At 35.7% G+C, this 72089-nt stretch overlaps 3 protein-coding genes and 1 long non-coding RNA gene across 4 annotated transcripts in view; 3 read left to right on the top strand and 1 right to left on the bottom strand.

The window, feature by feature from the left end:
- Positions 1–32714: 32714 nt before the first annotated feature.
- Positions 32715–35143, top strand: LOC108344754 (uncharacterized). The gene is made up of 2 exons (XM_017583240.2): positions 32715–33106; positions 34499–35143. The coding sequence occupies exons 1-2, from the start codon at positions 32780–32782 to the stop codon at positions 34967–34969; spliced, it is 798 nt and encodes a 265-aa protein (XP_017438729.1). The 5' UTR covers positions 32715–32779; the 3' UTR covers positions 34970–35143.
- Positions 35144–37863: 2720 nt separating this feature from the next.
- LOC108345163 (steroid 5-alpha-reductase DET2) lies at positions 37864–39611 on the top strand. The gene is made up of 2 exons (XM_017583743.2): positions 37864–38373; positions 39046–39611. The coding sequence occupies exons 1-2, from the start codon at positions 38047–38049 to the stop codon at positions 39514–39516; spliced, it is 798 nt and encodes a 265-aa protein (XP_017439232.1). The 5' UTR covers positions 37864–38046; the 3' UTR covers positions 39517–39611.
- Positions 39612–51129: 11518 nt separating this feature from the next.
- LOC108344276 (uncharacterized) lies at positions 51130–52563 on the top strand. The gene is made up of 2 exons (XM_017582740.1): positions 51130–51870; positions 52051–52563. The coding sequence occupies exons 1-2, from the start codon at positions 51130–51132 to the stop codon at positions 52561–52563; spliced, it is 1254 nt and encodes a 417-aa protein (XP_017438229.1).
- Positions 52564–71818: 19255 nt separating this feature from the next.
- Positions 71819–72089, bottom strand: part of LOC108345189 (uncharacterized) — a 4505-nt gene continuing 4234 nt past the window's right edge. The window contains exon 5 of the long non-coding RNA XR_008244908.1: positions 71819–72089. This exon is cut by the window's right edge and continues 97 nt beyond it. This is a non-coding gene — a long non-coding RNA (uncharacterized LOC108345189).

Raw genomic sequence — 72089 nt, 5'->3', positions numbered from 1 at the left:
ACACATATGTTGATATGTTATTTAGTCTGCATACTTCTGTGATCATAATTGTGCTTATATCTCTGTATACATACGGAATGTTTTTGTGTGTTAAAACCAAGAGCACAAAGCAACTATGTATGAAATAATATATTACAGTGATGTTGTAATCAATTAAGTTCATTGGATAACTTATGCTTTTAAACTGTGCAAAACAACAACTTTTAAATCGATTACATTAAGTGTAAAAAACTCGTGTCTTTCCAAGATATTGTTGAAATGTGCTGTGATGAGTTTTTGAAGAGAAAAAGTTTTCAAAATCTATTTAAGTGAATAGCTTAATCAATTACACTAGTTATGTAATCAATTAAATCTGTTATAATTTGAAAACTATTTTCAAGCTTATTCATATTTGAAATAACAGTCATATTTTTAAATATGTTTGACTAGCATTTATTGCAAATTGATTGCATTAATTGTGCATTTAATTGGAACTGTGGTAGTTTTAATTTTCATACATATGCTACTAATATAACTGATTACATTACTAAGGTAATCAATTGTTTTGCGTCTATGATGAGGAAAACTATAAATTGATGCATTACGCATAACTCTATAACAAATTGATCATTCTAAACTTTCATGTCTGATATCTTTGATTTGAGAAAAGTGTTATATGTGTTGAGACACTCCAAGAAACAAGATTCATAGAGTTTGATACATCTTGAAGGATGCTTGAAGAACAAATCTGGATTTACATTGTTGATCAACTACTGCACGAGTGAGGTGTATTCTTGCCTGATCAGACTTCGTTTTCTGCAATCTCGGATTGTGTTATTTCCTTGTGCGTGGAGTCAGGAAGAAGAGTGAAAAGCTCTTAGTACTTTGAGAGATGTTCTCAAAGGGTTCTGTAGTGAAGACGTGCGGTTCTTTGTGGAGGTGTTATCTTTCTATATTTGATTATTGAGTGGGAGAGGTGTTTACATTTGAGAGAGTCTTTGTAAGTTTACATTTAGGAGGGGTGTTTACATTTGTGCAGGTGTTATCTTTATATATTTGATTGTTTAAACCATTATCCATTCATCTATTCACATAGTATTCATCTATTCACACAATATTCATCTATTCACAGTATTCTACTATACACATTATTCATCTATACACAGTATTCATCTATTCACAATTTAAACGATGTTATTATCAATTCATCCATTCAAAAAGCTTCACAAGTAAAACTAAAAGCTAAGCAAAATTCTACTATCATCAAATCATTATAGTGAAAGATCCTTCAATCTAGGGTTGATTGGAAGGGAAACCAGATGTAGGCATTAAGGCCGAACTAGTATAAATCCTCTGTTTGTATTTCTCTCCTCATCTCTTTTAATTTAATTGTATACGTGCATTACTTAGATTACAAGAAAGGTTAAAGATCATTCTAAGTTTGTGAAAAGATTTAAAAAGCATTTGTTTCTATTGTTCACCAATTCACCCCCTCTTGGTGTTGAGAAACAAGGCACTTCATTTCTAACAATTGACACCAAAGCTGGTTTTTCAAAAGTTATTTGAAAAATAATCGATTACCCTTTTTGTGAAATTGATTAATTGATCTTGATGGCCTCTGTTTCTGAAACCTTTGTTGAAGGTGCTAATACAAACATACCTCCTCTGTTTGCAGGAGAAAATTATCCATTTTGGAAAATTAGAATGATAATCTTGCTTGAATTTGTAGATAAGGGCATATGGGATGCTGTTTTAAATGGTCCTTTTGAACCCACAAAATTAATTAATGGAATACATGTTTTGAAAAACTTTTCTGAGTGGAATCAAGACGAAAATAGAAGAGCTCAATTTGATATAAAAGCTAGAAATGTTATCTCTTCTGCACTTACCATTGATGAGTTTTCCAGGGTGTTAACATGCAAGAGTGCCAAGGAAATGTGGGAAGTCCTAGAGGTGACTCATGAAGGGATTGATGAAGTGAAAAGAGATAGAAAGAACTCTCTAATCTAGGAATACGAAATGTTCAGGATGAAGGCTGGAGAGACTATCTATGATGTACAGAAAAGATTCACTCACATTGTCAACCATTTGATTGCACTTGGCAAAGTTTTTGAGATAGAAGAAATCAATATAAAGATCTTAAAGAGTCTCAACAGAAGTTGGCAATCAAAGGTAATGATGGCTATATCTGAATCAAGAGATCTAACCACTATGAATATGGCTACACTTTTTGGTAAGCTTAGGGAACATGAATTGGAGCTGGGAAGATTGAAAGAAGAAGAGGAGACTGAACAGAAACATTCAATTGCACTCAAAGAAACCAGTAAGAAAACCTTCAGGAGAAATGAGTCTGATGTAGATTTTGATACAAATATTCTAGAGAAAGAAGTGATGAACATGATGGTAAAGAAATTTAAAAAATTCATGAAAAATATAAATGATGTTTCTAATTTTGCACGGAATTCTAGGGGAGGAAAAAAGAATGCAAAAGCTGCAATTGTCACATGTTATGAGTGTGGAAAGGAAGGACACTCATGGGTGCATATTTATGCCCACATTTATGCTTTAAAATTAATTTTTTGATGAAATTCATGTGCTTGAATGATTGATTTAAAGAGGATTTGTGATTATTGGAATTTTTGGGTTTGGGAATAAAAAGAGACTTAAAAAGTTTTTTTTAGTTGCATAAATTATTCTTGGATGTTCTAATATTTATTTGTGTAGCTGAAATTGAAACTTTATTGGTCAATATTGCAAATTAAGGCCAAAATAAGATTTTATTTGAAATCCTAATTGGGTGAGAAAGAGGGTTGCCACGTGGCAAGCTCTCATTGGTCGCGCCCTTCCTCAGTCAACGCTGGTAAAACTTGGTCAAACAGGGGATTTGGTGCAATTTTTGAGAATTCTGAAGGGGCTAAAGTGCAAATAGAGGAAATTTTAGGGTATTTGTGCAATTTTGGAAAGTCAGAAAATCTAAAAGATAAATTCAGTTGTTGAATTTAATTTGGGAATATCAACAAAAAATATCTTCCAAATAATTTTATCATTATCTAAATCTTTTAGTTATTTGGAAGATATAGGATATAAGATAATTGAGTTAATATCTATCAAATATTCTTTAAAACTAATTTAATCTAATGAATATTTGAAAGATATAATATATGAACAGAAAATATCTTATCAACAAACTATTCAGAGTCCAAGCCCAATCAAGCCTATATAAAGAGACCCAAGGGAGGCAGAAAGGGGGACTTCACTTAATTCAGTCATTCTCTGATACTCCTCTCACTTTTCTTTCATCTTGTATTCAACTCCATTCCTGGAGAGCTAAGCATATAGGGCTATTCTGTTGTAGTTCCATGACGGATTCTGAGGTTACGTTTAGTTAATGCAATTGTTTACTTTGATTATTGATTTAAGTTCTTCTCTCTATGTCTTTCATCTCTCTATCTTGTTAAAAGTAAAGATCTTTGCATCATAATGTGTTTGAATCAACATGCATATTGATTATATGAGTTCTAGGGTTTCTAGGTTTAATTGAGAATTTACTTTGATTTAATTTAGGAACTTTCATATGATTAAATGGTTTTTACTATCAATTGAGAATATACTTGGTTGATTAGTAATAATTTCAACTATAATCAATTGAGAATTTACTTTGATTGATTAGCTTTTAATTTGGTTAGGAGATTTAAGAATAGACATGATTAAACACAATAAAATTTGATTGAGAATGTACTTTGGTTGAATTTATTGTGAATAATCTAGAAAGGTTTTGCATTTGATTGAGAATTTACTTTGGTTAAATGCATGATCGCCCTCAAATTAATTAAGAATGTACTTTAATTAATTTGAAACTTAAACAATAATCAATTGAACAATTATCCGTGAATAACCGATGATGAATCTATCTTGGAAAAGCAGTGGAATTAGCTTATTTCATCGTAACTGTTTTTAAGTTTCTTATTTGTTCTTTAAACATTCTTCAACCATTACTTTTAAGCATTGCATAACATTCATAAGAGTAAGATATTCGAAAGCAATTATGTGTTCGTAGGGAGACGACTCAGGGTTACTTTAGCCCTATCTACTTTCTTGGATACTACATGGCAATACTGAAGTTGCCTTGAAAAGTAGTATTAATTCGATAGCTTCAACGACAGCGTATCAAATTTGGCGCCGTAGCCGAGGAATACGGTTAGTATTTTAAATATTTTGATTCTTATTTTATTTTTATTTTTTTATTTATTTATTTTTATTTTTATTTTTTTTATTTTTATTTTATTTAACGCACATACATTTAATTTAATTTGTGTTATTTTGTAGCCTTTATTCATTCTTGTTTTAGAAAAAATCTGTGTTCTTGTTTTTATTAAGAATTTCTCTTGAGAAATACTTGAGGCTAGTTTGAATACACTCTGGCTAGGAAAGACTTGGTACTTAAGTTATCCATTGTGACGCACCTCTCTTTCCTGGGAGTGGACCCAACAAGTCTCTCTTATCTCTTATTTTAAATCTTTATCTAAAGCAAGAACAAAAGAAAAAGAGAAGTAATAGAGAATGCTCTTCAAGCAGATTGTGTAGTGCATGACCAGAGCTAACCCGGGAGAATTTTATCAAATTAACCCGGAAGTCGAAAGGAATTTGTGTAAGCTGCGAAGAAGTTTGAAATTTGGGTGTTCTACTGAGGGAACACTTCTTACATCTCCCGTCATACCACCTTCATTATCTCCAGTTATAAACATACCATCCAATCTTTTACCTGATCCTAACCCAAACAATATGGTACAAAGAACCCTCAGACAGTTAGCCATCTCCCACAATATAGCTATCCGAAGTAACATTGAATACCCTAATGAGGAGTGGGAGTTGAGACCTGGCCTATTAAATGCTTTACCAAAGTTCAATGGGTTATCAAGGGAGAATCCACACAAGCACTTGAGACAATTTCACATGTTGTGTGAAAATTTTAGATCTCCCAGGATCACAATAGAGAGCCTTAAAATGAGAGCTTTTCCATTTACTCTTCAAGGAGCAGCTCAAGATTGGTGGTATTGTCTCTCTGCACGTATTACAAATTGGGAAACTATTGAAAGACTCTTTCTTGAGAAGTATTTTCCTGCATCTAGATTATCAGTTATCCGCAGAGAAATTCAGGATATAAGACAGAGAGATAAAGAGAATCTTAGTGAGTATTGGGAAAGATTCAAGAAACTATGTTCTTCATGCCCTCAACTCCAAATGGAAGATTTTATTCTAAGCTTTTATGAAGGCTTAAGTCCTACTGATAGGTCATGGGCAGATGCTGCAAGCGGAGGATCTTTCTTAGACAGGTCACTAGAAGATGGTATAGATCTAATAGAACGGAAGGCAGTAGACAATCAATAGTATGGCACAAGAGAAAAATTAGTGACTTTGTTGAAGGGAGTGCATGAAATTTATAATGGTGCAGTTGATGGAAAGAGGATAGATGAAAGATTGAATAAGCTAGAACGCAAACTCGACGAGATTGCAAGTTTGTTTAAAACCTCAACTCCACAAATTGCTAAGAAGTGTGGAATTTTCATTTCAACTAACCATTATACTAATGAATGTCCTAGCTTGGTGGAAACCACTATGGAAAACTCATCTCAAGCTTGTGCTACAAACATGATTGGAGGAAATAGACCATACCAAAATTATCATGATTTGTCCTCCAATAGATATCAGCAGAACATGCAACCTTATGTTCCACCTCAACAAAGGCAGCAATCTCAGCCTGAAATGTCAATGCAAGATTTCACGAAAATAATAGTTGAGCAAAATTAAGAAATAAAGAAATCAATTGCAGAGTTGACTTAGAGGGTGGATAAGTTAGAGGCTAAGGAATCAAATAAACTGCCTGCACAAAGAGTGATCAACCCGAGAAATGTAAATTCTATTACTTTAAGAACGGGTAAGCAGGTAGAAGGCCTTGAAGGAGCCCTAGAGGATGAAGATAAAGAGAAAGAAGAAGCACAAATTGATGATAATGGAGGATCAAGTGAGCCATCACCTGAATCTACCACTGAAAAATCCAGGTTAGTATCTTCTAACTTTTCTAAAAATTCTTCTTCATCTCATTGTCCACCTCCTCCATATCCAAATCGGTTAAAACCGAGAAACAAAAAAATGGAGGAATTAGACCAAGAGATTTTAAATACTTTCAAGAAGGTAGAGATCAACATTCCTTTACTTGATGCTGTTAAACAAATCCCCAAGTACGCAAAGTTTTTGAAAGAACTTTGCACAAATAAAAGGCGTATTAGGGATAATGAGATTGTGAATTTGGGAAGAAATGTGTCAAGCTTGGTAAAGAAACACATTGAACTACCACAAAAATGCAAAGATCCAAGTATGTTTTCTGTTCCTTATACTATTGAAAATTTAAAGTTTTACAATGTCATGCTAGATTTAGGGGCTTCCATTAATGTAATGCCTTTATCAGTGTTTACTTCTCTATCTTTGGGACCTCTTAAGACTACTGGTGTGGTCATTCAACTGGCCAACCGTAGCACAGTTAACCATGCAGGTGTGCTTGAGGACGTCCTTTTCCGAGTAGACAAGTTAATTTTTCCTGCAGATTTCTATATCTTGGACATGAAGGATGCGGTATTAATAAATGATACCTCTGTGGCGTCCGAGTGTGATGTTGAGGTGGCTGAGATTACCTTAGGCAGTAAATTTTTGCCATCTGTGGTACAACCACCCATTTTGGAGTTGAAACCTTTACCATTCCATTTAAAATATGCTTATCTTGAGAGGGATGGAAACTCCCTGTTATAATATCTGCATTGCTTACTGATGAGCAGGAAAAACAGCTATTACAGGTTATCAAAAACCATAAGAAAGCAATACGCTGGACTTTAGCAGATATTCCTGGTATTAGCCCTTCTTTTTGCATGCATAGAATACTTTTGGAGGAGGATGCTAAACCAGTGAGACAACCTCAAGGAAGATTGAATCCTCAATTGATGGGAGTTATAAAGAAAAAGGACACCAAGTTGATTCAAACAAGTCTTATATATTCAAATTTTGACAGCACTTGGGTAGGCCCTACACATGTGGTTCCCAAGAAATATGGAATCACAATGGTCAAGAATGAGAAGGACAAGCTGACTCCTATTCAGTACAGAAGTGAGGCACATAATTTAGCAGTTGACCATCTTAGTAGGATTTAAAAGGGAAAAGATAACATTCCTATCCAGGCTGACTTTTCCAATGAAGTCCTACTAGCATTCCTTCCACCATGAAGGAGGTAAGTTCCCTCATACTTTTTCTGTGCATTTCATATATAAGGTATACATTGAGCAATATGCATAGTTTAAGTGTGGGGGTGTGGGGAAACAATTAATTTTGTTCCCTATTTTGTTTGTTTTTAAATAAATGTTTGCATTGGATTTGAAAGTTTGAATCAGTAACTAGAATGATCATGAATTCAAGACTAAAATGAGTCATGTTGATATGAGTGGATTGCTTCTATGATTTGCTGATTGAGTTGACTTGAGAATTTCTTAAGTAAATCTTTTGTGAAAGAAATTTGAACCATGTGAGTTTTGAGCTTAATGTTAAGGATGGACCACCATGTGCCATACCTATTTTTCTTGTGTGAATTGCCCATGTTTTGTTGATACTCTAATAGTTAGCTTGATTCTATGTTGTGCAATTGAGGTGAATATGCATGATTTGATATGATTGAGGCATTTCTTGTTTTATCTACTTGGCCAAATAAACTTTTCCTAACATTAATCCATTAAAACCCCCTTTGAGCCTTAAACCTATTTTTCTTGTTTCCAGTCATTGTCAAATGAGAAAAGAAGAAAAATCATATGTTCCTTACCTTAGGAAAGAAGAAGGAGTAATGGATTCTGTTAGAAGTAAAGTGAGGAATAAGTGTATGGGTGAGTACCTCACACAAAATAAAAAAAAAAAGCAAAAAGGAAGATGAAAAGTTGGTGTTTTAAAAAGAAAAAAAAAGCAAAAAGGAAGATTGAAAGTTAGAGTTTTAACAAGAAAAAAAAAAGAAAAAAAGAATAAAGAAAAAATAAATCTTTCGTAAAAGAGCAAGAAATAGAGTTGTTTTTGAAATCAAATGTCATTACTCTTTCTATATCAATTTCAAAAAACTCAGAAATTCCAAGAAAATTCCCTAGCTTTGCCTTGACCTCAATAAAACCTTAAAAAGCCCTCATGATCAATAATTGCATGTTTTCTGGAGTATGTGAATGTTAGAATCTTGCTAAATATCAAGGGTGTCTACTTTCATGGGTATTTTGAGTGTAAACACATGCCAAAAACACTTGAGAGAATTGGAGATAAATAGATACATGTTGACTTGAGTGTTACCTTTCATATTTGATTTTCTTGGGAATTCAAAAAGGTCAACTCATGTGTGAACAATAGAGTAATTTCATTTGCATGTCCATGACAAAGTGATCTCTAGATGATTTATCTATATCTGGTGTTGTTCATTCCTTTCACCCAAATGCAAATATGGAATAAAATGACCCATAACAAAGTCTTGGAATTAATTAATTTTGCCCAGGAGTGCAAAAGGATAAGTGTGGGGGTGTGATGAGTGCATATTTATGCCCACATTTATGCTTTAAAATTAAATTTTTTATGAAATTCATGTGCTTGAATGATTGATTTAAAGAGGATTTGTGATTATTGGAATTTTTGGGTTTGGGAATAAAAAGAGACTTAAAAAGTGATTTTTAGTTGCATAAATTATTCTTGGATGTTCTAATATTTATTTGTGCAGCTGAAATTGAAACTTTATTGGTCCAAATTGTAAATTAAGGCCAAAATAAGATTTTATTTGAAATCCTAATTGGGTGAGAAAGAAGGTTGCCACGTGGCAAGCTCTCGTTGGTCGCGCCCTTCCTCAGTCAAAGCTGGTAAAAGTTGGTCAAACAAGGGTTTTGATGCAATTTTGGAGAATTCTGAAGGGGCTAAAGTGCAAATAGAGGAAATTTCAGGGTATTTGTGCAATTTTGGAAAGTCAGAAAATCTAAAAGATAAAATTTTGTTGTTGAATTTAATTTGGGAATATCAACAAAAAATATCTTCCAAATAATTTTATCATTATCTAAATCTTTTAGTTATTTGGAAGATATAGGATATAAGATAATTGAGTTAATATCTGTCAAATATTCTTTAAAACTGATTTAATCTAATGAATATTGAAAGATATAATATATCAACAGAAAATATCTTATCAACAAACTATTCAGAGTCCAAGCCCAATCAAGCCTATATAAAGAGACCCAAGGGAGGCAGAAAGGGGAACTTCACTTAATTCATTCATTCTCTAATACTCCTCTCACTTTTCTTTCATCTTGTATTCAACTTCATTCATGGAGAGCTAAGCATATAGGGTTATTCTGCTGTAATTCCATGACAGATTCTGAGGTTACGTTCAGTTAATGCAATTGTTTACTTTGATTATTGATTTAAGTTCTTCTCTCTATGTCTTTCATCTCTCTATCTTGTTAAAAGTAAAGATCTTTGCATCATAATGTGTTTGAATCAACATGCATATTGATTATATGACTTCTAGGGTTTCTAGGTTTAATTGAGAATTTACTTTGATTTAATTTAGGAACTTTCATATGATTAAATGGTTTTTACTATCAATTGAGAATGTACTTTTGTTGATTAATAATAATTTCAACTATAATCAATTGAGAATTTACTTTGATTGATTAGCTTTTAATTTGGTTAGGAGATTTAAGAATAGACATGATTAAACACAATAAAATTTGATTGAGAATGTACTTTGGTTGAATTTATTGTGAATAATCTAGAAAGGTTTTGCATTTAATTGAGAATTTACTTTGGTTAAATGCATGATTGCCCTCAAATTAATTAAGAATGTACTTTAATTAATTTGAAACTTAAACAATAATCAATTGAACAATTATCCATGAATAACCGATGATGAATATATCTTGGAAAAGTAGTGGAATTAGCCTATTTCACCGTAACTGTTTTTAAGTTTCTTATTTGTTCTTTAAACATTCTTCAACCATTACTTTTAAGCATTGCATAACATTCATAAGAGTCAGATATTCGAAAGCAATTCTGTGTTCGTAGGGAGACGATTGAGGGTTACTTTAGCCCTATCTACTTTCTTGGATACTACTTGGCAATACTGAAGTTGCCTTGAAAAGTAGTATTAATTTGATAGCTTCAACGACAGCGTATCAGACACATCAAGCCTAACTATCCAGATCTGAAGATGAAGCAGAAAGATGATGTGAAATACAATCAGGACAAAAGGAGGAATAAGCAAAGGAAAGCATACATTGCATAAAAAACAATATGAAGACTCGTCCAATGATGATGACCAAAAGTCTAGAAGAAGAGACAAACTTATGTCTCATGGCTAGATCAGTGTGTTCAGAAAGCAGCAACAGTAGCTTTGAAAACGAGCCTATTGAAGTCAGATATGATCAACTGTTGGATGCGTTTTAGGAACTACATGTTGAGGCAATGAAACTACAATACAAGGTTAATCGATTAAATTATGAGAGAAGAGATTTTGAATACAGAATAAATAACCTTGTTGATGAAAATGATAATTTGAAAATTGAACTTGATCAAGCTTTTTACAATATGCTGAAATGAGAAAACAAAAATTAAAATTGTTGAGAAGGATTGTAAAGAATGTCATGCTCATGTTGAAAAAATTGAATTTCTAACTAGTACACTGGCTAAATTTACTCTTGGTAGATCTAATTTAGAAGTTGTGTTAAGATCATATGGGAGAGCAATCAATAGGCAGGGAATTGGATATAAAGCTAAAAGTGAAAGAGTTAACTCGAAAAATTTTATTAATTTGAGTAAACCTGCAATTGCTACCTGTTTCTATTGTAAAACCATTTCCATACTGTTAGAAACTATTATTATAAGAAAGTTGGTGTTCCTAAAGGAAAATTCAAGTGGATTCCTAAAGAACTAACTCCTGTAACTAACAAGAAAGTGGATTCCTAAAAAATCTCTTGAGTATCATCTTTGGTAACATTTGTTGTTAAATCTTGTATTTATGCATCATTACTTTTATTTGTGATGTGTATTGATGTGTGTGTACGATGTTTGCTTGTTTGCTTGCAAAATTGACCCGTGGTATCCAAAACTGGTAACGGTGTTTTACTCCAACCTGAAAATTAGTGATGGAACACTATGTTCCAAGGTAAAGGGAGTATGTAAGATCCAAAATAATTATGATAAATATTATTCTCTTTTTCCCATGTATAACTCGGTTTATAAGTATCTCTTGTTGTGTGACAATATTCATAAAATCATGTGTTAATATATGAGTCTATTAGTTTATTTATTCGGTTAAATTACATAGTGATGTTTGGTCTGAGTATATGGAATCTAGTCATGTTACCATGGATACTGAATAATATGGTTCACTTATGCTTGATGTTTCTATGAAATTAGAAGTAATACTAATATTGTCAATTTTGAGATTAGAAAGCACTTAGTATGTTTTTAAAATGGATTTGAATAGTGCAGATATTCTCTCATGGTACTAACAAAATTTATACTCAGTAGTTAAATCATTGGTTACGTTAGAAATTATTTTTATGAATCAAAGTTAAACTAAGTGAGATTATTTTGAATTAATTATTTCCCAAGACTTAGATGTGGAATATGTTAGATAATAAAATTTTCTGATGTTGTAATAGACATCAATAGGCAGTAACATTTTTCTCTTCAAAGTTCATGCCTAGTTACATTTTTTATTGCCACTTGTTGGTGTTTTCTGAAAATTCCTTGTGTGAAGTCATCTTACTTGTAATAGAGGCTTATTGAATGGACGTTAGACTTAGCCATTTAAATACTAAACCTTATTTTAATTTCTCTTAAGCTAAGTTTCCGTGTGCAATAATTTTCTTAGTAAACCGTAGTTTATCCTTTCATTCCTCCATGATGTGAAATTATGTTTTGGTTTCCTCTAGTGAAATTAAGTTTCCCTATGAAATTAACGTTCCTGGGTTTTGTTGACACTAGTGATGGCTTACTTCTCAGTCTTCGACCTAGGAATTCCTGGAGAATTTCCTAATGGACGAGAGGGATTTACCTCTCGGTTCTTGCACTCCTCTTGGCTGAGTGGTCTGCATGGTCCTGTCACCTGTGAAGCCGAACGGCTGAATACCAGTGAGGCCCAATGACCGAGTTGTTGTACAGTTGAACATTTGATGCCAAATTTGGCTAAGTGGTGAGTGCGTCATTGGACCCTTAATAAATCTTTCACAATATTATAATATTGAATTAAGATATTTAAATTAAATCATATAAATTAAATAATAAAATGAATCTATATCAAAATAATTATCTGTAAAGTCGTAGAAGCTTCTTGACGTTGATGGTGAGACTACATTCTTGTACAGTTCCTTGTGGTTATAAGGGATGCCCCTGGCCCCACAGTGGGCGCCAATTGTTTCGGTATAGATTTTGTGAGATCGAGACACTAACATTTCTGACGTGACTTTGCCGCTTCTGGATGACTTTGTCGCTCGCTCTCCTGCAATATAGACCGCTATCTCGTCCTTCGATGGGTCGCTCGCGCTCCTTCGGTTTGCATCGTTCTTTCACCTTCACCACTAGAGAGGGGAGGTACCTGCAAAAGGTGTTAGAATCGCTGCAGCGGAATTATTAGCGTGGTAACAAACCAAGAGGGGGGGTGAATTGGTTATATACTTTTATTTTGCCTTTTTAATATTTTTCTCTTAATTCTTTCTTACTAAGCAGATAATTGAATGTAAATAACAGAGTAAGGGAAAGAGAAAAATTGCACAGGTGATTTTATCCTGGTTCAGATCACTAGGATCCTACGTCCAGTCGCTTATCTCAAACAAGATAAACCTTTTTCACTATCACAAAACAGTTACAAATATTAGTCACGCAGAAAAACAATTTGTAACAGTTTAGAAATTACCACCTCTCTTGAAACCACAAGAGATGAACTTACACCTCCTTTGAATCTTCACAAAGGATGACCACCTCCTTCGAATGCTTCACGAAGGATGAATCTCTTCCAGACACTTCCTCAGACACACCAAGGATGAACCAGCTATTCCTCTGTCACCACAGTACCACTTCAGGACTTTGCAGACAAGAGTTTCCTTAGCTTCAGCAAATTCACAGAGTTCTCAAAGAATTCAGAGATCTTTGGCACAAGGGAAGAGTTATTTTTGAGATAAAGAGTGAGCCATTTTATAGACTCAGCCTAATACCCTTCCATTCTCGAAAACGGGCCATCTAACGCATTTAATCGATTAACATAAGTATTAATCGATTAAAATGAGTACAACGGCTAGTTTTTCAAATCTGAAATCCCCAACGGTCAGTGTTAATCGATTATTCTCAGGATTAATCGATTAGCTAATCGATTATTATACACTTTAATCGATTATTCCAGTGGCACTTGGGTTTTCAGGGCCAGCCTCGGTTTTAATCGATTAAAACTAGGTTTAATCGATTAAAACAGAATGAGGACGAAACTCAACAGCATTTAAATGTAAATTACAATAATCGGTCCTAATACATTTGTGAGTACTACTTCATCAACTTTGATTATTACAAAAGCTTTAAAAATACATAAATCTTCAATTTGTCTTGACTTGTGCAACTCTGTTCATCATCAAAACTTCATAGTTGATTTTTGCCAACATTCTCCCCCTTTTTGATGATGATCAAAAATTCCTCTGAGTTTAAAGCTTTTTAATAATCTGAAACAGTCACAACTCATAAAAAGAGAGATTAATAGAAAATAATAATTTTAAACTTTCTTCTCCCCCTTTTTTTGATCAGAAGAAAAAATGCGTGCTCCCCCTAAATAAAAAGAGATAAGGCATATTGAAAGATGAAATAAACAACACTTTTTATTAAGGATGCACATAGTCATAAAACCAAACAAACAAGACAAGCAAATAAGTCCTAGAATTCATCACTTTCATCACTAAGAAGATGTTGCTCTAAACCAGAAACCCTAGTGTCTAAATTTCGGAGATGAGTAAAAATTTCTTCATGGCGAATGTTTTGGATGTTCATCATCTCAGTTTGAAGGCGAGTCATCTCAGTCATTTGTCTAGAGAGACTTTCTAGACTGTATTCCTCATGAACTTGAGATGGGCCAGCAACATTTGTGGGATCAGGCATTGGAATATCTTCAGCTTCATCTTCATTGCCCTCAATAGCATCCTCAGGATGTATGTAAGATTGTCCCTGTTTGATAAAACCCATTTGTCTTAGGGAATTATCTCCAACCTTGTGACCAGGGAGGACAGTCTCATGGTTTTCATTGGTGATATCCACTCCTTTGAACACACAGATTTGGGAAACTAGGAGAGGATATGGAAGAGGGGCTACATCTAACCTTTTGGCCTTGTACATAATTGTCTTAATCAGATGAGGCCAATTGAGAGGAATGCTCTGAAGAATACCGTACATGATGATGAGATCAGTCTCAAAGCATTGGGCATGATTGGATCCTCTAGGGCACAAAATCCAGACAATGAGGTAGTGCAGGAGACGTTCTTCCATCTTGAGTCCACCTGCAAGGAAAAGACGCGCATTGTGCTGACGAGGATTGCGGAGAAAGGACTGGTAGACCGCTATCTTGTTGAATTGTGCAAAGTCATCTGGGATAGTTTGAGAATGCTCTAAGACAGGGACTTTTGCAACATTAGTCCAAATGTCATTGTCCAAGACAATGTCTACACCTTTTACTCTTGTTTGAAACACCCCATCCCGGATCTTTAAATTGTAATAGAAAGTGCGAACGAGATCCGGATAATACCTTCCACGGAGTTCCATAAGGTGTTGAACTCCTTGTTCAATGATGAGATTTAGGAAGGAAAAGTTGTAAGATATATACCAGGATAGATCAATGAATTTTTGCTTGATCAGCTTCCTTTCCTTCCAGAATCGTGAGAAAGATAGTTGATCTGTTTCATCGGAGAGCCACCCTTCTACGGTAGCATCTCTTGTTGGAACAGGATTCTCCGAAACAGCACTGGTTCTTCTTCTCCTCCTTCTTGAAGATTCAGCCATTGAAATAAAGGAAAGGCAAGGGTTTGGGTGAAAGAAGAGAGAAAGTAGAAGAAATAGGCTTAAAGTTTGTTCAAGTAATGAAAATGGGGACCAAAGGGTGTATATATAGGCTTAAAAACGTGTCCCAACGGTTAGATTTGGAGAATATGGCCGTTTATGGCCGTTGGCAACGGCTAGATTTCGAAAACAAATTTTTAAAAAACTGTCTGGAGCGTATTTAATCGATTAAAGGAAGTTTTAATCGATTATGTAATCGATTAATACTTGGATTAATCGATTAATCCAGTCGCAAATCTATAGGTAGCGTTTTTAATCGATTTGCAAGCAGATTAAATGCGTTAAACAGCGAAAAATGCAAGATTAATTCCAAATATGCCTATTTTACTATTTCTAATATTCCAAGATCTCTCCTAAGCTCAAAAAATCTATCCTTGGGCAAAGCTTTGGTGAAAATGTCCGCTAATTGATGCTTAGAATCTATAAACTCCATTTCACAATCACCTTTTTGTACATGGTCTCTAATAAAATGATGCCTAATTTCTATATGCTTGGTTCTAGAGTGCATGATGGGATTTTTGGTGAGTTTTATGGCACTGGTGTTATCACACTTAAGCGGAATATGATCCAAATGAATACCGTAGTCTTCTAATTGCTGTTTCATCCATAAGATCTGTGCACAACAACTACCCGCTGCAATATATTCGGCTTCAGTGGTTGACAAGGCTACACAGGCTTGTTTCTTAGAGTGCCAAGAGACTAAGGAGCTACCGAAAAAGTGACAGGTTCCACTGGTGCTTTTCCTATCTATTTTACAGCCTCCATAATCAGCATCAGAAAATCCTACAAGACTAGGTGCAGCGCCTGAAGGATACCATAACCCAAAGGATGTTGTCCCCTTAAGATATTTAAAGATACGTTTTACAGCAGTGAGATGAGACTCCCTAGGGCTTGACTGAAACCTAGCACACACACATACACTTTGCATGATGTCAGGTCTACTAGCAGTGAGATATAATAAAGAGCCAATCATACCTCTGTATTTGGTCTGGATTGCCTCTTTACCTGTCTCATCTTTGTCTAAGTAGCAGGATGTCCCCATGGGGGTTGATGCTTCTTTGGCATTGTCCATCGCAAACTTTTTAAGAATTTCCCTGGAATACTTGGTTTGAGATATAAAGGTTCCTTCCTCCATTTGTTTGATTTGAAGTCCGAGGAAGAAAGTAAGTTCTCCCATCATTGACATCTCAAATTCTCCCTGCATGGACTTAGAGAAATTCTCGCAGAGAGTTGCGTTAGATGAACCAAAAATAATGTCATCTATGTATACTTGAACAAGTAGAAAATGTTTTCCATTCTTTTTAATGAATAAGGTTGAATCAATTTTTCCTCTATTGAAATCATTTTCTACCAGAAAATTGCTCAAACGTTCATACCAAGATCTAGGTGCCTGTTTTAAGCCATATAGTGCTTTCTTTAATTTGTAGATGTGATTTGGGTTTTTAAAATCTTCAAAACCAGGTGGTTGTTCAACAAATACATCTTCTTTGATATAACCGTTTAGAAAAGCACTTTTAACATCCATTTGAAATAATTTAAATTTCATCATAGATGCATAAGCAAGAAGTAGGCGTATTGCCTCTAACCTGGCAACTAGAGCGTATGTCTCATCATAATCTATACCTTCTTCTTGACTATATCCTTTTGCGACAAGCCTAGCTTTATTCTTGGTTATGTTTCCTTCTTCATCCAGTTTGTTTCTGAACACCCATTTAGTTCCAATTACTTGATGAGTGTCTTTTCTGGGAATTAATTCCCATACTTGATTTCTTTCAAACTGGTTGAGTTCTTCTTGCATTGCGATACACCATTTTTCATCTTGAAGGGCTTCTTCAATGTTCTTTGGTTCAATCTGTGACACAAAAGCGACATTCATACAATAATTTGCAGTATTACTTCTTGTGTTTACCCCTTGTGTGATATCGCCAATTATGTTGTCCAAAGATAATCCTCTAGGTTGTTGCCATATTTTATTTAAGTCTTCATCTTGAGGATCGTCATTATTCTTTTCTTCGTTTGTCTCCTTTGATGAATTTTCACTTGTTCCTGCATCAAATTCTTCGGACTCAAGAGGTTTTGCCTCAAGGTCCACAATTTCATCAAAAGTAACATGTATGGATTCTTCTATTGTAAGCAGATTTCTATTAAAGACTCTATATGCTTTGCTAGTTAAAGAATATCCAAGAAAAATTCCTTCGTCAGCTTTTGAATCAAATTTTCCCAAATTTTGTTTTCCATTGTTTAAAACATAGGATTTGCATCCAAAGATTTTTAAATGGGAAACATTTGGTTTTCTATTTTTGAAAAGTTCATAAGGAGTACGTTTTAAAATAGGTCGAATTAACATTCTGTTTAAAACATAGCAAGCAGTACCTACAGCATCAGCCCAAAATTGTTTAGGAACATTATTTTCATTTAACATAGTACGAGCAAGTTCCTCTAATGATCTATTCTTTCTTTCTACTACTCCATTCTGTTGGGGAGTTCTAGGCGAAGAAAAGTTATGAGAAATACCATGTTCTTCACAAAAATTTTCAAATAATTCATTTTGAAATTCACCACCATGGTCACTTCTAATAGCTTTTATTCTTAAATCCTTTTCATTTTGAATTAAAATAGCAAACTTCTTAAATTCTTTAAAAGCTTCACTCTTAAGAGTGAGAAACAGGGTCCAAGTATATCTTGAAAAATCATCAACAATAACTAAAGCATAATAGTTTCCACCAAAATTTTTTATCCTTGAAGGACCAAATAAATCCAAATGTAAAAGTTCTAAAGGTTTTAAAGTAGAAACAATATTTTTTGAATGAAAGGAATTTTTAACTTGTTTCCCCTTTTGACATGCATCACATAATTTATCTTTTACAAACTTTAATTTTGGTAAACCAATTACTAGTTCTCTAGATACTAGTTTGTTAAGTTGTTGCATATGTATATGAGCAGCACGCCTGTGCCACAACCATGGGTTTTCCTCTTTAACAACTAAACATGAAATATTTTTATTTAATACGTTTTCTAAATCAATTAGATAAATATTATTATGTCTAACTCCTTTTAAAGCAATTTCAGAAGAATCACTCTTAAAAATAGTGCAAGAATTCTTCTCAAAAGTTACCTTGAATCCTTTGTCGCACAGTTGACTGATGCTAATTAAGTTATGCCTTAGTCCTTCTACATATAGTACGTCTTTGATCATCAAGGTGTCTTTGCTTCCTATATCCCCTTTTCCAAGAATTCTTCCTTTGTTGTTGTCACCATAGGTAACAAAGCCTTGTTCCTTTTCTTTAAAGTTTGTAAATTTTGTTATGTCTCCTGTCATGTGTTTTGAGCAACCACTATCGAGACACCACATGACTTTTCTTGATTTTTGTAATACCTGCAAAAGAAAGGAACAAACAAGCTATTTTAGGTACCCAACTTCTTTGTATGGGTCCTTTTGGGTTAGATTCAAATTATTTAGCAACCCAAACATATCTACCACTAGGAACACCATAATGCTTAATTTTACATTTATTTGAAGTATGACCCTTTTTCATACAATAAAAGCATGATACAACGTTTGTGTTCCCATGAGTTGTTCCTTTTTCTACCCATATTCTACGGGTTCTATTATTCTGTTTGTTTTTAATTTTAGGAACATACTCATTTTTAACAACCTTGTTTTCATTATTTTTGCTACATTCTCCTAAGGTTGTTTGTTCAGAAAAATATTTGAATTGTATGCAAGACTCACATTCATTATTAGCAACATATTTTTCTTTTTCATAATATAACACTTTACTTTTCAAATTCCTCATTTCTTCTGCTTGATATAAAAATTTATTTTTCAAACTTCTGTTTTCTTCAGATGAATTTGAAAATTCAGTTTTCAAGGCATCATTTAATTTAGTGAGATTTTCAGAAGTAAACTTCAAATTTTTATTTTCTTCAAGAAGGTTGTCAAATTCAGATTTTAAATTTTTAAAATCCTTTTTCAGCTTTTTATGAGAAATATTTAATTTTTCAGATTCAATTAACAATGCAGCATATGTTTCATGCAATTCATCTTCATCAACTTGACTATTATTATCAGAATAATGTGAGCTACTTACTTGGCTGACATTATCATCATCTGCCATTAAACAGATGTTAGCTTCTTCATCTGAATCGCTTGAATCTGAAATGGACTCATTATCGTCTTCCCATGCAATGTATGCTTTCTTTTTCTTGAAGAATCTTTTCTCCTTTTTGTCTTCACCTTTCTTCTGATTTGGGCAGTCTGCCTTTAGATGCCCCTTTTCTCCACAGCTGTAGCATCGATAATTTGAGGAAGATGCTTGATTATCTTTCTTTTCGTACCTAAACCTTCCTTTACCTTTAGACTTCATGAATTTGTTTAATCTTTTGATCACGAGGCTTAAGTTTTCCTCTTCGTCTGAGTCTTCATCTTCCGATTTACCTTTGCTTCTTTCAACCTCTGATTTTAATGCCAAACTCTTCTTGTTGGTTTTGGCTTTTGCTTCTTCTTCATCAAGTCTTCCAAGATCTAATTCATGTTCCCTCAACTTTCCAAATAGTGCCGCCATAGTCATGGTGTTGAGGTTTTGTGACTCCGAGATTGCAGTCACCTTAGGTTGCCACGACCTGTCTAAAGACTTTAAGATTTTAATGTTTAGTTCATCAGTATCAAATGACTTACCTAGTCCAATGAGATGATTGACAATGTTGGTGAAGCGTTTTTGAATGTCAGAAATTGTTTCTCCTTGCTTCATCCGGAACATTTCATATTCTTGAATTAGGGAATTCTTTATTGCCCTCTTTACGTCATCTGTTCCTTCATGTGTTACTCTGAGCACGTCCCACATTTCTTGAGCAGTTTTGCAGACAGAAACCCTGTAGAACTCATCAACAGTCAATGCTGATGCAATAATATTCCGAGCTTTAACGTCATTCTGAAATCTTTTCTTTTCTTCAATGGTCCATTGACCACGGGGCTTTGGTTCCTGTATATTGTTAGTAGGAACAGAAGAACCAGATGCAATAACATCCCAAATTTCACAATCAATAGATTCAATAAATATTTGCATCCTTACCTTCCAGAATGCATAGTTCTCACCTGTGAATAGTGGGGGTCTATTGATTGATGCACCCTCTGCAAAGGTTTGATGTGATCCTGCCATTTGAATGACTATCAAAGCAAGCTCTGATGCCAATTGTTAGAATCGTTGCAGCGGAATTATTAGCGTGGTAACAAACCAAGAGGGGGGGTGAATTGGTTATATACTTTTATTTTGCCTTTTTAATATTTTTCTCTTAATTCTTTCTTACTAAGCAGATAATTGAATGTAAATAACAGAGTAAGGGAAAGAGAAAAATTGCACAGGTGATTTTATCCTGGTTCAGATCACTAGGATCCTACGTCCAGTCGCTTATCTCAAACAAGATAAACCTTTTTCACTATCACAAAACAGTTACAAATATTAGTCACGCAGAAAAACAATTTGTAACAGTTTAGAAATTACCACCTCTCTTGAAACCACAAGAGATGAACTTACACCTCCTTTGAATCTTCACAAAGGATGACCACCTCCTTCGAATGCTTCACGAAGGATGAATCTCTTCCAGACACTTCCTCAGACACACCAAGGATGAACCAGCTATTCCTCTGTCACCACAGTACCACTTCAGGACTTTGCAGACAAGAGTTTCCTTAGCTTCAGCAAATTCACAGAGTTCTCAAAGAATTCAGAGATCTTTGGCACAAGGGAAGAGTTATTTTTGAGATAAAGAGTGAGCCATTTTATAGACTCAGCCTAATACCCTTCCATTCTCGAAAACGGGCCATCTAACGCATTTAATCGATTAACATAAGTATTAATCGATTAAAATGAGTACAACGGCTAGTTTTTCAAATCTGAAATCCCCAACGGTCAGTGTTAATCGATTATTCTCAGGATTAATCGATTAGCTAATCGATTATTATACACTTTAATCGATTATTCCAGTGGCACTTGGGTTTTCAAGGCCAGCCTCGGTTTTAATCGATTAAAACTAGGTTTAATCGATTAAAACAGAATGAGGACGAAACTCAACAGCATTTAAATGTAAATTACAATAATCGGTCCTAATACATTTGTGAGTACTACTTCATCAACTTTGATTATTACAAAAGCTTTAAAAATACATAAATCTTCAATTTGTCTTGACTTGTGCAACTCTGTTCATCATCAAAACTTCATAGTTGATTTTTGCCAACAAAAGGCACTCGGACGCCCAAGTTAGGCATGTGATTTGAAGAGTTTTGGCTCTTAATTGAATGTTTAGTGAATGGTTATCACTATTTGAGTATTTGAGAATATGAGTATGAGTTGAATGTGAGTAGAACGTAAGTGGAACATACTTGGATTTTAGCCTTGGCCTTGTATTTATAGGTTATCACAAGTCTAATAAAATATAAACAGACTTACCTTAAAATTCGGGCAGTTGCTCATAAACAGCTTTATGAATATCTTTAATAAGATATCTTTGATTATTTTATCCTCTACTGGATTATTAGCCCAACAACTTAAATGTTGGTCCAATTACGGCCCAACATCTTTTAACCTGGTTTGACCTGATTGACGAGCATTGTGGCCCAACATCATTTAACCTTGTTTGACCTGGTTGACGAGCGTTGTCCACGTTTGACTTGGTTGACGAGCGATGTTACAGTAGATAGACCGATCGGTCTTGGATGCTAACCGTTCGGCCTAGATATCATATTATACATAGTATAAATATTTTTAAATATGTTGATGAAGCATTAAATGTCATTCGACTACATTAATTGTGAATTCAGTTAATTGTTTTGACTGTTGCTAACTGCTATAACATAATTGTTATATTCGACTACATTAGTAGCTTAGTTGGTTAAAATACGTCAGAGATGTGTTATACTATAAATTGACGCGAATTTGATTTCTGTAAGAACTTTTGTTAATCTAACAGTTTGTGTGATATTTTTCAGAAAGTTTTATCTTGTAGAAAGAGAAAAAGAGCTCCAAGAATCAAGAAGTAACCGTGGTGATCATCTCCTTGTGATTTCTTGAAGAACGAGTTATCTTTGTATTCAAAGGGCTGATCAATTCTACACACTAGGATGTAATTGTGAGATCAGAGTCTACCATCTTGTGAATATTGGATTGAGGTTCCCTGTTGTGACTACAAGAAGAAGAGTGTGCGGCGTTCATGACTTTGAGAGGTGTCTCAAAGGGTTTAGACAGAAGAAGAGGGGATTCTTGCTGCTGGTCTAGTTATTGTACTACCTATATTTGATTAGAGGGTTAGAGAGGTGTTTTATATTTTTGACGTGAGGTCTCTATAAAAACCTTGTTGTAAAACCCTTGATCATTATAGTGCATTTGCTTCCCGTGGTTGGAAGGACACTAGATATAGGCAGGTTGGCCGAACTAGTATAAAAAGCAGTGTTTGAATTTTTTGATCCTTACTCTTTTACTTTTAATCAACTCTACTATGTACTTATTCGATTAACATTTCGCTGCATTAGAAAGTCTTTTACCTTGCGTTTCAAGAAATTTTTAAAGGCATCACCTTTTAAGAAAAAGATTTTAAAAGACTTTGTTTTCAAGTTTCACCAATTCATCCCCCCCCCCCCCCCCCCCCCCCCCCCTCCCCTCTCTTGGTGTGAGAAATTGAGTCATTCTATTTTAACATTTAGCCACTTGTGAAGGTGACAAAGTGTGAAGCACAAACTTGTCATTTTGATACAGATATGGCATTGGTAAGACTATGATGAATGGATTTATGGTCAAATTTTCATGGTCTCCCCAAAATCACATGACAAGTTTCCATAGGAACCACATCACATAAAACTTCATCTTTGACATTTCCTATTGAAATTGTCCCCTTTACTTGATTGTTGATTGTATATTCTCATCTTCATTAAGCCAATGAAGTTTCTAAGGTTTTGGATGGGGTATCACAGCAAGATTTAATTTTTCAACCAACCTAGTGCTACAACAATTGCAGCATGATCCATTATCAACAATGAGAAAACATGTTTTATTTTGAATTTGACATCTTGTGTGAAAGATGTTCTCTTTTTGTGGCAAATGTTCAACATTTGGTTGGTTGTTAAGCACTATTCTCACCATGAGAAGTTGACCTTCACAAGGATATACTTCCTCGCCATTGGAATTTTCCTTTTCACTATCACTCTCACTAATGGAGGTTTCACTTTCAGTGGTATATGTGTCAATGCCTCTCATGATAATAGTTCTCTTGGTGGGTGTTGAGACCTCGGCAAGCGTACCGGATCGTTCAAGTAATAAATCAGTAAGTCCGAATATCGTTTCCCAAGAGATTTGTTATGTTTCACTAATTGTTTAAAGTTTACTAATTTAGCGATTAATTTTACAACACAAGTAAGATTTGCATACAGATGAAATTAAAGTGGTAAAAACAGATGAATTAAAGTTCACTGGGGTTGAAATTCAAGTTCATCACTCCGGTAATTTTCTACTAACACAATTTATCAAAATTAAGCATCGACATCCTAGGCGCATGCAGTCCTGATTCCTCAGAGACAGTTCTTAATCATTCAAACTAAATTGCTAATTCCTTAGCTAATTCAATTATCAGATTTGCCTTAAACACAATGTCACAGATGACTAAAAATTCCCTCCTATGTCTAGGACTCGAAATCCTTTAGCAGTTTTATCCTAGGTCCGCGGTCTCATACATTTTCCAATGATTTAACCGTTCAAATAGCTCAGATTTCCATCAAAAGCATGAAACATAAGGATAGAACACAAAATTCATACAAGATCATGCATTAATAGAGAAATTACAAAGAGTTCAGAAATTTACTCTCAACCCCAGTGAAATGGGGTTTTAGCTACACATATACAACATAGAAGAGAGAAATGATGGATTGGATGGTGGAAATTGGAGTTTTTCCACCATTGAAGCCCCTTGGAGCAGCTGCAGCAGCGTCCCTGGTCTTCTCCCCGTTTCAGATCTCCCCCTGCAACTGCCTCTGGAGTCTGATATAAAGAAGGGTACAATAATTGAGTCACGGGTCAATTCTGGACGAGCGTCCAAATTCTGGACGAGCGGCCCAATTCTGGACGAGCGTCCAATTTTCTGGACGAGCGGCCCAGGACGAACGACCCTGGACGAGCGTTGGGTGCGCTGGACGAACGTCCAATTTTCTGGACGAGCGGCCGCGAGTTGGACGAGCGTCAACTTGGACGAGCGTGTACATTGGGCGAACGTCTTGGACGACTGGACGAGCGTCCACTATCTGAACGAGCGTCCCAACTCAGGACGAGCGTCCCAACTTCTGGACGAGTGCGCGGACGAGCGTGCTGGACGAGCGTTGGACGAGCGTCCTCACTCTGGACGAGCGTCCTCTTTCTTCTATGTGGCGCCCAAGCGCCCCTTTTTATCTCGCGCCCGGGCGCGAACCTCTCTGTAAATTGGCGCCCGGGCGCCCTTTTTCTCACGCCCGGGCGCGACCCTCTCGGTAAAATCGCGCTCAGAGTCCTTTTTCTCACGCCCGGGCGCGAAACTTTCGGCAAAACAGCGTCCATTAAGCCTGGTCCAAGTCTTTTATGATATCAAATCCTTATTTTTCATCAAAATAAACAACAAAAGCATCAAAAACATTTAAACAATGAAAATTATACTAATATCAACAATTATACACTTTTCATGAGAATTAACACTAAAACTTACTCAAAAGCCCCTCAATATAAGCAACAAAAACAAGTAAACTTTTCACCTATCAGTGGGGCATTATGTAACTATGCCACCTCTCCCTAGATTCTTCAAGCACTTAATCTCACTAGTGCGAGTGTGTGAAGAAGTTTCTTGCTTAGGTTTTTCTACAATCTTGGCTAGAGGTTTGAAGGGCTCTTTTTTTTAAACTTTTTTTTTTCAAAAGTGGGTTGAACTTGAACTCTTTGAAGAAGATTTTCACAAACTTTGTTGTTCTACCTTTGTACACATTTGAACAAGATCATTCAAATCTCTATAAGGTAATAGTTCAACCCTATCTTTTATATCAAAATTTAGCCAACTCAGAAATCTAGCCAAGGCGATTTCCACTTTCTCAACAATACCTGTCATCTTCATATATAGCTCTATCTTTTATCTATACTCTTCCACAGTTATAGACCTTTGTTGCGAGCTTATCCATGAGTTTCCTATTGTAATAGGAGGGAATGTGTCTCCACCTAAGGGTAGATTTTAAATCATTCCAATACTTAATTGAAGGGTATTGTGGTGCCTCCTTTCTTGGACTATTGCAGTCCAGTAATACATGGCATACCCTTGAAAGGTTAGGGTAGCTAAAGAGACTTTTCTTCTTCACTGACTTGGTGGCAAGAAAAGATTTGTTCCACCTTCATTTCCCAATCTAGATAAGCCTGTACATTATCTTTTCTGTGAAAATGAGGCAAATATATTTTAAATTCTTTAGGAGGAAGGAGATAATGGGACTCTCTTCTATGCCTTCTTGAAGAATAAGGCTTATGGTAATACTTTCCTACCCTTAAGCTTTCTCTCTCATATTGGGACTCTCCACTTTTACTTCCCCTTGACCTTTCCCTATTTTGGGCTTGCTCTTCTCTTAAGACTCTTAGCTTATCTTTGATTAAAGCATTTTGCAATTCCCTATTAATTTAATCTTGATTCATTCTTTGTTCAATTTCTCCAAGTTTGTCAATTATGGTTTTTAGGAAAAATTGCTCCTCAATATCACTAATTCTAGGGGAATGATGCTTAGACATCTTATGAACCTAGAAGTTTTCTTGAGTCAAAGACTTTTACTTTTCACCAAAGAACAAGTTCCAAGTAAGAGAGATGAACCAATATTTGTTAGAAGTGGACTTTAAGTCTAACTCAACCCCACAAAACCGGCTTGTAGGGTGAGGTTTGCACCCACTTATAAACTATGAATTGGTCTTATCTCTAGTTGATGTGGGACTTCCAATACACCCCATCACGACGAGGTATATACATCTCGAGCGTGGGATTAGACATTTTTAATGGGTGGTCCGATAGCGGCCCGATAGCGGGGGGAACAATATTCCTAGCAAACATATCACTATGATAGGCCCTAACCATGGCTCTGATACCATATTAGAAGTGGACTTTAAGCCTAACTTAACCCCACAAAACCGGCTTGTAGCGTGAGGTTTACACCCACTTATAAACTATAAATTGGCCTTATCTCTAGTCGATGTGGGACTTCCAATAAAATTGATTGCTTAAATACCAAGTTTTGTCTTGCCAAAAATGCTCTAGGATACTTACTTAAATTCTTTAAGTCAAGATTACCTTTAGATTCATAAAATTTGACTCTTTGAAAGATGAAAATAACACAAACAAAGCAAAGAAAACAAGGACTATATTCGAACCCCTAAATTGTGAGAAGACTTAGAGTTTAATCTCTTCTAGTCTTACTCACACTAGGCACATACACAAAAAGGCAAATAATTAAGCAAATGAGGTCTACAAAGTGAGGCTTGGAACTTTGGTTCCAAAACACATTCATTGTCTGACTAGTTTTAATGAACAATTACAAGCAAAAGTGTGCAAGTGAAAGGAAGAACCCTTATGAATTCTTCCAAATCACTTGGCTTAAAGGTCTAATACAAGGAATTTTAAAACTAGAAAAACAAAAAAGGAGACAAGGAAATGCAACTTTACATTCTCTTAAGGATTGATGCTAATAATGTACAACACTAGTCTTACAACTATAGGGTAGAGGTGTTTCAAATTTTTGTTCCAGAACTCAAATAATCCAACTTTATGATGCACAATAGAAACACTAAAAATGCAAAAACGCCCAGCCCCTTACACCACATTTCTTCCTTTACTCCACTTCCTAATAAGCTACCAAGGATGTATAAGTCTTTGGCTAAGCTGCACCACCAAAAGACCTCACACAAACCACAAATATCAAAGACTGAAATCACAAATATTTTGTCATAGCAACCACAAGAAAACCAAAACAGACAGCACTGTCAGGCCTTTTATCAAACAGTTGCAGAGCTAGATTGCCAAGAATTCAAAATTAAGCCAAGATAATAGGCTAGAAAGCAGGGACGCACGCAAAAGAAACCTAAGATGAGATCTAGAGTTAATTAAGAAAACACTAAAAGACAACAAGTTGCATTTGTATCGAAATCAAACTCAAATTAGGAAATGTCAAAACTATTTGACAAAATGCCCCAATGAAAAACTAGTTTTGGTATAAATTTATGATTCTGGTGCTTCAGATTTAAAAAATAGATTGCATTGGTCCAATTGGTTTTTTTTAAACTAATTTAATGATATTTTTGATGTATTGTTCTATTTTAATGGAACCAAGCTCTTTCTACAATCCATACACAATTGCAAATGCACAAATCAGATATGAAAATATTTTCAACAACTTGTTTTCAAATAAAATAGGCCTAAAATTGATGGTTTGGACAATGAAAATGCATAAGGTTGTTAATACTCAAATTCTCTTTGCATCAGCATGTTTAATTCATGAAAGTAAACTTGTTTGCACATCAATTTAAGGTAGATTCACAGTATCTCAAATTTTGACTTATCAAAACCCTTATGCATCCAAAATAAGCAACTCCACCAACCAATTTTAAACATAATGAAGCAAATAGACTTTGAACACTTAATTTGAGATCTTGTTTTGTACATGAGATCATACATTTATTTGCAAATATTTACACAAACAGAAAGAAACATAAGAGAAAAGACATTCATGTTGGAAGCACATGTTTTGTCATATTTTAAGTGCGATCATACATTTATTTGCAGAATTTTAGTGTAATCAATGTTGTACAATGCACTCAAATCTTGTTTCCTCTTTTGTTTGCTGAGGTTGTAGGTTTTCAACTTTTACATTCTCCTTGCTCTTCCCCCCATAGGACACTGTAGAGTCCAACAACTAGTAAAATAGTGCCACCAACACTACCATAATTAATGTAAAGAACAAACACCATACTAGTTATTTTCTGAATAATATGAAAATTAAAAAGAGATAAATGTGTTTGATTTCTAAAATTTAGGTTAAAGTATCTGAAATTTTTAAAATTTGTTTTAATATCTTTAATCTTAAACTCTTGTTACGAAAATATTAGCAAAATGTTTTAAAAAAACTAAACATATAAGCTGTTTGATGAAAAAAAAATTAAAATAGAAAAGTCTACAAGAAAGTATGGGTAATCAAACAATATAATTACAGATCAAGGATTAAGTTGGAAATTCTTTCATGTCATAAATAAAAACAGAAAAAAAGTTGTGATAAAATTAAAGTTATCTCCAATCTGCTGATTAGTATCACCATGTTGTTCATCATCATGAACATCAATATCCAAATCATTAATAAACAACCGAATTGGATCAAAATCAGCCACATTACCATCTTCCTTAGGTGTAGACTTTTCTACCTTATCAATATCTTCAATGGTTTGATCTTCCATGAATTGCACATCACGACTTCTAACAACTTTCTATTCAACGGGATCATACAACTTGTAGCCAAATTCATCCTGACCAAAGCCAATGAAGATGCATTACCTTGTCTTCACATCCAACATGGATCTTTCATCCTTTGGAACATGAACAAATGTTTTACAACCGAAGACACACAAATTATCATAATTAACATTCTTGCCAAACCAAATCTTGTCTGGCACCTCAAAGTTCAAAGCGACTGCAAGACTTAGATTAATAACATGCATTGCTGTAAACAATGCCTCACCCCAAAAATGCTTAGGCAATTTTGCTTCAGAAAGCATACACCTAACTCTTTCAATCAATGTCCTGTTCATCCTCTCTACTAAACCATTCAACTGAGGAGTTTTGGGAGGAGTCTTCTCATGTGCAATACCATACTGTCTACAATAAGCATCAAATGGTCCACAATATTCACCACCATTGTCAGTACGAATGCACTTCAGCTTCTTGCCTGATTGTCTCTCAACCAAAGCATGAAATTCTTTAAACTTGTCCAACACTTGGTCATTTCTCTATAAAGCATAAACCCAAAGCTTCTTGGAACAATCATCAATAAAAGTAACAAAGTAAAGTGCACCACTAAAAGACTTTACCTTCAATGGGCCACAAACATCAGAATGCACCAATTCAAGCAACTCTGACTTCCTGGAAGGAGGATGCTTCTTGAAGGATATTTTGGTTTGTTTACCAGCCATACAGTGAGAACATTTCTCCAACTCTACACTCTTCAATCCTAAGAGAACATCCTTTTTAACTAAGCAGTTAAGTCCTTTTTCACTAATATGCCCAAGCCTTCTGTGCCACAAAGATGACTCCATATACATGGCATTCACACTATCTTTAGCAACTAAAGCTTTTGTCCAGTAAAGCTTAGAGTTTTTCTCCCCTTTAGCCACAATCAAGTTACCTTTGGTGAGCTTCCACTTTCCAGAACCAAAGTGGTTATCAAATCCACCATCATCAAGTACCTGCACAGAAATCAAGTTAAAGCGAACATCTGGAGCATGTTTAACTCCTCTAAGCAACAACTGCATCCCCATGTTGGTTTGCAAGTGAACATCACCAACACCAATAACCTTAGACACTCCATCATTACCCATCTTCAATACTCCAAAATCACCAGGTGTATAAGATGTGAAGAACTCCTTCCTAGATGTAACATGCAATGTAGCACCACTATCAATTATCCACATGCTCTCATCAGATACAAGATTAATAGTGTCATAATCACAAAGACAAATAAGGTCACCACATGTAGTAGTAGTAACACGATCACCATCATCGGTATCTTTTTCTCTTTGCTTACCCTTTTTGTCTTTGCTCTCTTTCTTCAACAAAAAATAGTTCTTCTGTATATGCCCTGTTTTGTGACAATAGTGACACTCCACATTCTTGTACCGAGACTTGGACTTGCTCCTGCTTTTATCTCTACCACTGTTTTGTTCTTTCTTCTGGCTTCTCCCCCTATTCTTTGTAATAAGCACTTCTGAATGAGATGAAGTACCCTGTGTCTTCCTTCTCATCTCCTCATTAAGAGCACCACTCTTTGCCATTTGTAAAGAAATATCACCATTAGGGGTAGCACTTATCATGGAAACTGAAATGTCTCCCATGAATCTGGTAAAGAGTTTAACAGGAATAAACCCAATAGATCATCATCAAATTTTATACCCACTCCTACTAATTGATCATAGCGCCCTTGAAATTCACTCAAGTGATTTGAAACAGGATTTCCTTCCTTGTACTTCAACTCCACAAAATTTTTCAGCAAGTACAATTTATTAGTTCCTGACTTAGAGGCATACAAGCACTCAAGCTTATCCCATAGGCTTCTCGCATGTGTCTCATTAGCAACAAAATTATAAACATTATCATCAACAAACTGCTTGATAAGTCCACATACCTGTTGATGTTCAAAATCTCATTCTTCATCTGACTTGGATTCCGGTTTATTGGAAGCAAAAACTGGAAGATGCAAATTTTTCACAAATATCAAATCCTTCATCTTGCCTTTCCATAGGTGATAATTTTCTCCATTCAAAGGAATCAATTTTGTATGTGCCTCCATCATTCACACAAACTAAACAGTCCCTTAACCAAAGAGTTCTGATGCCACTCTGATGGGGAAAGGGCCAAAAAATATAACAACTTATCAAACAGTAATAACGTAGCGGAAATTCAATCCCCCTTCTTGCGAGAATCTGTGAGGAGCACCAAACAAATAGAACAAAAATAGAATCCAAAGCACAAAGAGACACCAACAATTTTTAGCGTGAAAAACCCCTCAATGCAAGGGTAATAGGGTACAAAAGAGTCTCCAATAATAACACCAAATGATGTGTTCAATAAGCCAATTTAAATAAGCACAAATGCTTACAAATGAGAACCAAGAAGATGAAAATTCCACAAAAACAAGGCTGCTGGTGCGGGACCGATTTCTCCCAATCTAGACCTCCGATTGACGATCCGAACGGTCAGAATGAAGAACCATATGTCTGGAACCTACTGCCAAAAATCAGCTCGATCCAACGGTGAACAAGTTTAGAGCGAATAAAACACCAGTGCAGGTTTAGGGTTACGCGAGTTCCCCAACATCTCACACCTCCACACCTACAAAAACAAATGCAGGTTTGTTTGACCACAAATTAACTAACAGTTCACTAGCCTCATCCTCCATCTTCTCACGCGAAACAGCAACCCCAAAACACGGAAGCCAAATCGTGGAAGCCATCGCGAGTTTCCAATTCAGTCGCCATGGGAACAACCTGTAGAAAACCAGAAACCAAGATCTCTTCATCCACCATAGGTCTCGCACCAGAAACCATCACAACCCCAAATTTCACTCAATCAATTTCAATTTAGATAATAGAACTTGTAAACACTAATTTCGCAAAATGCAAATTTCCTCAAAAAAATTCCAAATTTGATTTTAATTATATTTTATTAATTTTTTAATGTTTAAAATATCAAAATTCACTTTACTACTCCACGTAAAATGCCCTAAGTTTGTCATATATTTTAATTATACCACTTCATTGTGCTATGTCAACAAATATTTAGCGATAGGATTCTAGTTGCATCTATTTTTCATAACAAATATTTAGCAATTTCAATTACATCAATTTTTCATAATTAAAAATGACAAAAAAATAACTAAAAAATCTATTTAAAAAAAATCACAAAAAATAAGAACCAATTTTGTAATTAAATATATATATATATATATATATATATATATATTTATGAATGTTAATTAATAAGCAATAACTACCAAGTGCCACGTGAGGATATAGATAATCAGCACCTGTGAGAAGTATAAAGTTTTAAAATTAAATATGAACAAATGAGAACTGCGCAAAGAAGTAAATTTGGGTTTGGATTTGTTCATACATCACGCGTGGCACACGTTTAAGACTGGACAAGTTGATTTATGATTGCTTTTCATTTTAGCTTTCATGCTACACATAGGTGTGTCGGAACAAGAAGAAATTAGAGGATTTTTTATGATTTCTAAAATTTAAGAAAAATAAACAACTCTTTCAATAAATTAAGATTAGTTATGATGATTTAAAACTTTTAAATTTTAAAATCTTAATTTATTATAAATTAAGAAAATGATTAAAAAGAATGTGTTAATGCACAACTATTCTCTATTGAATTACCTTAACAATATCTCCAATATAAATTGCATACAAAAATTATTTATCTGGCAAACTTGGATTTATGAGATAATGTGAATGTTTTAATAAACAAAAAAATTATTAAACACTAAAAACAACCGTTTGAGAATTCATTTATGAGATAAAATAATATGAATTTTTGTATTTGTAAAGAAAAAATAAAAATAATAAAAAATAATAAAAAGTAATGTTAAATGGAATAAAAAAACTTTTGAAGTGTTAAATATCATTATCCATTGATAAAAGAACAACCAAACTCAACAAATGAAAAAAAAAATGAAAAAGGAGTGTTTTAACTTTAATCAAATTTATTATTTTTATGACTTCCTTGCCCACGTGTGGATCCCACTACAACTATCTTCGACCCAAAATGTGGCTATAAAATGGCTTCATCATCAACTTTTCTCCTTCAACAGGTCAAAGAAACAAACCATAACACTGCTTAGCATTATCACACCTCCACGATGGTGATGTCTACCTTTCTGAGCTTCATTTTCCCGCCGCCTCCTTCTCTGGTGGTTTCTACCATGTCAGTGATAAGCCTCGTCTCACTGGCAAATGCTGGTTTGTCAGAAATTAGAGGGAAGCATTTGAACTATTCCAAGTTTTGGAATGTTAACCCTTCTTCGGAAAAGCAGACAAAGTTGTCAAGTAAAGCTGGCATGCTTCTGTTATACACTCCTGCTTTTCTTGCTGGCCTTGCTTCCTTCTGGATCTTTCCTCATGAAGGTCTCAGATCCACCCTCCTTCAATTTGCGGTTACCCTGCATTTCTTCAAGAGGGACTTTGAGGTGAGTTACACTAAGTTTATGCTTGTGTAGTTACGTTTTCACACTGCTACTTACCAATTACCATGCGCAACAAAAAATAAAAATACCTAATAGGTTTGGAATTTGGAATTAATATTGTATTATATGTATGGACGAAAAAAATAGTTACTTGGGTTTTAAATATCATGGCTTTAGGTTTTGTGAGAATGTTTTACTTTCGTTATGTGAAATTGTTACTGATGCAGTCACAATTGTGGTTGTGAGTAAGAAAAACCTTTATGTTGCGGTTGCAATTAACTTTAGAGTGCTATTTAAAACCATGCTTTAATGGTTTGTGATGAAATGAATTTTAGGAGTGTTTGGTACAGAGTTGTTTTTTTTTTCTTCCTTTTTATAATGATTTTTCAGTTTAGGTTACCATTTAATTTTGGAAAACCGTCTTGGTAGTTTGTTAGGATGATGGAGTATATATAGAATTTAGCAGGGTTGGTTTGGGGTCCATTATATTTGTCAGTAGTTTTCTGAAATATTAAAGATCGTGTTTAAAACTCGTGAAACCTTGGAACTTAGGAACTTGTAAAAGGGTTCTATCATGTACTTGATAATAAAGAACAAAGTTTTAATGTTGGGGCTAGATTTTCCTTGCGATCTTTGTCATTGCAAGAAATTGAAGTTGCAAGAAATATGGTTAATGGAGTTGCAATGGATCGAAAAACTTGAGGCGGCAGCTAAAATCATGGTTCACAAACCCTTTTTAGAAACCCGGGCAAAGAATATTGGTTCAATGTTTGACTGGAAATGACTGGGGGATTTTGTTTTGAGTGCTGAAATAGTTTTTCTTTTCAGTTTTGGTTTCTGGCACCTGGGCTTATGGTTTTGTTGCTGCTCTATGATTTATTTTGGGAGTTGTAGAGTACACAAAAGTGAATAGAGTTTTTACTCAACTGTGTAGATTATGTTTATTCACAGGATTTGGAATAAAAGGAATTGTGTAAAAGAAATTAAATGCCTTGCTTATGATGCAAATGAGTTTTAAATGATGGGTTTTGCTCAACTGTGTTGGAGCTGTTCTTGTTTGATTCTATCCACAATCATGGCTTGATAGTAATGTTGAGGCTGCCAGATCACCATGATGCAATCTGCAATTTGAATCTAAATGACACCAATTTCAGGAGAACTTTTCAATTTGAATTTAAGCCATTCATTTTTTCTACTTTTCAAATTTAATTTATCATTTGTTTTATACAATCAGTCTTATGGAACTTATAGAAATGAGCACTCTTAAGGCTTTCATCAAATACTTGTAAGAAAGAATCTAAGCTCTGTTTTGATAACACTAAACAACCCAAGGTGCCTGATTTGCTTGTTCTTTTATTAGATTTCAGCTCAATTAAGAATGCTGTTAATGTGTAGGTTCTGTTTATTCACAAATATAGTGGCGGCATGCTTCTTGATTCTGCAATCCCCATCTCTCTGAGTTATTTCCTATCAGCTGCGACTATGGTCTATGCTCAACACTTAACACAAGGGCTTCCAGAACCACCAATCAATCTGTTGTATCCTGGCATTGTGATGTTTGTGATTGGCATCATTGGCAACTTCTACCACCACTACCTTCTGTCCAATTTGAGGGCAAAGGGTGAAAAGGAGTACAAGATTCCAAAGGGTGGCTTGTTTGGGATTGTGATATGCCCCCACTACCTTTTCGAGATTATTCAGTTTTATGGGATCACCTTCATTTCTCAGACACTATATGGATTATGTTTCTCTTTAGGCACTACATTCTACTTGCTAGGTAGGAGTTATTCAACTAGGAAATGGTATCTTTCTAAGTTTGAGGATTTCCCTAAGAATGTTAAGGCTATCATCCCATTTGTCTTCTAAACTGGCATATGAACAACCAGTTTTACTTGAGTTATATGTGTGGTAGGTTGTGTTTTTTGGAACTGTAACTCACCAATATCAGAATTTTGGTGATTCAATCGGTTATTGTAACTTAGGGTGATTATTTGTAGTGAATATATTGAAAGAGGAAAAGAAGTACCTAACTTTATCTAATGTCATTTGGTAACTTTAGAAAATACCTCAACTTTTCTAATTTTCATGTTGAAACAAAAAAACGTATTCGGCACTGTCAACCATTTAAAAATTCATAAGATATGGAAATTTTATCAATTTCAAAAGTTGTTTTTGGCGAAGAGAACGATGCAATAGAAACTCCTAAATTGTGGGTGGAGAGGATAATTTTAAATTGGACGATAGCAACAAGCTTCAACATATTTTTTGAACATTTGGAGCCTCAATCAGAGAACTTACACATTCTGGAGATGTGATTGTTTACTGAATACTAATTGCTAATTGCATTCTTCTGATTACTAAACGTATGTCATTAAATAATTGTTATTTAGTGTTTGAAGCGCATTGAACACAATCCAAAATATAGGAAACAAAAATTGTCGAGAAAAATCCTTAAACTTATCAATGTCCAATATCTAACTATGAAAATTATTAATTAAATTATGAAATAGATAATGATTTATAATTTATTCTAATGAAGAATTTTCCACGCACAAAATGCTTTTGTAAGCACGTTACTAAACTGTTTTTCTTTTTTTTTAAATGTATTTTTATCAAATAATAACTATAAAAGTCTAGAGTAATTAATATAAATAAAAGAATTATTTTGGTGTACTCAGTTCATGACAAAATTAAGTTACACTAGCTAGAAGATGTTCATTGCTTCGTGCACCCATGTTTTCTTGAGGCACCCCATAGGTACGCTGAAATGATTCTTTCGTTTTTCTCCATCATTTCGAAGAGTTTTGGTTCTACACAAATACTTCTACGCTTCTCTCACTCCTCTACAAGCATTGTTCTTACCTATAGAAGTGAGTTCTATCTCAATCAATCACCTATTTTGGTCCAACAAAATATAAAGAAATGTAAATAAATAAAGTAATATGTTACATAACATCATATTGTTTGTTCGGTTGAGAGAATTAATTTTAAACATTTGAAATACTCCTTTAATTTCATCCATTAATTTGTAATTTATAATAACTACTTTATAGCAAATGAAACATATTACATAACAAAAAAAAATTATTTCATGTAAGTTTCTCATTTGAGATATCTACGTTAAAAATATACTTTATTTTTATTTTTTTGTCAACTTCCTGAAAGGAGTAGTCATTTGAGTAAGATAGTGTAAGAGATTTGATTGTTTCTGTCAGAACCTTTAAAAACGCATCCAAAAACCCCTCTGAACGGACGCTAGGTGTCAAGCAACAATGATCCGAAAATCAGATAGTGAAATGCAGGTGTCAGCAGATGAGCGGACGTTCGTTTTAAGCAAAACTGAGTTTTTGGAAGTCTACGTCACACTCTCTCTGCATGCACCTTCTTCTCCAAAACTCTGATCTTTCATTTCTCCTTCTTCTCTCTAAAAAGCTCTCCCTTCTCTCTACCGAAACTCACCATTTCTCTACTCCGATCTCCGTTCAGGCACTGTAGAAGCACTTCCAGCGTCCCAAGCTTCAGTTTGAACCGATCAGTTTTGAGTTCTGAACAGGTAAGTTCTTCTTGTCCTTAGCCGTTTGTTCTCAGACACATGCAAACCAAGTTCTGGTTGCATGAATTCATAGCCTCATTCTGAACCATTTTGGTCTGTTGTTTGATTCTGGTTTGAAGAGTCGTTGAGCGTTGAGGGTAGAAGGAATTGTAGTCAGGCAAACCATATTTCTGCCTCTAGGACGATCGTTCACGCTAGAGGTAAGGGAAGCTTATTAATTTAATTTACATGATTATGTGCTATATGAACGTTCGTTGATTTGATGATTGAATATGAAAGATGGTTGAGTTATGTTATGATGCATGAAATATATGAAATCTCTATGTTTGGATGGTATAAAATATGAAAGTGAGTATGATATGAATGTATAAAGTTATGAACTATATGTTAAGAAATGAGTTGGAATATAAATGATTGTGGTAGGAAATTTCCCTATGAAAGAGTACGTTCATTACTGAACGGTCTTTGACCGTTCGGTATTTCTAGTAAACTTAGTTAGAAGTGGATTCTTTCATTTGGGAAGAATCCTAGTCAAGGACGAGCGTCTGCATTTCGAAATACCGTGCTTGAGCGTTCGACCAAGCATAGTTCTGTCTTGATACCCTATTATGAACTTAAGTATGTATATATATATATATATATATATATATATATATATATATATATATATATATATATATATATATATATATAATTGTATATTTTAGTTATTCTTAAATACTACTCCAATAGTATCTTAGTATAATTATCAAGCTTCTTTTCTATAAGTTTAGTAGCACCTGGTCTTCTGTTTGTCTCAAATTTTAATATATTTTAATCTCATATTTTAAAAATGAATTAATATAAATTTTTTAAATCAATTACATTGATTTTTTACTCATTAAATATATTCAAAACTTACATATAAAATGTGTAATACGATGTTAATAATTCAAACTTTAATATATAACGCATGTAACATGTAAAAAAATTAATATAATTATATTAAGAAGATTATATTTATACATTTTTTAAATTTGGAAATCAAATTGCAAATTGAGATAGATTATTTATTTATTAAAAAGTTAAACAAATTGAATTATTAAAAAGCCATTAAGTCAACACACATTTTAAAATTCAAAAAACACGTAGAAATTATTTACTAATATAATTTTCACGTGTTTGGCAAGTTGGGTAAGATAAGATATGATACCCTTCTTAGCATACCAATCTTTATTCCATTCATGATTATGTTTTGCTTTAATCACAAATACAATAGATGTGGATCTCACTGTAATTATTGCAACACAACATGTAACTATATAAGTGAACCATGAAACATTTTCTTTAGCTGAGTCCGAGAAACAAAAACAAGGTCTGAAGAGAGGGTATAGAATTAGCATACGCCACCATGGTGATGTCTGTTTTGTCGAGCTTCATTTTCCCACCGCCATCTTCTCTGGTGGTTTCAGGGTTGACGGTGATAAGCTTCCTGATACTTGTGACTTCTTTCCTGTCAGAAATTAGAGGGAAGCATTTGAACTATTCTAAGTTTTGGAATGCTAATCCCTCTGCACAAAAGCAGATCAAGTTGCCAAGTAAAGCTGGCATGCTTCTCTTGTACACTCCTGCTTTCCTTGCTGGCCTTGCATCCTTCTGGATCTTTCCTCCTCAAAGTTTGAGGTCCATCATCCTTCAATCTGCTGTTACTTTCCATTTCTTCAAGAGGGTCTTTGAGGTAACACTTTCTTTCTTCTACCATGCATAAAAACAATAATATAAGGTTTGAAGTTTAGAATGATCTTAGAAATTCAAGAACAAGTTTAAATCTCATATCGAGTAAAGATGAAAAAGTTAAATTCTTTAGATTGAAAACATCTCAATCTATTATTTTAAGATTTTCTGTCAATTTTTTACGTTGATTGGATTCAAATTTTATCGGTATTATATCTTTCTAACGAGTTATCTGAAAAGATTTATCTAAGTACCACAGCTGGTAGTTCGTCTTGGTGCTTAGTAATAATCAAGATCTATAAATTATTGTTTTAAGATTTTGAATTAAAGACTAAAATTAGCTTAACAAACAACTGTCAAGATAAACTATAGATTCTAACACCATATTAGATTCCAATTCAAAACCAATAGAAATCAATAAACAGATGTTTATTCCCTTTCTCTTTTATTTCATTTTCATTGTGTTTTCTGTCTGTATTACTTCTGTATGATATCATTCATTATCAAAAACGTAATTGTCTCAATCTATATCATTTTCTCTTTTCCAACTTTGACTTTTTATCAATCAATCCAGCATAATCTATATCATTTTATCTTGCAACAATTAATTGATTGGATCACAAACTTGTTCTTTTACTGGATTTCAGCTGAAGTAAGAATGTTTGTTGATGTGTAGGTTCTGTTTATTCACAAATATAGTGGAGGCATGACTCTTGAATCTGCAATCCCCATCACTCTCAGTTATTTCCTATCAGCAGCAACCATGACCTATGCTCAACACCTTACAAATGGCCTTCCAGAGCCACCAATGAATCTATTGTATCCTGGCATTGTGGTTTTTGTGATAGCCATCATTGGCAACTTCTACCACCACTACCTTCTATCCAACTTGAGGGGAGAGGGTGAAAAGGAGTACAAGATTCCAAAGGGTGGCCTTTTTGGGCTTGTGATCTGCCCCCATTACCTCTTTGAGATCACTGTGTTTTATGGAATCTTCTTCATTTCTCAGACACTATATGCATTCTCTTTCGCTATAGGCACTAATTTGTACTTGCTGGGTAGGAGTTACTCCACTAGGAAATGGTATGTTTCCAAGTTTGAAGATTTTCCTAAGAGTGTTAAGGCTGTCATACCCTTTGTCTTCTAAATGTTGCAATCAACATATAATTTTACTTATGTGTGTTTTGATGAAGATTGGATAAAGCAGATTATTAATAAAACTGGTTTTGATGTTGTAGTTTATGTTTACATGTTCTTACAGTGAAAGTAAATTATAAGTAAAATTTAGAACAGCGTTTTTTATCTAATACAGAAACTGTTTTAAGCTGAAATTACTCTTAATAGTTTTCATTTTTAATATCATAAACATGGATCTGAGACTTCACACACCCGATCAAACAAGCACTTATATTCAAAATAAAAACTGAACACAGAAGGCCAATTGGTATCCTAATCTGCACTTATATTGATGGTGCAGCTACTGAAGTAAAAGAAGAAGTAGAAAAACGGCTAACTTTAAGACTTCAATTCCTAAAAAATTTCATGCTGACTCAATGAAACATCTTCTGCACTGTCAACCATTTCAAGTAACATAAGATATACCAAGTTTATGTTGAGTTTTTATTGAGGGAGAGATTCATTATAGAAACATAGCACCAATAACATCTTAATTCTCAATCTAACTCTTCAAACAATAGAACAATGGATTTTTATTCTTATATAATGTTTCACTCTTATATTTCTATATAATGTGTGTAATGTCCAGGCAACTTACTCGCACACTTTTCGGGAAAACTTTCCAGAAAATCAGCCATCCCTAAATTACTCCAGACTAAGTACACTTAACCATGAAGTTCTTTTAAGTTAGGCTATCGAAAAACAAATGTATTTTGGTGATATGAGTAGCCGAATCAATCCCTTTAAGCTATCCTTCAACTGTATAGTCCCATACCTATACAGTCTATAGATCCCTCTCATTCCGGTGTATGTTCGATTCATTCATATGTCCCTTCCACTGGAAACCTGCTAGGAGCCGCTCCTTATTTGTACTCCTTACACTTCGTGTCTCTTGCACCGGCGATCACTCTCCGCCCTCATCAGTGCCCGGGTGTCACAATGTGAGACTTAAATTCCTGAATAATAATACCATAATACATTTTTACATTCATCTCACACTATAAATTTTCGTATTTTTTCAAGTAAGAAAAAAAAATAAGAAGTAAGAAAAGATAATGTCAAATGAATATAAAAGATTTAAGTGTGTTAAAGAATATTTTTTTAAAATTTCTATTCAGATTCTAATAGTTTATACAAAGTAAAGAAACTATAGACTCCAAAAAGCCATTACTCAGACACAGTAGTCTATTAGTCTGGTGTAGTTTTAATGCAAGGTCTCAAAGGATTAGAGAGTTAGATCAATAGAGTAAGAGGACACACCTTGTGCTCCAACTTTGCCAATTATATTTTTTTCTTTAGAAAAATAATAGTAAAAGAAAATCTTCAAGGAGTAATTATTGTGCAAAAAGGGTGGATTGCTAAAAAGAAATTCTTGTTTCCAACTTATTGAGACATTATTAACCTTATACAACAAAACAAAATATTATTATTGTACAAAGTGGCTAGAGTTGGAAAAGGGTATTATTGGGCATTTAGCCATATATGGTGAAGAATGTAAGAAATTTTCTTCATTTAAAAGTTGTATTATTTGGCTGAAAGTGATGCATCAAAAGCTTTGTTTATTATACATTATCTTTTTCAAATAACACTTTTAGGTAGACCCACTTATTTCTTTGCAAGTATCCACTCATAATCTCTTAGAGCCATAACTGCATTCTAATTACAATATTAGACAGCAAGACCAATATGAAATTTTTTATGTTCATCTTGTTTTTATTGCTTTGCTTCCAATGATGAGATCAAGTTGTTGTATCTTGAATTTTCAGTCCTTGTAAAAGATACATAAGGTAACTTCAGATTTTCTTCAACAATATCTTTCTAATTAAACCATTCTTTATTAATTAATTTCTTTAAGTAATGTTCACGTTCACTTGATGCCATGCCTTGCGACACTTTTATCATTATTATATTGGCTTAATTATAAGTTTGGACATCGTATTTCTTTGCTCCATTCAATTTCGTTACTTTAGTTTTTCTTATTTAATTTAGTCATTGTATTTTTTTAAATATTCAATTTGATATTTTCTGATATATTAATGTTAACGTTGTATTTGTACATACCACGTATCAATTGATGAAATTTTCAACTTTTTAAAATTAAAAAAAAATTATCACATGTTAATTGTGTCACATGACCACATGTAATTGTTATTACCACATAACATTGTTTGTTTTTAATTTAGTCTACATATTTATAAATTTAATTTAATTTAACTTTTTAAAACAAACTAAAAATTTTCAGTTTCTTTTAAATTTAAAAAAAAATTATCAAACGTTAAACCATGTCACATTACATTAAGAGAATCACATGTGATTTTTACTACCACATGATATTGTTTGTTTGTTTTCAATTTAATCCAGATATTTATAATTTTAATTTAATTTAGTTTTTTAAAAAAATTGGACCAATTTGATTTTTTTCTTATTTGAAACTAAATTAATAATTAAAATTAATTACAACTTATATATATATATATATATAATATAAAGATATTTTATTTTTACATCAAATCATTTCACATAAATATTTAAATTAATTTATTTTTAACATTTTTATATAAAATACTTTTAATGTGACAAGTATCACTTGTAATTTTTAAATGTTTGATGTAAGAGATATTTTTATAATTGGAGAAAGCGACCTTTTCAATAAACAAAGAGTTTGGGAAAGAAAATTGAGAGAGAGAGTACAGAGATATTGAGTTGTGTACAAATATGAAAGAGGATACGGATAATCGTCATTTCCATTAGTAATCTATGTAATATAATGTTGAAGTTTAATATTTATGTATTAATATTTATGTATTATTGTATCAGATATAGTGTTTATTGAACTGTTACTAATTATTAACAGTTGAAAACTAAATCTAAAATATCTAGTTAAAGATATTGAATATGCTGTTTACGAGAAATCAATCGAATTTTAAGATAAGTTTGTTTATATTTTATTGAGTTTGTGTCAGTTTAGAGTTCATGAGGTAAATTATAAATATAAGGTCAGGACCAATTACAGTACATACAGTAAATACAAAATATTCATTTGTAAGCAATATTCAATTACAGTAAATACAAAATATTCATTTGTAAGCAAAAGCTCCTTCAACAGACGCCTAACTCAAGCGTCGAAGTGCCTTTGCAAGTACCTCCTCCCTGGTCAAGATTGAAGTCCACCGAACAACCAATACTGAAGGCAATCGAGTGGCCCAGATTGGAAGCAGACAAGCGGAGCACACAACTCAAACGTCAAAGTCACGTTGGAAAGGTTAGTGTCTCGTCCCAAAAAATCCCTATCGAAAAATTTTGGCGTCCACCGTGGAGCCGAGCGGCATCTCATTGAAACTGCAAGGAACCAAGACGAACGTTCGGTCTCAACATCACTATGGATCAACACCAGGAACTTTAAGCAAAGCTAAAGCTACACCACATGGGTGATCATCTCAACATGAAATTTCATTAATAAGATAAGTATTCAAATACATGGATCTCTTCTATTGACTCGCTTCAACCCTTATTTTCATCTGTTTCACAAGATTCAAATTTTTATCAAATCCATTTAATTGGCAGATCTTGTTGCTTTCTTAAAGTAGTAACTTGACAATTTCTATATTACCTTTCTTGTTTAATAATGACATTGCAGCTTTTACAGCTACTTCTACCTACTAATAAATTTTCAAGTGTAGTAATTCATCACGCAATCCGGTCCAACCTCTGCGACATCTATGTCGTTCGGTCCAGCCCCCGTGTCATCCACCGCGTCATTCGGTTGGAGGGCGGTGATAGGACCCGACACATAAGCCACCTAATCAAAAGAGAGCTTACCGCTCGATGACGAACTTTCTCAACCGTTCGACCTTCCATGGCCTCAGGTGTTCAAGCATTCGATCATTCGCCCTCACAGGTATTCAGCCATTTGGCCTTACAAGTAGTCATTCATTCGGCCTTATAGGAATTCGACCATTCGGCCTCACAAGTATTCAGCCAATCGGCCTTATAGGGCATATGACAAGATCATGCACACGTCGCATTTGTCAATCCGGAGTCAACCGTTCGGGTCATCTACAAAACTCAGGCAACGTTCCAAAACGAACTCCTAGGTTCAAAACCGAGCAGTGAAAGACAGTCCCTCATGGACTATTACCCGAGTGCTGAAGACAGTCCCCCATGGACTATTACCCGAGCGCTGAAGACAGTCCCCCATGGACTATCACCCGAGCAGTAAAGACAGTCCCCCATGGACTATAAACCGAACGAAAAAGACAGTCTCCCATGGACTATAAACCGAGCGGTAAAGACAGTCTCCCATGGACTATAAATCGAGCGGTGAAGACAGTCCCCCATGGACTATAAACTGAACGGAAAAGACAGTCCCCATGGACTATAAACCGAGCGATAGAGACAGTCCCTCATGGAGTATAAACCGAGCCGTAAAGACAGTCCCCCATGGACTATAAACCGAGCGGAAAATACAGTCCCCCATGACTATAAACCGAACGGTAAAGACAGTCCTCAGATGAAGGCTCACTCTTAAGTATTCAGCCCTTCGGCTTCTCAGGTATTCGGCCATTCGGCCTCACATGTATTCGGCAATTCGGCCTCAACATCTCGGCCTTCCATGGCCTCAAGTGTTCAAACATTCGACCATCCGGCTTCATAACCCAAATTATTTAATGTTAATTGGTTGACTACATTTTTCTAACCACATGCGGATTCGAATTGTTTTTCCTCTTCACTACAGGTGACAACATCCTACGCACAAACCATCTGACCTCTTTCAAGCTCATAAGTCCTATAGTTAATCATAGTTAAAAGCCGAACGATTAACTCAGACTTGGGGGCATGTATCGGATATAATGTTTACCGAACGGTTACTAATTATTAATCATTCGGTCAACACCAAATCTAAAATATCTAATTAAAGATATTAGATATGTTGTTTATAAGAAACCGACCGAATTTTAAGTAAGTTTGTTTATATTTTATTGGGCCTGTGTTAGTTTAGGGTCCATGAGGTAAATTCTAAATATAAGGTCAGGGTCAATAGTCAGGTACGTTCCATTCACGTTCTACTGAGTTCACAATATTCAATTACAGTAAATGCAAAACATTAATTTGTGAGCAAAAACTCCTTCAACAGACGCCTAACTTGAGTATCGAAGTGCTTTTGTAGGTACCTCCTCCCTCGGTCAATATTGAAGTCCACCGAACGACCAATACTAAAGGCAATCGAGTGGCTCAGACTGAAAACAAACAAGCGAAACACATAACTCAAGCGTTAAAGTCACGTTGGAAATATTAATGTCTCGATCTCAAAAATTCCTAACGAAACGATTATGAAAAAGGATGATGAATAATTAGATATCTTAATGATAACATCTTGAAATAATTGTTGTAAAAGCTACGTAATTAAGTTATCATCTATTTTTATTTTATTGGTAAGATGAAAAAAATATCTTTGTTTCCAAGTATTTAATGATAAATTATTTCCAACAGGTATTGATAAGTAATAGACAATTTAATAACCGGTTATAAATAAATAGATAAAAATATTATAATATTCCGTAATAATAGATATTAATTATTTATAAAAGAACTTGAATTATATTTTGATTTGTATTTTATTAAGTAAACTTAATTAAAATTAAAATTTAATTTATATAAAATTTATATTATTTTAAATATTTATATAATTTAATTTAATTTAATTTAATTTAATTTATATTATTTTTTATAATTTTTTTTATTTTAAAGGTTTATAATTTTTTTTAATATATACAAATATTATAAGCATTCACATTTTTTTTAAATGAATATTTTGAAATAGATATCTAACATGACAAACCAGATAATGACTTAATTTTTTTTCTTTTCTTAGATCAAGTAATGATAATAACTATTTGTGTCGCCGACCTCTTGTTTTCAAAGCATATATGATTTAACTATGTGATAGAATACGATGGAGAGAAGTTTTCTGAATTTCAAAGATTTGATGATGGAAGACGTATTTATTGACGGAGACGTTCTTATCATATTAATGATCTTAATTTTTTTAAAATTATTTTATCAGGTTAATCATTAGTTAATATTTACCAAGCTTTATGTTTTTGTCTTTTATGGTTCATTTTACTTCCTTTTTCTTTTCAAGTGTATTGAAAGAAAATACTATTTTATTTTTTAAAACAGTTGTTTAATCATCAAATAATAATATAGTTCCTAAATTTGTTAATTGTGCAAAGTTAGTGGATTTCATATTAATACAACTATAATTTATCATAAATTGAATGCTTTATCAATTACCTATACAAGTAAATTTTTAGGGACCAAGTTAAGTCAAAATTAGTTGTCATTATTGGAAATGAAACACCATATTATTCTAAACATTATTAAGTAATATACAATAGCCGACCAAAACCAAGTTATAAACAATATTATTTAAAAAAAACATATATTGATAATTGTGTTTATAGTTTGTACCAAAAATGTATAACATTGTTTATTATCCTATTAGAAATTGGCAGGATCCCAATATTTTGGGTGACTTCTAGTATTTTCTTTTATTCAATCTCATATCTTTGGTTTAAATATAAAAGATATTGAAAACAGATAAAGAGATTTGAAAGAGAGGAATAATCGTTAAAGGGAATTCTAGAAGAACTTATCTTGAAAAGGAATGAGTTTGGTAGCAAACTTCTATAAGCAGCAATGACTTTTAGATACTTTATTTTTTTTAACATCCTGTTTAAAAATTATTGCTATATATTTTAAATTTAGATGCATTATTTTTCCTTTCTATTATATTATTAAGTATTCATTCCTCTATAAAAAGTAAAGACACCGACACTTTATTCATTTAGTACTAAAGATATTTTTAGAATAAAATTTTATTGTATCTTATTATTAATTAAAAATAACTAAATATTTTTATGATCTTTATGAATTAGTTGCTTATTTAATTATATTTATATCCCCAATAATACTTGTTAAATTTATATGTAAAGTAACTTAATTTTCTTTATATAATAATAATAAGTAATAATAATAAAACATTTTTAACTCTTATAGCGTTGTTAGAAGTAGAGATGACAAATTAATATTGTACCAGTAGGGACCGGACGCCATACAGGACGGACGTCTACGTTATCACATTGGACTACCAAACGGATTGGACGTCTATATCACCACATGAGACCCAAGGAGCTATCCTTCTGCTTACTGTCAGGAAGGGTTGGGCACAGTAGGTCGGACGTCCGTGCGCCCACAATCATGCAACCTTACCACTTGACACCCAGGGGAAAAGCAACTCACGTGAAGCCGGTCGGCCATGCCGCGGACCAGCCAGTTATGCCTATAAGGGTCGGCCTGTCATGAGGCTAAGTCCCGTGAGACCGGTCGGTCGCGTCACTAATCAACTTAGCTTAAGGTAAGTAGTGGTTAAAAGCTATTGGGCTGAATTGGGCCGTGATTAACTTTTCACTAATCACAAGCCCATAGCAAAAACTATAAATACAGATCCAAGGTGAGTGGTAGATAGGTTGCATTTACTGCACATTTATTACTGTTCGATAGAAAAACGCCATTGCTCTCAACTGACTTTGGCATCGGAGAATCTTTCGCAGGTCTCCCACCCGCGGTCTAAGGAGGAAATTGAGGAGTGAGTACAGAGGACCGGAAGCACGAAGTATGAGCAGAGGAGGACGTGGAGACATTGGACGAACACAGCCCTTCACATCCGAAACATTTGGCGTCCACCGTGGGGCCGTGTGACTTTAAAAACCCAATGGTGACCACAAGAAATATGAGCATGGATGACCTGATTGAGATGATCAGAGTTCTAGAACAAAAGATGGACGAGATGCAGCAACGTCATGAAGACGAACTGGCGGCGGTAAAGGCCGATTGTGAAGCCCGGATAGCCCGGGAGATCGCCGGGAGAGACGGGGACGAGCGGGCGAAGGAGAAGGGGAAGGCCGCTGCGGAGGAACGTTCGGAATACGATACCGAACGCGACAAAACCTTGAGGCCAACAGAAACCGAGGCCGAAGGGAGTAAGGCCAAATTCGTGCACGCGGAAAGCGCCACGGAGGACCGGCGGATGGTGGTGAAGCCCGAGCCTTCGTCCACGTTATTGCTCCCCTTTGCCTAGAACATCATGGATGTTCAGATTTCGAAGTAATTTATTGCCCCGCAGTTTAAAATGTATGACGGGACCACCGATCCCGAGGGCCACATCAAGACTTTCTCAAACGCGATGGCGTTAAGAACAGGCAACGATGCCATCTGGTGCCGAGCGTTCTCGTTGTCCTTGGAGGACGAAGCCCTCGAATGGTTCAACACCCTGCCTTCCAATTTCATAGAGGACTTCGCTGGCCTAAAGCAACTGTTTATCCGGCAATTTGCGACCAACAACACGCAGGACTTGACCGTGTTTGAGTTGGTCACCCTGAAGTAGGGTAAAGAAGAAACGCTGAGAGCGTTCATGGACCGGTATCAGAAAACCGTCCAGCGAGTGAAGGCATTAAGCCCAGTGCTCGCCCTCCATTACATCCTGCCCGCCCTCAAGCCCGGACCGTTCAAAGACAGCATCTGCCGGCAGGCCCCTAAGACTATGGAGGAGCTGAGGGAACGCGCGGCGGACGAGATAAGGGTTGAGGAGATGAAATTGTCCTACAAGAAAGAAAGCCAGGAGCTTAGGGGCGAGAAGGCGGACGGGGGGAAGCCCGACAATTCGGTGGGAAAACTGGGCGGCAACAGGCAAAAGGAACCACGCCGAGGACCCCGTTTTCAACAATATACCCCCCTGAACGCCTCCCGGGAGAAGATCCTACGGGGGGCGTTAAGCGCGGATTTACTCCCCGAACCTGTGAAGCGACCTACTCCCTCCAGAGCGGACGAAAGTAAACACTGTGCCTACCACAAGAATATGGGTCACACCACCGAGGAGTGTGTGACCCTGAAGGACAAAATTGAATAGTTGATCCGGGCAGGACAACTCAAGAAATACGTTCGGGTGGAACGTCCTCAGGCGCCTACGGAGCGTGCGGCTCCCCGGCAAGCTTACAGACCAAACAAGTCTAGAAACGATCGGGCCGAACGACCACGATCGGAGCGGCGACGGAGCAGGAGTCACAGCAGAAGCCGCGAGCGTCCTCTGCGGGGTCACATTAACACCATCTCCGGAGGCTTCGCAGGAGGAGGGTCGTCTTCGTCCGTGCGAAAGCGACATATTCAGGCTTTGTAGTCCGTTCATTTGGTGAACAAACCTCGTCGCACAATGCCGCCCATCACCTTTTTGGATGAAGACTTCCACGCGCCCGATCCTGACCAAGATGATCCAATGGTGATAACGGCTAAGATCGCCCGCTACGGTGTCAGCAAGGTCTTAGTGGATCAGGGGAGTTCAGTAAATATCCTCTACTGGAAAACTTTCCAGCAGATGGATATCTCGGAGGATCTCATCGTCCCTTACAACGACCAAATCGTAGGCTTCGCGGGAGAGAGAGTGGACACCCATGGTTATGTGGAGTTAAGGACAAGGCTGGGGACCGGGCGATCCAGCGAAGAAAAGAGGGTCCGATATTTTCTGGTCAAAGCCAACACCTCGTACAATGTGTTGCTCGACCGACCATGTCTGAACGCTTTCGGGGCAATCGTATCCACACCCCACCTCACGATGAAGTATCCCTCCGAAAAGGGAACCATATGCACGGTCCGGGCAGATCAGAAGACAGCCCGGGAATGTTATGCTGTCGGTCTGAAGCTGTACACCCACCAAGGGAAGAGGAGGGCGACCGGCTCCGAAGTTGCCATGGCCGATCTCGACCCGAGGACAAACACGGAAGACCGGCTGGAACCTATGGGAGAGACCCAACCGATCCTAATAGGGAGGGAACCCACCCAAACGACTACCATGGCGAGGGGATTGGAGCCCGGAGTGGAAAAAGAACTTAGGTCGTTCCTGTGGAAGAACAGGGACCTGTTCGCATGGACGGCGGTCGACATGCCGGGGATTCACCCATCGGTCATGTCTCACAAACTGGCACTGTTCAAAGAGGCCCGTCCGGTGGCACAAAAGAAGCAAGGGATGGGAGAGGAGAAAAGGAAAGCTGTCAAGGAGGAGATAGCAAAACTGAAGGAGGCAGGCTTTATTAGATAAGTCACCTACACCACTTGGCTGGCCAACGTGGTAATGGTAAAAAAGACTAGCGGGAAGTGGCGCATGTGCACGGATTACACTGATCTAAACAAAGCCTGCCCGAAAGACTCTCATCCCCTACCCAGCATAGACGCGTTGGTGGACGGCGCCTCCGGACACCGGATGCTAAGCTTCCTGGACGCGTATTCTGGGTATAACCAGATACCAATGTATGGGCCTGACCGGGAGAAGACGACCTTCATCATTAAGAGGGCACACTTCTGCTACGAGGTGATGCCCTTTGGCCTAAAGAACGCCGGGGCTACTTACCAGCGATTAATGGACCGGATCTTCCGGGAACAAATTGGCAAATGCATGGATGTATATGTGGACGACATGGTCGTCCGATCGGTGGACGGTGGTGGCCACATAAGGGACTTGGAGGAAGTTTTTCACCAAGTTAGAAAATTCGGGATGCGCTTGAACCCGGCCAAATGTACATTCAGGGTAGCGGTCGGGAAATTCTTGGGCTTCATGCTTACGTCTAGAGGAATTGAAGCTAATCACGACAAGTGTGAGGCGGTACAGCAGATGCAGAGCCCGGCCACCCTTAAAGAAGTGCAGAGACTCGTTGGACGGCTCACCGCATTGTCCCGGTTCATTCCAAAGTTAGCCGAACGAGTCAGACCCGTCCTACGGAAGATGAAGAAGGGAGCTGGCTCGGTATGGGATGCCGAGTGCGAACAAGCTTTTCAGGATGTCAAAACCATCCTGCTTAACACACCCGTAATGAACCGTCCGGTGCCGGGGGAGGACCTGCATGTCTTCCTGGGCGTATAAGAATCGGCAGTCAGCGCCGTGTTAACACAGGAACGACCTCAACCAAGGCTGGTGTACTTTGTCAGCCGCATACTCCTGGACGCAGAAACTCGTTATCAGCAAGTGGAAAAGGTAACGCTTGCTTTATTAAACGCGTCAAGGCGCCTCCGGCCATATTTCCAAAGCCACCAGGTCGTCGTCAGAACTGATTTCCCCATCTCAAAAATCCTAAGGAAACCAGACCTGGCGGGACGCATGGTGGCATGGGCAGTAGAACTGTCCGAGTTCGGCCTGCGCTACGAACCAAGAGGGTCAGTCAAGGGCCAGCACCTAGCCGACTTCGCGGCCGAGCTACCTCCCGCCAGCCGTGACGAATGGAATTTGTACGTGGATGGGGCGTCCGGTAGATTAGTCAGCGGGACCGACGTCGTGTTGGAAGGCTCCAACGGATTCCTATTGGAGCACTCCTTGATATTTAAGTTCAAGGTCTCCAATAATCAAGCGGAATAAGAAGCCCTGGTGGCCGACCTAGAGTTGGCAAGAGACATGGGGGCAAACAGAATCACTTGTCGGACGGACTCCCAACTGGTCGTCGGCCAGATGAACGGTGACTTCTAGGTGAAGGAAGAACAATTGATGCGATACTTCCATCGCGCAAAGGAGTTGGCAAGGGGGTTCGACCAGATCGACATCCAGCACATCCCGAGGAAAGAAAATACCCGGACGGATATGTTATCCAAACTCAGCTCAGGAAAAGAAAAGGGGCAACTAACGACTATCGTACGGCAAATGCTGTTTCAACCTTCAATCGACTGTCTGGCGGTATCTACCGAGGAGGAAGACTGGCGATCCAAAATCAGAGAAATAATGTCTCGGCAGGACGACGGACGGCCCGTCAAACCCAGCGAAGCAAAAAGGATTGCACGATACCTACTGGTGGGAGACAACTTGTACAGGAGGGGGTTCTCCATCCCCCTTCTTAAGTGCCTTGGGAAGGAAGAAGCGCGCTATGTCATGGATGAACTCCACAATGGCATCTGTGGTTTTCACACAGGATGGCGGGCTCTAAAGGCCCGAGTAACAAGAGTAAGGTACTATTGGCCGACCATGGAAGCAGATACGAAGACGTTCGTCCAAAGATGCCTCAGCTGCCAAGCGCACGCCAATAACACTCACCTGCACCCTCACCCTTTGCATACAATCGTGTCGCCATGGCCGTTCGCCCAATGGGGAATGGACATCGTAGGGCCGTTCCCCATAGGCCGGGCCCAGAAGAAGTTCCTCCTGGTAGCCGTGGACTACTTCACTAAGTGGGTGGAGGCCGAACCCCTCGCGACCATAACGGTCGCCCAGGTCCAAGAATTCTGTTGGAGGCTGGTATGTCGCTTCGGCCTTCCACTAACCGTCATCACGGATAACGGCCGACAGTTCATCGATAAAAAGTTGGCCGAGTTCTTTAAGGGGTTCGGGATTAAACACGTCACCTGCTCTGTAGAACACCCCCAGACGAACGGTTAAGTAGAAGTAGTGAACAAGACTGTAGTCGCCGAACTGAAGTGGCGATTGGGAGAAAGAAAGGGGGTGTGGGTCGACGAGCTACCCGAAGTCCCGTGGGCTTATCGATGCACGCCTCACGGGACAACCGGGGAGACTCCCTTTAACTTGACATATGGCACTGATGCCATGTTGCCGGTTGAACTGGGGGAGCCATCGTTACGACGGCAGATCGAAGACCTACAGCTGAATGGCCAGGAGCTAAGGATTGAGCTGGATTCTCTGGACGAGCGTCGAGACCGGGCGACTTTAAGAGCCGAAGCATGCAAGCGCATGGTTAAAAGAAAATACAACTCTAAGGTGCGGCCGAGGAGCTTTCAGGAAGGCGAATTGGTATGGAGGAAGGCTGGAGAAGCTCGCCGAGTGGCCATGCACGACAAGTTGGCAGCAAAATGGGATGGACCTTTCCGGGTGATCGAAGCACTCGGAAATGGAGCGTATAGACTACAAAACGCGGACGGACGACCTATTCCAAACACTTGGAACGCTACGCACTTGAAATTTTATTTCAGTTGAATTATGCTGTTGTATTTTCATTTTTCAAACTATTAATTCAATGACAGGACGTCCGTTTTCTCCCAAGATTAAATCTCAAATAAAAGGAAAGTCCAAGTTGATGAACGGAGAGTTCTCCAGGGAACCACTGTCAACTTGGTCGGACGGTGAACGGAGAGTTCTTTCCGAAGAACCACTGTCGTCCGTGTCTCAAAAGTCCAAGTTAATGAACGGAGAGTTCCCCAGGGAACCATTGTCAACTTGGCCGAACGGTGAACGGAGAGTTCTTTCCGAAGAACCACTGTCGTCCGCGCCTCAAAAGTCCAAGTTGATGAACGGAGAGTTCCCCAGGGAACCACTGTCAACTTGGCCGGACGGTGAACGGAGAGTTCTTTCCGAAGAACCACTGCCGTCTGCGCCTCGAAAGTCCAAGTTGATGAATGGAGAGTTCCCCCGGGAACCACTGTCAACTTGGGCGGGCGGTTAACGAAGGATTCTTTCCGAAGAGCCACGACCATCTGCACCTTAAGAGTCCAAGTCGATGAACGCGAAGTTCCCCCAGGAACAACAGCCGGCTTGGACGGATGGCAAACGGAAAGATCTTTCCGCAAAAAGTTTAAAGTTGTTTAAGGGTTTACCCCCAGACAATCAATACGCCAAACGAGAAATGCAAATAAGTACGTCGTGAAAACTTAAAAGAAGCTAAGTAAATGAAGTTGTGCATTGATCAGCAAAGGCACCAAGACGTGCCAGCATTTACAAAAGGACGATCCGGCCAACATCTCGACAACCCAAGATGTTGGGCGGGCGGCCACAAGAAAACACATTACAAAAAATCAAAGTATAAAAATAAAATTCTAGTTATCTCTACCGCCCTCTTCTTCTTCAGCTTCAGCCTTCCCGGCCTCGACGTTTCCCGCGGCTCCGGAGGGCCCCTCGATCCCTGGCTCCTCGTCGTCAACTGTGTTGAGATCCACAAGGACGCCGTTGAAAACGTCCTTCTCAATGTCAAAGCCCAGGGCGAACGACTCCTGTATACCAGTCAGAAGGGATGCCTGGCGGAGGGCTTTATTAAAACTCTCCTCACGCTCGAAGACGATGGTCGCCTCGAGCTCGGCAATCTTCTCATTGGCTTTGGTCAGATCATTGGTCAAAGCCCGGTTCACCTTGAGGAGCCCGACCTCAGAGCTCTGTTGGCGAGAAACCTTGATCTTCAATTGATTACACTCCTCCAGTAGTCGTTCGTGATCGCCCCTGGCGACTGCCAGGCGATCATTGGCTTTAGCAGTTTCCTTCTTCGACTTCTCGAGATCGGCCTCCAGCTGCTCGATCTACTTATCGTACTCATCCTGATTCAGGAGCAGCTGCTCCATTGCTGATTGGAGGGAGGACGAGTTTTTCTTCTCGGCCAATAGCTCAGCACGCACGTCCTCCACCCCAGGACGGTCGGCGAACTCCTTCAGATACATCGTCAGGGAGGCCGCCCGAGTCGACATCTCCAGCATGGCGTTAGTTAATTCCAGTTCGGAAAGAGGTTCAATGAGCGCCCGCTGGGAGGAGCTCATGTGGAACTTCGTCCGGTCGCTCATGCTGAACGCCAGACTAAATATATCGCCCGGTAGTGGCACCGAGGGGACCCTCTCCTTGTCTTTCTCCTTCTCCTTGCCCTTGCGGGCTTTCTTCGACGCTGACCGCGACGACGAACCTTCCTTGTCCTTGCAACCCTCGACCGCAGGATCCTTCCTCTTACGCACCAAAGGGGCAACAGAGGCAGTGGCCGCCTCAGATGACGGATCCACATGGACGGCCGCAAGACCAGAGAGGGGATCCGGACCAGACGCCCAGCCCTCAGGTGTAGAACCCCCGACATTTTCAACTTGGGGGATTTTTTGCAGTTGCGTGATGAGCACCGGGGGTAGGCGGCCAGCCGATGAGGATCGTCTCGAAGGCGGAGGACGGGGTGCGTTCGGCGCGACCTTTGGCCGGGCCGAGGACTAACTGGCTCCACCTCGCTTCCTGGAGGCCATGTAGTTGGATTGACGGGGTGCAGGAGTCGTCATAAGATCTGAAAGAAATAAACCAATTCAGAAACGTTAAGATCAGTATACTAGATACAAACAAACCCAATATAATAATATCATACTTAACGCCTTTTGTCCACAATCCTCAAACTAAGGCATTCGACCAAGTGACGGGCGGATATCCGGCGGGGGAGGGCATTGGTGGTACGCACGGCCTCTAAATCGGCCGGACTCAACACTCCCACAGGGAACGCCTTCATTTTCCGGGGCTCCCTCGTCCAGTAAAAAGGGAACAATGGGTTCCCCTCGCCATTGTGGAATTCGTGGCGGCCGGCGGCGTCGATGATGACTTTGAAATAGTGGTGCTTGAAATTTTTGAACGAATCCGAGAAGGGGCGGAAGAGTGTCCTCTCCCGAACTGAAGTGAAGGACACCCAACCGCCATTGGGAGGCGGACGGACTTCCGTGTAGTGAAAGATGACAGGAATCGTTGGAGTGACGCCCACGGCCAAGCACATAGCCAAGAACGCTTGCACGGCCGCCCAAGAGTTAGGGTGCAGCTGTGCTGGAGCCACGTTAGCCTCCCGGAGGACAGCCATTTGAAACTTTGTAAAAGGCACCCGGACGAAAAGCTGAGTGAAGACGTTGACGTACATGTAGAAGAAGTCGAAGGCACCCGGGCTCGACCTCTTCCCGTAGTAGACCCTTTCGTTTCTCAAACTGACTCCCGCTCGGATCAGTCTTGAGTCCTCTACATCCCGGACGATATGAGTACGATTGACCCTCCACTCCAGATCCTTGCGGGAGTCGTACGCTGAAGCATACAAGCTAGCAACGTAGGGAGCCTAGTCGGACACCACTGTTCCCTGACCGTCCGGCTCGAAGGGAGAACCATCTACACGGACACCACCCTAGAGTAAGAAGATAGGGACGCCGTGGAATATCCGATCGCCTGCCATGTCCGGCGCCTCCGGATCCGGCCCTGAAGACCCGACAGCCTCATCCAGAAAACGAGAGGAAACTGAACTCGGAGAATCGCCGCCACTCCTTGCCGACCCCCCCCCCCCTCCCCGGACTCCGCCCGACGACTCAGAAGCAGATTCAATATGGACAACGACCATTTATTACCTGAGGGAAAAAGAATTTCAAAGCTTGGACGAAACGGAGAAAGTGAAAGTGACAACGCTCCCATCCACTATTTATAGAAAAATTTTTGTAACTGTTGAACGCATCCGCGTCGTCCAAAGCCAACACGACCAACGCTTCAGATTTGAAGCCGTTTCCCCTTCCGCCATTGCGGATGTGACACGTGTTTCCCGCCAAAATTCCAAATCCAAAAGCCCACGAGATTTGGCCCAATTACGGATCGCTAGCCCCCACCATGTCGCACTCAAAGTCCTACCTGCACTAGGGCTTGGGGGGCTTGTGTACCAGTAGGGACCGGACGCCAAACAGGACGGACGTCCACATCACCACATGAGACCCAAGGAGCTACCCTTCTGCTTACTGTCAGGAAGGGTTGGGCACGGTAGGTCGGACGCCTGTGCGCCCACAATCACGCAACCTTACCACTTGACACCTAGGGGAAAAGCAACTCACGTGAAACCGGTCGGCCATGCCGCGGACCAGCCAGTTATGCCTATAAGGGTCGGCCTGTCATGAGGCTAAGTCCCGTGAGACCGGTCGGTCGCGTCACTAATAAACTTAGCTTAAGGTAAGTAGTGGTTAAAAGCTATTGGGCTGAATTGGGCCGTGATTAACTTTTCACTAATCCCAAGCCCATAGCGAAAACTATAAATACAGATCCAAGGTGAGTGGTAGATAGGTTGCATTTACTGCACATTTATTACTGTTCGATAGAAAAACACCATTGCTCTCAACTGACTTTGACATCGGAGAATCTTTCGCAGGTCTCCCACCCGCGGACTGAGGAGAAAATTGAGGAGTGAGTATAGAGGACCGGAAGCACGAAGTACGAGCAGAGGAGAACGTGAAGACATTGGACGAACACAGCTCTTCACCGAAACAAATATGTTTCTACTTAAGACTATTTGAACCCGTTTTAATTATATAGGTAGATTTTTAAAATTGGTATCGTTAGCACTCAGTGAATCACTACATGTATAAATGAATATATTAATTAAAAGTAATTTTTTTAAAAAATTTAATATATTTTATAAATTTAATATCCAAAATTTGTGTACTTTTATTTTGGTATCTACAAAATATTTTCTTATGATTCCTTAAATATAGGAATAAGTATGTACGTATTTTCCCCATACCTTTATCAGTACTCCACCTTTATTTTTATTTTTTAACTAATCTAAAAATCTTACTTTTTTTTTTCTTGTCATTAGTTTCGTAATTTATTTATTGGGTAATGTTTTCTATATTTAACATTTATCCAACTATTATTTTCTGTTTTCATTTGATTTTATAATTTTTTTTATATTTGATAGTGGAGAAAAACAATATATATATAATTTTCACATTAGATACTTAATAATATTTTATTTGTGATTTTATTTAATATAAAAAAAAATTTAACTAATATTTGAAACGAAAAAGATGCATGTACAAATACAAATATATGTATATGGAACAATTGGCTTCGACCTGAGCTAAATGTTAAGTCGAATCGATATGAGCTGAAAGTTAAGTCGAATCGATTAGGGTTGAAGTTCGAACCGAGTTAGTCAAATATCAAGTCAAGTTAGTTTGACCAAAGTTAAGTCGAGTGTGTCCAAACTGAAGGTTGAGTCGAGTCTACACTGAATCTGTCAAGGTCGAAAATCGAGCTAAATCATCTCGAGCCAAACATCAAACCAAGTCGATCCAAGTCGAAATCAAGATAAGTTGTGTTGGACTGAAGGTCGAGTTAACTCAACTTAAGCTCAAAGATAGATTTGAGTTTAACTTAAAATAGAAATTGAATTGTTTTATCCAAACATAAAAATTGAAATCTAAAATATTTTAATCACTTCATCCATTCAAACAAATTCAAGTATTATGTATTTTAATATTTTAGAATTCAAGTATATTTGTTTCTAGTTGAAGCATGTTTATTGGTCCATTTCAATCTTATGAAAAGTAAAATGCTAACTAGAGTCTCTAATATCATCCATCAAGTTAAAATTAAAAGTTATGTCGAGAAAAGCTCTACAATCTTTCAACTTGTTGGATTGTTGACTGAACTTGGTATTTTCAAACTTCCATCATGATCCTCTTCACTTTACTCCACTTAACACTGGTGAGCTGTATATCGTCGTGATAAAACTAATCAATCAATAACTAGGCATTCAACAATAGAAGTTTACCTCACAATTGAGTACCTAAAACGTAAGCAAAAATTACCAATTGCTCTTAGAATGATCTTACTAACAAACTCAATACAAAACATAAACCAATACAAAACTCGCTAAACTTTGAACCACAACATAAACCAATACAAAACTTCTATATTCTCACAGCACCAATATAATTTAACAATTATTTGACTCTATTCATAACACTCCTAACAATTGTTTTTCTTTTTATCTTCTTCATATAACTCGAAGTTTCAACTTAAAATTATCTTTATCAAAATTGTTTTGTTTTCTATTATCAATTTTTATTTCATAAATTGATGTTTACTTTTAATTAATCGCACAATTTGATGAAATTGTAGCCAAAGATAAATTATTATTATTATTGACTTAATTACTTCTCATCTTCACTTTTAATAATAGTTTCATAAATTATTTATTATGATCATTAGATTAAACAATACTATGATATATATATATATATATATATATATATATATATATATATATATATATATATATATATATATATATATATATACATTATTTTAGATTTTGTTTCAGCAGGCGTTATAGCATTCTTTTAGAAACATTATTTCAGGAGACATTATCATTTTTCTTTTATTTATTATTAATATAACCTGGTGTGAAAAAATATTTTTAAGTACCCAAATGTATACTTGAAATAAGTTATCGGAAAGTTAAGAAAATGAGTTCAAAAACACATTTTTTATATAGTTTTTCAATTTAGTTTCTGATTGAAAAATCAAACATAAATAAAAGAAACAAAATGAAAAAAGGTGAGAGAAAAAAATAAATCGCAAACAGTATCCCTTATTATCAAAACGACAGAAAAGGAAACACTTACATAATAATTCACACGCTCAATTCACACTCTATATTCAGAGAATTGCCTAGATGTTTTCCATGAGGTCGCAAACCATATTGATTGGTGTGTGGTTATATTCTTGAATAAACGCCATCATTTCAAACTGCACATGAGCTTCGTATTTTTTTTCATAACCAATCACAGTAAGAAATGTTGAAGTCATTCATTCTGACTGGATAACGGTAACACAAATCAAGTTGATAACAAATTTTGTAAGTCGAATAATTGAAGTTTAATCTAATATATAGAAATGTATCAATGTAAGGAAGGGAATCCCAACAAGTATTTTTGAAAATGAAAGCAAGAAACATTCACAAAAGCAAAAGAAGCATAAACTAAAGGCAGCAGAAAACATAAAAATAAAACGTTGCAAACAAATAATAAAACACATCTATAATATTGTTATTAATAATTTAATCAAATATAAACTATTACACCTCATGCTCCAAACAAATAAGAACCGTATACATTGAAATTGTTAGATACATATAAATAAACTGTAGACATTGACTTCTTTGAATGAACATATAAACGACATAATTGAGGAAGCTGAAGCCAGCATGTTGCATCAGATTTCAGATCCAATCTTGAAGGAGATTGTGCTCTTAGATCATGTTTCAATCAAATTGCTGTCATAATTTACATTCTAACTCACCTTGTTAATTGCATTCTAATATTAGTGCATTAAAGGACATTCATTCATTAATCCATTTGAGAGTGTAATGTATCATTATTTCAAGTTTTGTTATTCTTGAAACCTACTCTATTCATGCCTACTTCTATTATGTTTATTGATCTACTATGTTATGTCTTTACAATAATTTGAATCCAAACATCTGACTAATGGGTATTGCTTCTAATTTTGTAAAATATATTATAAAATTACAAATAATAGATTTTCATCCTTTCATATAGGATTTTCAAAATTACAAATACAACTCATTAGTAAGGTAAATGGATCCAATTAATATATCTAACAAAATCCATAATATTAATATAAAAAAGTATTAAATTGATTAAAATGATTATCAAATTTAATTAATACAAGTAGCTGTAAAGAATAGGTTGCAAGAACAACAAAACATAAAATAACAACAAATTACACTCTCAAATTAATTAACACATTCATGGAACTTAATGTACTAACTTAGGTAATTTCTTCTTCCTTTAACACGAATGTATATGTTAATTGGATTCTTTGGATATAATTTTCTTTCATTTGATCGATTGTTTTCGGGCATAGGACAAGTTCTTTTAACGACAAGTTCTCTTTTCTCCCTCGCCAAATTTCCTCTCTGTCCATTGTCAATGGACATCAATTTTGCTCAAGATCAAGGTAATTTGATGTTTTTGTTACTCCAATGTCAAATTGATATCTCCACCTAAGACATCAGACTAATGTCAAAGGTCAAAAATAACGAAGGTCAAAACTCGTTTTTGTATTAGTGTCAACATGTATTCCATTCTACTTACTTAAATTTGAATGATTATTGAACCACAAAATAACCTCTAATATCTAGACTTCCACATCAATATATACACTAAAAAAATGTCACCATAAGAATTTCTTTAAGAAATTCAATGAATTATAGAGACAAATTATTTATTATATCATATTATTTTAATTAAGCTGATTATATTTTTTTATCATTATATATATATCTTATTTTATTAATGAATATTCAATTTAGTATGAAACATTTATTTGACTAAATTAATCATTTTCTTATTGAATAAAATTTAATTTATACTAATTTTATAAGTTGTTCATATATTATATATTATGATGTATATTCTACAAGATTATGATTTTATATCTATTTTCAGGTTTACAGAAATTAAATAATTGCTTTTATTTAACAAAAATAATAATAATAATTAAATAATGATAAAACTTTTAGAACTACATACATAATTGAGAAGATAGTGAGCCTCATGTTCGACGATATAAAGACAACCTAAAACCCTAAAGTCTCATGCCGCATCTCCTTCTCTTCATTGTGTCTTCATTTTCATATTTTGGTTGGAAGCCTAAAAGCCGAAAACTCCTCTGTCAGGTTGTAAGTTTTCATAAAATACGAGGATGTTTTTTTTTATTAATGTTCTTGTATATTCTGAATAAATTTTTACATATAGTTTGTGTACTTGTATAAGATTTTCTTTTTTCTTTTTCATTATGAAGGAATAAGCATTATGTTTTTAACCATTTCTTTTAACATATATATCTAATTACATTAACAAATCACTTCATTTATTCATCTCACAAAAGAAAGTAAAATAGTCTATCTATCTCAGAATTTAGAACTTAAAATTTTTTTGACATTATGTTAGTTTATACAATCTTATTCACAAATTATATTTGTTATTGTTTAATCTTCTGTGATTTTGTTATCAAGTAAGAAGAGATCCAACAAATGTATGCATCAAAAATCAACGGAGGCTGATTTTATCTTTCACAGCAAAAACATTACATAATCATCGGGTTAGCATATAAAAATTACATTCCTCTTCAGATCTATCTGTTTTAAAACTTGCAATATTGTAATTTATTAACTTAAGTTAAATATATTTTTTATCTCTTAATTATATAAATAAAATTATTTTTTAAAATTTTAGATTAATATAATCTCTTGTCTTTAAAATTTAATACTTTTATTCAAACTTTATTAATTTTATTTGAAGTTTCAAAGGTATTTAGCAAGTAAATCGATGAAAAAAAGTTAAATATTATAAATAACTCAAATGTTATTATAAAAATAATTAAAAAATAATACTTATTATATAGTATTTAATTATCAATAAATTCTATTAGTAATAATTAAATAGTACAAACAAATTTTATTCTGCATGTGTATTGAGAAATTGATATGAAAAAGATAAATATTGTGATACCTAAACTGTAGGTAAAGGGGCAACTTGAGCAGATATACTTTTAATCCTATCTTATATGATTTAAATTTAAAGAAATTTTGAGTATATATTTTTGACAATTTTGTAATCATATCATAAAATTTTGACATTTTTGAGATATGTTTTTTATTATTTTCATTATTAGCAGATAACTTGTAATAATATTTTAGCTTTAAATAATTTGAATTTCATGTAATATTATTTCTTGTTGTTGTGCTTTCTCATCCAAAGTCAGCTATTCTTATATGATATTTTTTATCTGATAGATAATATATATTTGTACAAATGAGTTTATTATATATAGATGTAAATGTTATAATTGTTTATAGTATATATATGTACGTCATTGAAAAGGTTTTTTAATTTTGTAAACGAATAATTAAATAATTAAATTATTACCTAATAATTTAATAAAAAAAAGGTACTGTCATTGTTAATATTAAATAATGAGAACAATGAATGTTGTTTTATATTACTTCAAATTGGAAGTAATAATTGTTAGCTAACAAGGAGTCAATGCAATAGAATAAAATATCATGGTTCTATGATAAGAAGTATTAAATGTATTTTTCTTTCTATAGAAGTTGTTTTAAATATTCTATTAATTATTGTTGTCTCTTAATTATGCATAAATTCTACATTTTTAGCAGAAAATGAGTAGTTTAATTCAACTTCATGAAAGATCGAGTTGCAGACCCGTTATAACTTTGATGAGTGAGATGAGGAAGATCAAATTATTTTCCATAGAGAACATGACGAATATGCAGAAAACGATGTGAAAGTTGATGGAAATGATACTGTAAGTTAGTTCACGTTTTTGTGTTAGCAATTTTAATATGATTTAAGGCATTGTGGGAATTGCTCAATCAGTGAGTGAATGATAGTTAATGATATTTTGCTGTAAATTTGTTGATAAATGTAAAAGATGTTTAGAATTATTTGGTAAAATATTTTAAGTTCTTAACTTTTTCTTGGTATTAATGATTCTGACTATTCAATATTTGATAAAATATTTTAAGTTCTTAACTTCCTAGAAACTCCCGTCAAAGGAAGGGAAAAAATATTATTAATGATTATGACTATTCAATTATTCTCCCTAGGAAACAAGGGAGACCTAGAAAAAACATTGCGAAAAGTGATTCAACTTATACTGTAAGTTGTTTCTTCCCTGAAATTTTCAATTTATTTCCTTGATTGATGATAAATGTAGAAGAAGTTTAACAGTTTTTTATATACTATTTGTAAGTTTTTGTTGGTTGATACAAAAAGTTTTCTGGTGTTGTTTCTGCTTGCTTATGAGAAAATTCTATCACAGCAGAATGTATATAGTTTAGCTGAACGGCTTGGTGAAAGATCCAGTATAAAGAAGCCAAATTATATTCTTGATGAGTTAGATGAAGATTTAGATATCTTCTTCACCAAACATGGGAACCCTACATAAAACATTGTCAAAATTGAAAGAAGTGACATGTAAGATGATTCCTTTTCTTTTTGGGTTCACAATTCTAATCTTATTTATGTTATACTTTTACTTTGATATTATTAAAACATATTCCCCAGTTTGCCATGATTTTCTTACCATGGATAAAACATGTTTTTCATAAATGTTTGCTATATGGAAATGATGCATTTTCTTTATCAAAACCAAAGTATATAAAAACGCGGTGGCACGTTTGTAATAATAACGAATGTTTATGTTTCGGTTCCAGGACACGCGAAGCAGAAAGAGTCTTTTAACTCGGTTATAAAAGAAATCGAAGCATAAAAATCGTTTAGGAAACGCCTATTGCCTCGGTTGAGAAGAAACCGAGTCATAAAAACATTTCAAATCTACTTGTCTGAATCACTATTGCCTCGGGTCCTTAGGAGCTGGTGTCAAAAGGTTCATAGGTATCGGGTGGGCTAATAACCGAGGTACTATAACTTAAGAAATTTTAACCTACCCTCTTCATTCTCTTCTTCGCAGCATCGCGTTCTTCTGCTTCCTCTGCCATTGTTCTTCTTCTTTCTTGCGTTCTCCTTCTTCTTCCTTGTGCAAGAGCCATTCTTCATCTTCCTTGAGGCCATTGCTGCTTCATCTTCCTTGCGGGTCATTGCCATTGTCGCGCAAGCCATTTTCGCCACCTCGTTGGCCATTGTTGCCGCCTTTCACCTCTGCCTCGTCGCTGCTGCCAACATCTTCGTCGCCGTGCAATCGCCTCCGCCTCCGCCTCACTCGTAGCGCCTCTGCCTCTGTGTCGCGCCTCTGTCGTAGCGCCTCTATCGTCGCGCCTCCGCCTAGAGTTATAATCCAGATCCCCTTCCCCAATTTTAGTATTTTTATCCCCTTTCTCAGATCTACATTGCTTCAGCTGTTATCCCCTTTCTCTCCCTTTTTTTTGGGTTTCTCAGATCATAGGTGTTGTTCATGGACAGCCTTGTGCGGCCCGTGCCAGTGGTGGAGCAGCTGGCCTAGCACCCGGTCCAGCCTGCTCCCAAGCCCTCAATCCCCGTGAATGAAGCTACGGCGGGACCGTCCGGCGTTATCAGCGCCCTCAAGGTTTGGATCTCGGGTACCCTTGCCCACCAGCAAACATGCTTGGACGGGTTCTAGAATTTGTGTGATTATGCTTCTTAGGTCACTACAAGAAAAATGATTATTATCTACCGATAATTATATACGGATTTTAATCCGTATATAACATGAGTATTATATACAGATATTATATACAGATCTTAAAAATAAAATTATATACGGATATTATATACGGATTTTATATACAGATATATCCGTATATAAAATCCGTATATATTTTTTGCGCTTGGTGGCAGAAGAGTTTCCTAAGGATAATAACCGTATGTAAGTACAGAAGCAAGTGTTACCCACCGATAGTACATACGGATCTGAAAATTAATTTTATTTCGAAAAGATTGAAATTATATTTCATTCGAACCTTGTTTGGTGGAACACTCGCTTGAGGTGTGTTCTCTCGAATCTCTCTCGATCCCTAGCTCTGCATTCTCCACAAATTGTCCCAAATGTCTCTGCAACCCTAAGCTTAAGTCTCCATTCTATACGCACTGATTCTCTCAAATGTCTCTGCAACCCTAACTTCAATTCTTCACGCTCCATGCACTCTCCACTCTCCACTCTCCACTCTCCACTCTCCACGCTTTGATTCTCTCAAATCTCTCTTGAACCCTAACTTCAACCATTCACTCTCGATGCATTGAAACTCTCATCTCTCGAACGCACTGAAACACTCGAGCTGTGTTCGTGAGAAAAACCTTTTCCCTAAATCTCCTTGTGCCTCGTTGAGGAATCTCGTTCAGCACCTTCGTTTCACCTCTATGGTTCAGTGGCGGTCTTCGTTAGGATGATGCTAAGACCTTCATCTGGTAAGTAATCCTTTCTTCCTTAATTTTCGTAGTAATCTCTAATGCTAGTATTGCGTAAAATCGAAAAAGGGTCAACCCTAATCTGTGTTTAATTCATTCAGGTTACCCGCAATAATTCGTTAATAAGCATGAAAAGATTTTAGAATTAGGGATTTACTAGTTTTTCTCTATTACCGAGTAATATGATAAGCAATACTTTGCTTTTTTTTTGGATGTTATGGGTTTGATTTTGAATTTCTTAATTTGACATCTGAGTGGGTTCAGCTTAGTTGTGTTAGATTGTAGAGATTTGATTTTGGTGAGGAGGGTTTTTCCTTTTTCAAATCAATGCATTTTTTTTCATTTACTTTCAATTGTTTGGATGCGAAAAAAATTATGAATTATGGGGAGCTTTGGGGAAGTTAGCGCTTGTGTTATGTTGTGGAGGTAAAGGTAGTGGATAATAGCAGTGATAAAAACTGGTTCAGAGGTTCAGTGGATATGAATATTGTTGATTGATGAAAAGAAATAACACAATTTTTCTGGATATTGGAAGTGATACATTTACTCTTTGCAAGCTGGAAGCACTTCAACCAGGAAAAAGGGGAGCTGTCGTGGGATTAGTGGAAGAGAAGCATTTCATTCTCCTTTCTTAGATGGATGGTGACGCCGCAGAAGGTTTTTAGTTTTCTTGTCTATGTTGAAACCGAGGAGAATTTTGAAGAACACATGGTCTTGTTCTTGTTTTTGTCTTTATGTTTGAACCAGATTTTTATTTTTATATTAGTGTTATTTTGCTGTGAAGAAGTGTGCATGTTGGTAGCTTTTGTCATTTTCATTTGGTGATTAGATTGTTGCTCACGGTGATTTGTGGTTTCTTTTAGAAAAAGCTGATTTATTTGAGTTGAAAGAACTTGCACAAGGTGTCAAATTATTTTCTTTCTTTGATGAAAGAAGAGAGCACGGTCATTGAAAGTAAGTGGGGTCACGGCTTAAGTTGGTGCAGCTGCCATGTGGAGAAGAATTCATCCACTTTAGAAAGCAAAAGTGGAAGGGTGGTTGGTGATTTAAGTGAAGAAAAGAGAAGTGGCTTACATGATGCATATTTCTTTTATTTCTGAGTTGGTGCAGCATGGAGAGAAGAGAAGCACACTTTCATTTGTTTAGAATACTTTCAAATTTTTTATTCCAGCTTAGGAGTAGTTTTAGTTTATTTTATTTGCTGCCAATTATTTTGATTCCTTAAGTGTTCACGTTTTTTTTGCAATTGAGAAAAAAAAAGAAGGGGTGCTAGAATGAGGAGGGCTATTGCGTTTGCCTTTAGGGAAAGTTTTCTTGGCTTCTGCTCAAGAGTAATGATCTATTGCTCTGTAGGAAAACCAATAAAAGGTTTTGTGCATTTCCAACTTTTAGGATTCACTTTGGTGTTTATTTTAACTTGTTCCTTTAGTAGTTTGATCTTATTTGAGCATAGGATGATTGCCAAGTAATATGAATTATTTATGCAGGACTCTCCCATGCCACACCCTACACAACAGTATTTGAGATTGAGGTTCCTCAATGCTCCTGCCGTTATTCTCTCCTTGGCAATGCAAGGAGTGTTTCGAGGATTTAATCACATCTTACCACTTGGGAGCATTTCTTTTCCTTTAGGCACAGCCTGCAGGAACTTAGAGGTGGAGAGGTGAGACTATAGTATTATATCCACTCATCATTGAAATTAAGATAGTCTGTAGAAGTCATAATTCCTAGTTTCAGATGTTAGTTCTTATAATCAGTTTTTCCAAGATTTTCTTTAGTTTCACCTGTTTTATCTTACTTACACTCATTTTGTAAATCACGGTTCCTGACAAGTAGTGGTGTATGGTTTATGTATCTAAAGCGTCAGAGTAATATATATTTTTTCTTTCCAGACTCCAGGCAATGACATGTTATACTATGGGGATTCATCTTACAATCAAGAACTTGTTTCTTTGTCTAAGCTCGTTCTTGAGAACCTGCTTAGTGCTGTTCAACAGGAACCTTCCCAGGTATCATCATTTTATCTAAATTTGTTGTTTGATTAATTTAACCAATTATAAATATTGGTTTATTGTGCTAAAATATAGGCTGCTCGAGGAATTATGGCACTTGAAGCTTGCAATTGCATTGCATCATCTTTTATGGTAAGCTGTTCTTTAGTTGTTTGAACTTTCTTCTCATTATCATTGACGTGGGAAAAAGGAGGATTCAAATTTCAATTTATAAATTCTTGAAAAACATTACAAAACTATTTCCGGTTTAGGAATACTACCCAGTCCAATGGGTATCTAAATCAAAATGAAGTTAACCCATTAACTGGGTTTGTAGCGTGTCTATATGTTTTGCGGATCTAAATCATGCCCAGAGTCTACCACAGCCTTCTGATAACGGTTTCTTTCTTGATTAATGGCAGCTAAACAGTGAATTATCACCTGTTTGCCTTACACTGATAGAAACTGCCAAGTCATGTTTGAGTGCCAAAGACAAATACCTTCAGTCAACCATTCAACTCTTAAACAAACAATGCCCAACTCTCTAGGGACAATGGTATCCACTTCTGTATGATTTGCGCTCTTGCCCTTCTCTCCCTTTTCATTATTTTTCTTTCTTTTGAAGGAGATGATTGTCATTTCGTTTTTATAGGAATCAAATATATTGTTTCTAAATTTGGAGAACCAAATAAAAACAGGCTCCATATTAAATTTTACATGTTTTCAATTGTCTCTATTATATACTTTTCCTAACTGAATATTTAACTAATTTTTTGTTAGCTAATGCATCTAACAAAATTATTAACGATTGAGTTCTTGTCATTGATTCTCCAATTTGTTCCATAAGTGCCTTTAACTCAGAATTATCCAGTTAGTGATCCCGATCCCCATTTGAAAGCATACTGTTCTGGTTGTATTCTCGATGCACTAAACAAAAATATGTAAGAAACATTCAAGGTAAAGATCGAGTAAATAATCCAATAATGTATCAGACTTTTTCGTCAAGAGAATTCAGAGTTTCTTTGGTTCTATCAGATAAATTTGTATTTATTATATGATTTGATATTGAAATTCTTATCATAGTTCTCACCTGAGAATGAAAGGATGAATATGGAATGGACTTTCTTTTATACTGTCATGCAACATTGTATTTGCATTTTATTAGAACTAACTATAATTATGCCTTTTCTTATCCCTTTGTTTTCAGATTGCTATCAAACTTGAAAAAGGTCTTCCACCCAATAATTATATGTGCAACATTTGCAGAGCTATCAGCAATTGCTTTGGAGTTTCTAGTTTAAGTTAATATTCAACTCTATGTTATACAAGGACCTGTTTGTTTTAGATTTAAATTATTGTAAAAGTTGAATTTGAGTGTTATGAGATATTAATATTAAGTAGTTGTATTTATTTCTTTGAACTCTCTTTATAGAGTATTCAAATAAAATTTTCATGTTTTAATTATTTGATTTTCAACACAATTATATATTATAAATTCTTAACATTTATAATCTGGTAGTAATTATTTATAATTTTATGAGAAGTTTTAATGTGTAAAAATTTTAATATTAATTATATAACTATTAGAAAAAATAAATCTAATTAAATATGTTGTAAACAATAAATACATAAGTACATACTGTATGTAAATTACATACGCATTTATCCGTATATAATATCCGTATATAATTTATATACGGATTTATCCGTATATAATTTATATACGGATTTATCCGTATATAATATCCGTATGTAATTTACATACGGATTTATCCGTATATAATATCCGTATGTAATTTACATACGGATTTATCCGTATATAATATCCGTATGTAATTTACATACGGATTTTTCCGTATATAATTTAGCTACGCCTTTTTTATATACGGATTTTTGTCCGTATATAATTCGTATGTAAAATTATTTTATATACGGATTTTTGATGTTATATACAGATTTTAGCGGTATGTAATAGTGATTTTTCTTGTAGTGGGTTGGAGTATTCTACAATTGTTAACTCACCTAATACAGATTTTTATTTTTGTTTGATCTCACTTTTGTTTTGTCATTTCTGTTATTTTATTACAGATTAATAGGGAAATGATGACTTTGATAGAATCATGGAGAAAGAAGCCTGAAGAAGAAAACCTAGAGGAGTCAAATGAAATTACGAAAATGATGATAATGATGAAAGTCTGGATGATGTAGCCGAGGTTTTAAAACCTTCTGATTCTGGTGATAAGGTCCTGGAGGAAATTAAGGACAATGATCTGAATCAGCAACATAAGCGAAGGAAGGAGTGAAGGATGACTGCTGGTTATTTTGGTCCTTTGCATTTTGGATTTTTATTTTGTTGTAAGGGTTATTGTTGTACTTTTTTGTTGCCAGCATAAGTTGCTAGTTATGAACTCTGTCTGCATTTTTCTTGAATTTTATCTTGTCTGTTTCTTGAGGAGAGAGTGGAAGGCAAGGGGCTGATTGTGAGGAATTGGGCACCCCAATTGGAAATTCTGAGCCACCCTTCAACAGGAGGGTTTATGAGTTATTGTGGATGGAACTCATGCTTAGAGAGCATATCCCTGGGGGTTGATGCAAAGAAGGGAAGGTGATGAGATGAGAGAGAGAGTGAATCTGGAAAAGGCCTTCCTGAGTAAAATTAAAAAAATGCCTCGGTTCAACTTTAAACTGGGGCATAAGACCCCCTCTGCTGCCTGGTAAAGAACTCGGTTGCATTTGAACCGAGGCAAAAGCATATATTGTTTTGCCTCGGTTCAAACCCGAGACAAAAAGTGATAGACTTTTTACCTCGTTTGTATATGTCTGAGTTGTAGAACCGGTGCAGATAGGTAAAAATAACCGTTGTTATTTTCCTTTAGTGTAGAAGAAATGTTTGTTGGATAAGGAAATCATAACCATTACTTTTGATAGGAAAGGAGAAAGGAAAATATTGGTACATGACACTGCATCAAAATTAGTTACCATTTTCTTTGTAGCTTTTCTTTCACTTGATTTCAATTACTCTCTCCAACCACCATCAGCTCTATTGTTTATTATATTTTATGCAGACTTCACACCATCTAGAGAGACCACAACAATTCATTTAGTAATAAGCATTATGTTTATTTTTAACCATTTCTTTTGACATATATATCTAACTACATTAACAAATCACTTCATTTATTCATCTCAGAAATGAAAGTAAAATAGTCTATCTATCTCAGAAATTTAGAACTTAACATTTTTTAGACATTATGTTAGCTTATACTGATGGCAGAAAAATCTTATTCACAAATTTAATTTTCTGTGATTTTTCTATCAGGTAAGAAGAGATCCAACAAATGAATGCATCAATGACGACTGCTAATCAAATAAAGATTTTATCTTTCACAGCAAAAACATTACATAATAATCAGGTTAGTATATAAAAACTATATTGCTCTTTCAGATCTACCTGCATGCAACATTGTGGACAGTCACATAAATAATATATTAAATTAAGTTAAATATATTTTTAGGTAAAGGGCAACTTGAGCATATATTCTTTTAATCATATCTTATGTGATTTAAATTTAAAGAAAATTTGAGTATATATTTTTGACACTTTTGTAATAATATCATAAAATTTTGACATTTTTCAAGGATTTTTTTTTTTTTACTGTTAGCAGGTAACTTGTAATAATATATATGGTGTAACTTTCTTTTAGGTGGAGAGAGCTTTCATGTCACTGGGAGCTGGAATAAGCAAACCGAGATACAGGGAACTTTTTATCTGATAGAAAAAGTAGTATTACAAGATACTTCTGAATCAGATGATTTGTAGAAAAAAAATTTACTGTAGAAAATAAGCCCTTAGATAATTCAGTAGGAGAATTTTATCGAAGAAAATACGTTCTCTACTTTTTATTTGTATGCCTTCGTATATGTAGTGATGAGTACATTTACTTCATATATTGTATCAAACCCAATAGACTAAGGTTTGATAACCATCCAGTAAATCCTAAAAGAGGATTTTAGCCTATGAACCTGTTATGCTGGTGGTGGCGTTATATAAAATTTATTTTTAATCTTAATGTAATTTGTATTGGTTTATCAACGTTAAGGATAGTAGATTAAAAATAATAGTTTATCATGTATTCATCTTAAAAAGAAGTGAACAATGTTATTGTAAATAAGGTGTAAAGTTGTTTTGTATTACGAATTACTTATAAATTTTTAACAATAACAGAAATATATAGCTAAGAAAATAATAGAATTAATTAATAATGTTTCTTGGGAATATATATATATATATATATATATATATATATATATATATATATATATATATATATATATATATATATATATATATATATATAACAAATAATATTATTAATCGTAATAATACTAATACGACAAATGTATATATTATACTTAAATCACTGGTTTCTTTGACTTGAATGGTTCCTCAATTGTTTTTCTTTTTGAAAATATGTAGAATAGTATGGGGTTAAGGAAAATATGTTTTCCACTAATCTCTTTTATAATTAGGTTTATACTTAGTTAAATATATCATAAGAAAATGAGATTTTGATCAAAGTAAACATTCACTTTCTTTGACTCGTAAAAGTTACTAAATCCATGCTTTGTGAATACAGACGTGAAAATGAAATATTTGTGAGTTTGATTGGTATAACGTTGAATAGATCACCATCAAGCTTTGGAAACATATAAGTTTTTATGCTAAATGACAAATTGCATATTGTAAGATTCAACCATCTTGCATTTAAAATTGACCCATAATCTCTTATCGTATTCAAACATGCATTTACTTTCCTCACCAAAGTCTAACATGAACACATTAATGTAGCATTGAGATGCTGAATTAGATAAATTGTACTATTACAAGTTTAAAATAGCTGGCTCAACCAAGTTTATTCAGAAATCTGAGAAATTGTCTGAAAATAAAAAGCTAACTAAAAAGAACTAGTTTATTCAGAAGGGAGGGAATTAGATTAAACAAACTTTTCATTAAGTTTTTTTATAAATCAGGATATAGCTGCTGAGCCTTAAG

This window comes from Vigna angularis, chromosome 8, assembly GCF_016808095.1.
Source record: "Vigna angularis cultivar LongXiaoDou No.4 chromosome 8, ASM1680809v1, whole genome shotgun sequence".
In the NCBI taxonomy this organism is placed as follows: domain Eukaryota; kingdom Viridiplantae; phylum Streptophyta; class Magnoliopsida; order Fabales; family Fabaceae; genus Vigna; species Vigna angularis.
Note: the sequence above shows the minus strand (reverse complement) of the source record. Positions and strands in the feature narration are given on the sequence as shown.

What these genes read in the sequence shown, in the direction of transcription:
- LOC108344754 (XM_017583240.2), top strand. Translation starts at nt 32,780, where the DNA reads ATGGTGATGTCTACCTTTCTGAGCTTCATTTTCCCGCCGCCTCCTTCT. An exon ending in TCTTCAAGAGGGACTTTGAG is followed by an intron (nt 33,107 to 34,498) that starts GTGAGTTACACT and finishes GTTAATGTGTAG; the next exon opens with GTTCTGTTTATTCACAAATA.
- LOC108345163 (XM_017583743.2), top strand. Translation starts at nt 38,047, where the DNA reads ATGGTGATGTCTGTTTTGTCGAGCTTCATTTTCCCACCGCCATCTTCT. An exon ending in TCTTCAAGAGGGTCTTTGAG is followed by an intron (nt 38,374 to 39,045) that starts GTAACACTTTCT and finishes GTTGATGTGTAG; the next exon opens with GTTCTGTTTATTCACAAATA.
- LOC108344276 (XM_017582740.1), top strand. Translation starts at nt 51,130, where the DNA reads ATGCGATACTTCCATCGCGCAAAGGAGTTGGCAAGGGGGTTCGACCAG. An exon ending in AAGAATTCTGTTGGAGGCTG is followed by an intron (nt 51,871 to 52,050) that starts GTATGTCGCTTC and finishes GCCGAACTGAAG; the next exon opens with TGGCGATTGGGAGAAAGAAA.